General features: G+C 57.2%; 3 protein-coding genes across 3 annotated transcripts; 1 reads left to right on the plus strand and 2 right to left on the minus strand.

Moving 5' to 3' along the window:
• Positions 1-733: 733 nt before the first annotated feature.
• LOC133768073 (keratin, type II cuticular Hb5-like) lies at positions 734-13,390 on the minus strand. The gene is made up of 9 exons (XM_062202484.1): positions 12,983-13,390; positions 10,363-10,571; positions 8,887-8,947; positions 7,905-8,000; positions 6,467-6,631; positions 6,152-6,277; positions 3,082-3,302; positions 1,917-1,948; positions 734-885 (listed from the first exon to the last, which is right to left on the minus strand). The coding sequence occupies exons 1-9, from the start codon at positions 13,388-13,390 to the stop codon at positions 734-736; spliced, it is 1,470 nt and encodes a 489-aa protein (XP_062058468.1).
• Positions 13,391-26,680: 13,290 nt separating this feature from the next.
• Positions 26,681-32,089, plus strand: LOC133767752 (keratin, type II microfibrillar, component 7C). Its single transcript, XM_062202191.1, has 9 exons — positions 26,681-27,052; positions 28,428-28,636; positions 28,957-29,017; positions 29,144-29,239; positions 29,780-29,944; positions 30,156-30,281; positions 30,502-30,722; positions 31,282-31,313; positions 31,608-32,089. Exons 1-9 carry the CDS (start codon positions 26,681-26,683, stop codon positions 31,793-31,795), a joined length of 1,470 nt encoding a protein of 489 aa, XP_062058175.1. The 3' UTR covers positions 31,796-32,089.
• Positions 32,090-39,002: 6,913 nt separating this feature from the next.
• On the minus strand, positions 39,003-45,590 carry LOC133767753 (keratin, type II cuticular Hb6). The gene is made up of 9 exons (XM_062202192.1): positions 45,219-45,590; positions 44,282-44,490; positions 43,481-43,541; positions 42,691-42,786; positions 42,304-42,468; positions 41,963-42,088; positions 41,511-41,731; positions 39,728-39,759; positions 39,003-39,587 (listed from the first exon to the last, which is right to left on the minus strand). Exons 1-9 carry the CDS (start codon positions 45,588-45,590, stop codon positions 39,406-39,408), a joined length of 1,464 nt encoding a protein of 487 aa, XP_062058176.1. The 3' UTR covers positions 39,003-39,405.
• Between the last annotated feature and the right edge of the window lie 12,999 nt (positions 45,591-58,589).

Raw genomic sequence — 58,589 nt, forward strand, 5'->3', positions numbered from 1 at the left:
GTAGAAGATGGCCCAAGTCCTTGGGCCCCTGCATCTGCATGAAAGACCCAGAGGAAGCTCCTGGCTCCTGGCTTCAGATTGGCACAGCCCTGGCCGTTGCTGCCATTTGGGGAGTGAGCCAGCGGATGGAAGACCTCTCTCTCTCTCTCTCTCTCTCTCTCTCTCTCTCTCTGCCTCTGTGGAACTCTCTGCCATTCAAATAAATAAATAAATCTTTAATTAAAGAAAGAAGACAGTGACGGAAGCCAGCATTAACTTGGTGACCAGGAGAAAGCTTTTTGCTATCAGCATTTAATGAAGCTCTTCAAAGCAAAGCAGGAACCAGGCAGGAATTAGACAAACACAATAGCCTTCCAGACAGCCACGCCAGGTAACCTCAACCCTTCAGCCCTGGCGTAGGAGCCCTTGGCGGCTCCGGGAACAGAGAAGCTCTCAGAGCAAGTGCGGGGCCTCCCGGGGCCCCAGGCCCACCCACCCTCCCCATTGCCCTCTCAGCTGCAGCCCCTCCCACCTGAGAACAAAGCCTACACTGGCGAGACCCTCCCCTAAGCTCCCCAGCAGACCCAGACTCCCACTGGAAGGATAAATCACAAGAAGATGGAAACGGAACAGCCAGTGCTGTGCTCCCTGTAAGGAGAAGTTATTGACCCTGGAGTCTGTGAGACAGAAAGACATCCCCTCCCACCCGTGGGGGCTCCCATCAAGCCCACTCTGTCTGGAGCCCCACCCCTTCTTATGTGAACCGCACAGACTTGGCACCGGAGCAGGCCCCCACGACAGAGGGGGAGCACAGGGCACCACTGCTGAGGGCCAACCCCCTGAGGCCACGCGTGACCGTGGACGTGAGGTCCCCGCAGACCACGCCACCCTGTGAACGGCTCACACCTGCGGACAGAGACAGCGGGTTAGCCTGCTCTACCGTTCCAGACACAGTGTGGCCCAGCATCTCTTACAATCAACGCTTGCTTCATTCTCTTGGTCTCCCAGGGGCCAGCAACATGAGTATTTTAAAGACCACAGGCTTGGGGCCGGTGTTGTGGCGCTGTAGGTTAAGCTGTCTCAGGTGATCCTGCCATCACACCAGTTCGAGTCCCGGCTGCTCCACTTCTGATCCAACTCCCCCTGCTAATGCACCTTGGAAGGCAGTGGAAGATGGCCCAAGTTCTTAGGCCCTTGCAGCCCACATGGGAGACCCGGACGGAGTTCCTGGCTCCTGGCTCTGGCCAGGCCCAGCCCTGGCTGTTGTGGCCATTTGGGGGAGTGAACTAGTGGATGCAAGATATATCCCTGTCTCTCCATGTCTTTCTGATGTATGCCTTTCAAATAAATAAAATAATTTTCAAAAAAAAAATCTACAGGCTAACCTAAACCCACGGCCATCTGATTCTGGATGAGTAAATTGGACACCTAACTACCTGGACCAGGCTGATGGTCTGTACACCTCTGAGCAAAGACTGATGGATCATTCTAGAAAAATCATCTAGAACTTTGGCTGCCAGAACAATCAGAGGAGCCAACACCCAGCCTGGGGGCCATGAATACAACGGATGACTCAAGAGAAAGTGCCTGCAGGGGGCGCTAGTGAGCATAGCATAAATGGAGCATTTCTTCGAATACATGGGGCCCCCTGAGGTGTGTTCTGTGTGCCACTGAGAGGTGTGCTCTGTGTTTGCAGCACCCTTGAGGAGGCCAGAATTTGCCACATTCATTAATGTAAGCTCCATGGAGGTTCCAGATGGATCTGTGTAGGAGCCAAACAGTTTGGGCCACCCATTTGTCCAGATCCCTGAGACTCCAGCTCTGGAGTCCCTCCCTCAGCGCCTCCCCGGAAGACAAGTCCTCGGTCCCCAGCTAATGGAAACTGACACTGAGAATGTGACCCCCATAGACAGCCATGCCACCAAGACCCAACTCACAGATGTTGACGGGGCCCAGGCCTTCGCACAACCTGCAGAGAAGAGGAGATGGTGGGGGGGGGGGGCGTCAGAGCGAGTCCCTGTGCACCAGGACAAGGGAGCAGGGGCAGGGGCCGGGCACGGGCTGCACGCAGTGTCCCGATGCTTAGCACTGTCCATGGATCCCAAAGGGACAGCGGTAGGTCAGGTGGCAGAGTCCAAAAGGCCACTCTGCCCTGCTTGTTTTCAGCCATGGAAACCTGGCAAACTTGAAGGTCATCCTGGCTGAGCAGCGTCGCACACCCATTCTCATGAGACGGGATGAGACTTGAGACACTGGCTACGTGATGCTCTCTGTGTTATGCCTGGGGATGTTCAGGGGAGAGATGTCCTAGGGCTGAGAAGCGGAGGAAGCTGGGACTTGCACCCAGGCAGGCGGGGCAGGCTTGCAACCTGGGCTCTTGGCCTCCCCAGCCCAGCCCAGCCCGGCCCCTCGAAGGGGACCCAGCTGGAGGCTCTGACAGTGCAGCCACCTGGAGCCAAGGGTGTGCGCACCCTCCCTGGCATGAATCCACACTGCCCCGCCCCACACTGAGGTCCCGTGCATTCACCTCTTGGCTCAAGCTGGAAGGAGTACTTCAAATATCTTCCCCTTCCCACCCTCTCAGCTCTTCTGCTCCTCCTGAGATGCCTCCAGACAGGAGCCTGCACCTGCACCTGCCCCTGGCTTCCCCTGCAAGTTGCTGCTTCTTTTCCTTGGTCCCAAGCACCAGGCCCCAGGTCAGTAGGATCCCGTCCCTGTGCATCCCAAGCCAAGTGGCTCTGAGCGGATTTTCTCAATGATCCCAGCTTCTAGTCCCCAATGACCACAGAAATGTCCTTTCCGCCAACAGGGGAATGCAGCAGCCTCAGAAAGCACCGTGGGTATGGCCTGTGGGCAGAGCGTAGAGGGAAAGAAGGCCAAGTGCCCACCCGGAGACCAGGGCCAAGTTAGCTTAGCCACCAACCCCTGCGGCCCTGGGCAAACTCCTTTTCTCCAAACCTGTTTGTAAAATGGGGAGATGGAGCAAGACACGGTCTCTAGGGACTTGGTAGGCCTGAATGGTATCCAACTGGAGGGTGAGTCCACTCTCCATGGGTGGGGAGCTGAGAGCCCCCCTCCCACCTGCCGTGCCTCTGTCCTCACCTCTGCTCCTCGCCCTCCAGCAGGCGGCGGTAGGTGGCGATCTCGATGTCCAGGCCCAGCTTGGAGTTCATCACCTCCTGGTACTCCTTGAGCAGGCACGCCATGTCCTGCTTGGCCTTCTGCAGGGCCTCCTCCAGCCCCGCCAGCTTGCAGCGGGCGTCGCTCAGGGCCGCCTCGCCCTGCTGCTCAGACTGCGTCACGGCTGCCTCCAGCTTGGTGTTCTGTGAGGAAGGTGTCAAGGGAAGAGGTTTGAGAAGAATGCGGCTGCAGGGGACGGGGGGAGCCCAATAGGACATTGCTCAAAATGGGCAGCATTTGAATCTGAGTCTTTTTAAAGACATACCCCAGGGCCGGCGCTGTGGCACAGAGGGTTAAGCTGCCAGCTGCAATGCCGGCATCCCATGTGGGCACTGGTTCAAGTCCCAGATGCTCCACTTCCAGTCCAGTTCCCTACTGATGCACCTGAGAGAAGTAGAAGAAGACAGCCCATGTGTTTGGGCCCCTGAACTCATGTGGGAGACCCAGAAGGAGTTCCAGGCTCATGGCTTCAGACTGGTACAGCTTTGGCCATTTGGGGAGTGAACCAGCAGGTGGAAGATCTCGATCTCTCTCTCCCACCATCTCTCTCTCTCTTTCTCTCTCTCTCTCTCTCTAACTCTGCCTTTCAAATACATCAATTAATCTTTAAATAGAAATACACCAAAGGAAAATAGACTAGGCAGGAAAACCATCAGTCCTTTTTCCTTGATTTTTGTCCCACCAACCAACTCGCTGGAGGGAGGAAACGTTTGCACTGAGGTATCGCGGATGATAACCTCGCTATGACTGTGTGCGCACACGGTCACTGGAGCACAAGGCACCTGCACGGATGCTACTGCCTTGTTGGGCCTTCAGAGTGACCCTGCGGCTCCTTGGGGCAGGCACGATTGTTTCCGTTATGCAGATGAGGAATCTGGGGCACAGGGAGGCTGCCACTGCCCTAGGCTAACCTTGGTCTTCAGAAGCCACTCTAAAGCTCTTAATCTTCCGCACAACACCCAGAGTGCTAACCACGCCCCGCTCTGGCCCCGCTGGGCAGAACACATCCAGATGTAAAAGAAATTACAATGTAATCAGAGGGAGGATTTCAAATCTTCTCCAATGTCACTTCTTACAAAGTAAACAAACAGAGCCAGCGCATGGCTCACTTGGTTAATCCTCCGCCTGCGGCACTGGCATCCCATATGGGCGCCGGGTTCTAGTCCCAGTTGCTCCTCTTCCAGCCCAGCTCTCTGCTGTCGCCCGGGAGTGCAGTGGAGGATGGCCCAAGTGCTTGGGTCCCTGCACCCGCATGGAAGACCAGGAAGAAGTACATGGCTCCTGGCTTCAGATCGGTGTAGTTCCAGCCTTAGCGGCCATTTGGGGGGTGAACCAACGGAAAGAAGACCTTTCTCTCTCTCTCTCTCTCTCTCTCTCTCTCTGTCTCTAACTCTGTCAAATAAAAAAAATTAAAATTAAAAAAAGTAAACAAATGTGGGGCTGGCGCTGGGGCTTAGTGGGTTGAACGACTGCTTCCAATGCTGGCATCTCATCTGGATGCTGGTTCGAGTCCCAGCTGCTCCACTTCCAATCCAGCTCCCTGCTAATATGCCTGGGAAGGCAGCAGAAGATGGCCCGAGTGCTTGGGGTCTTGCTATCTACTTGAGAGATCTGGATGGAGTTCCAGGCTCTTGGCTTCAGCCTGGCACAACCCCAACCCCAGCCATTGTATTCATTTGGGGAGATCTCTCTTCCTCTCTCTCTTTAACTCTGCCTTTCAAATAAATATTTTTTTAAAATGTGAACCACCATATTTCACCCTCTCTGCTATGAACCATAGCATGCTGTTTGTGATACATTTTGCACAGTGACTGAGAATAGTTGCCCAGAAAGGAGAGGGAAGAAATGGAGCCAGGCAGGGTGCAGAGACAGCATTGTGGCAGACCAGGATCGCAAATGAGTGGGGAGAGCATGCAGTTCATTTTATATTTTCTTACTAAATGTGGGAAATTAAAATTAAGACCCTACTTAGTGTGTAGACAACAAATAAAGGGCTAAAGAAGGGCTAAAGACCTGAATATGAGAAACAAAACTGTAAAATTAATAGAGGACCAAACAAATGTAGGAAAATATCTTTATTGTCTTGAAACTTCCTAAGTATAAACTAGGAAGCACAGGACTGTCAGGTTTGGCAACATTCAGGTTAAAGGTCTGGATCAGTACAGAGCACTGAGCAAAGCCAACAGATAAGAGTGAGAAAAGAGTGACAGCAACAAGTGTAACTGCACGAGGCGACAATTGGGACTGAATGGACAGGAAAATGCTGCCCATAATCATGAAAACAGATAGGACTCACAACAGAGAAATGGGCAGGTGGTAGGAACAGGCAGTTCTTTTTTTTTTTTTTTTTTTTTTTGGACAGGCAGAGTGGACAGTGAGAGAGAGAGAGAGAGAGAGAGAGAGAAAGGTCTTCCTTTTTCCATTGGTTCACCCCCCCAGTGGCTGCTGTGGCCGGAACACCATGCTGATCCGAAGCCAGGAGCCAGGTGCTTCCCTCTGGTCTCCCATGTAGGTACAAGGCCCAAGGACCTGGGCCATCCGCCACTGTACTCCCGGGCCACAGCAGAGAGCTGGACTGGAAGAGGAGCAACCGGGACAGAATCTGGCGCCCCAAATGGGACTAGAACCCGGGGTGCCAGCGCCACAGGTGGGGGATTAACCTATTGAGCTGCAGCACTGGCCAGAACAGGCAATTCTTAGAAGGGATAATACTCCTACAGGTGACTAGTGAGTCTATGAGGAGACATTCAATACCACCAAGCAACTGGATCAGTGAGAATTAAAACAGCACTTAGGTGCCAGCTGCACAGGAATTTGGAAGTCTGGTCATAGCAGGTACTGGGACAGGACAGTGAGGGTGTTTTCTGGCCTCCCAATGACAGTACAGCTCCCGGAGTTAGGCGGGAAACAGAAGTGGGGTGAGAAGCATCAGGGGGCCCCAGCGAGGTCCCAGTGCCCCCCCACCCGCACACACACACATGCACACACACACCTGCTGCTTGGCGTTCTCCACCTCGGTTGTCAGCCTCTGGATCAGGCGGTTCATTTCACTGAGCTCATCCTTGGTTCTGCGCAGGTTCTCACCCTGCTGGGTCACCGTGGCCTTCATCTCCTCACACTGCAGGAATGGGAGGCAGTGTTCAGAGGTTGGAGGGCCGACGGAGCCAGCCCACTGTCCTGTAGAGGCCGCACCTCGCGGCTCTGCCCCGCCTGGGTCTCAACAGCACCCCACGGGGAGCGCGTGGGTGCATTTCCCAGGGGAGCTCCAGGTTCACGGCGCTCCTCCGTGCCCAGCCCTCCAGGTTACCTTGGTTCGGTACCAGGACTCGGCCTCGGCCCTGCTGCGGCAGGCGATATCGTCATATTGAGCCTTTATCTCGGCCACGGCCGCATCCATGTTGAGCTCCCGGCTGTTGTCCATCTTCACCACCACCGAGGTGTCGGAGATGTGTGACTGGAGCAGGAAGATTTCCTGTAGGAGGCAAGACGCAGGCTCAGCTCTGCATCTCCTGCTCCAACCATGAAGGCCCCGAGAAGGAAATCAGACAACTCTGGGACCAGCAAGCCAGGGAAAGCAAAGGCGTGCAGCTCTACAAGGAAAAGTCTGGAACAGGACCATGGCCTGCAGGCAAGGAGTCAGAGGGGGACACTGCTAACCAACGCCAACATCAGCCAGGCAGTTCCGCATGTGTGGCTGCAAACTGGACCATTCCACTGAGCCGTCTGCTAAAAATCACCAACCAGACTGCAGCCAGAATCCTGGATCATCTGATCGGGTTTCCAGACTACTTGTGTTAATACGTTAGCTCTCCACTTCTGCCCTCGCTGTGTACACAGGGAGTGAACCGCAGCCTTTCAAATCCTCTAACGGGGGCCAGTGCTGTGGCATAGCAGGTAAAGGCTCCACCTGCAGTGCCAGCATTTCATATGGGTGCTAGTTCAAGTCCCAGCTGCTCCACTTCCGATCCAGCTCTCTGCTGTGGCCTGGGAAAGCAGTAGATGATGTCCCAAGTCCTTGGGCCCCTGCACCCATGTGAGAGTCTGGAAGAAGCTCCTGGTTCCTGGCTTCATATTGGCGCAGCTCCAGCCATTGCGGCCATTTGGGGGGTGAACCAATGGAAGGAAGACCTCTCTCTCTCTCTCTCTCTCTCTCTCTGCCTCTCCTTCTCTCTGTGTGTGTAACTCTGACTTTCAAATAAATAAATAAATCTTTTTAAAAAAATTATCTAAGGAAGGGCATCATCCACTTCTTTTTTTATTATTATTAGTATCATCAGTCTTTGACAGGTGCAGAGACAAACAGAGACTGCTCCCATCCTCTGGTTCACTCCCCCAAATGCCCACAGCCACCAGGGCTGGGCCAGGCCCAAATCAGGAGCCTTGGGAATTCAATCTAAGGTCCCCCCTCCCCCCTCCCCAGGGTGGCAGGAACCCAACGACTTGAGCCAGCATGGCTGCTGCATTCCAGTGTGCATCAGCAGGAAACCAGGGTCAAGAGCCAGAGCTGGGACTCACTCCCTACATGCAACACAGGCTTCCAGCTGCCAGCTTAACTGCTGAGCTGTGCACCTGCCACCAGCTACCTCTTCCATTTGGAAAGGATACTCGAACAAGAGACAACTCCCCTGTGGTCACAGGAGGTGAGCACGACTTTCCCTGGAGCCCAGGAAGAGGACCAGCCACACCCAGAACGTGCCTGCACCTCCTTCCTCTGCTTGCTCTCCCGGAAGTGGGGAGAGAGTTACCTCCTCATAGACGCTCCGCAGGAAGTTGATCTCTTCCTCCAGCACCTCCACATTGGCCTCCAAGTCCGCCTTTCGCAGATAGGCATCGTCCACGTCCTGGCAGAGACAGACAGGAGAGGAAGGGAGGGGGCCTGGCCCTGCGCTGAGCATCTGCCCGCTGCCTGCGGCCGTCTCCACAGCCTCCGCCCTGCGTGTCACTGCTTGTCCAGTCCGCACGTCCACGGCTAAACCCGTGCTAAGGTTTGCAGAGGATCTGCATCCCAAACTTATAACAGAGTTTAAGCCACACAGCTGTAAGCTCACGGGACTAAGAGGGTGGAAATTAATCTACTATGGCTATTAGGGTGAATCCCCTGTGACTGAATCCCAGTGCCTTCCTAAGGGGAGAGAGACCACAGATAGACAGACAGACACATGCACCCCCTACCTCTTGTCATGTGATGCTTGGCTCTGCCACGCCAGCAAGGAAACCCAAGCTGTGAACCTCCAGAGCCGTGAGCCGTAAGTAAACCTCTTTTCTCTATGATGTGGGATGCCTCGGGTATTTTGTTTTAGTACCAAAAAGCTGACGGACATTCCTGGACTTCTCATCTTTGCCCTCAGGGTGCCCTCCAGCCCTGCACGCAGGAGCAGGGCGGTTTGCTCTGTGCCTCTGTGGCTACTCCCATGCCATGAACATCAGTGGGACCACCAGGCAGTGGGGGTGGGAGGAGAATGGCCGGGGCCGGGGAGGCGGTGATATCCACATGAGGGCCAAACATTTAAAAGTGGGCATTTCTGCCCACTGGGGGGGTTACAAAGGCCAGGCAGCGTCTTTGATGAGGGTTTTTTTCCAAGAAGCCTCCGTCAGCCCATTCTGGCTACCCCAACCAAGCCAACCCCCTTCACCCAGCAGGGCACCCGAGCCTCATGGACCGGCCCTCGAGAGCACACCCAGTGCCGGCGGCTGCCTATGCCCCATGGAGGAGGAGGGGTCGCTCACCTTCTTCAGCGTCACAAACTCGTTCTCCGCTGTGGCCCTGTAGGTCAGTTCATCTTCAAACCTGAGGGGACAGACACGGGCGGCTCGGCCACAGACTGGCTAGCCTGAGCCCCTGCTTGGCAGAGCTCCCCGGGGGTTTTCCTGTGCTCTCCATGTGCCTTTTGCAGAGGAGATGTGGCCAATCAGAAGGACCCAGGACCTGGGTATCTGTCCCACTGGGCTGGGAGTTACCGTGACGCCCCTCTCTGGCGCTTGGGTGGGGTCACCTGGGGAGCGCTGAGGTGAGCAGTGAGCACAGCCAGCCCTCCGTGTCCGTGGGTTCCACACCCACGGGTCCCCCGGAACTGAACATATGAATCCACAGAGTCAATCAACCACGGGTGGCAAATGTGCCTGTACTGAGCATGCGCAGACTTGTTTGCAGCTCGTATTCACGGGACGATGCAATATAATAACCACTCATATTGCACTGGCCTTTGTGGGCAATCTAGACAGTCAGACGCCCTTAGCTTCCCTGCAAATACACTGCCGTCTTAGATCAGCGACCTGAGCATCTGCTATCCGCGGGAGTCCCTAGACCCCACCCCGCTGGACTCATGGGATGGAGCAAAAACCGACAGGTGTCCTAAGGAACCCTTCAGCTCCCCAAATGCGCAGAACACAAAAGCTCCAAGGAGACGGCCCCTCTCGCAACATCCAGAATTCCAGAAAGCAAGCCAGAGTTCAGAGGCAGCTCCCCAGCCCACCTCCCCCAACCTGGCTCCACTTCCCTGGCCTGAAGCAGCCCTGCCTCCCCTCCCCCCACAACAAGGAAAACCATGGTTCCCAGAGTTTTTACAACTGTTTAACCACAGGGCAGCTTGGGCCTGCAGTAAACTCAGGCTCTTTAATTAGCAGCCCCCACAGCCTGAGTGGGAGGCAGAAACTGAGGCTTGGGAGCTGAAGAGGGTGCCTGCCTTTGCTTCCCCCAGGGAAAGTGTCCGTCTGGAGGCGGGAACTGACCTCCCCCCATCAGAGCCAGGACCGGTCAATGTCAAAATCACACTGAGCTTTCTCTAAGGGGAGGAGAGACGATGCAAAGGATTTACCCTGGTGTTTGTGTCCTGGAGCCCTAAGGCAGGAGAGGCCTCGCCTATGGAAGGAGAGGTCTGTCTGCAGAATAAATAAACAATGAATCCCAGTTCATCGGATACTTTGTATGGTGTTGGCCAGGTCTTTGCTAAGATACCTCTTCCAGGGCTCTCTCTTTCCATGCATCCTACAGGGACCTGCTCTCCACCCTTCTTGGTCTCTCTCTCTCAGTCTCTGAGTCTGTGGTCCCTACGGGCGTCCCATCCCTCCCAGATGGGGAGCTCTTCTCTCTTGATCTTTTGCAGTTCCCCAGGGCGGAGCTGCAAGAGCTGGTTGCTGAGTCAAGACAGACGAGACAGAGCCACCTCCATCTCCAGGGCCCGAAGCCCTGAGCTACCCACTCACTTCTTCTTGTAGCCCTCCAGCGCCTCCTGCACGTGGTTGAGCTCCGAGGACAGCTGCCCGCTGTCGGCCTCGGCGTACTCCGCCTCCCGCCGCAGCGTCTGGAGGTAGCCCTCAAACAGCTGCTCCAGGCCGCCCTGGTAGTAGTCGCGGTTCTGCACGAACTGCAGCTTGGTCTCCAGCAACTTGTTCTGCTGCTCCAGGAAGCGCACCTGCCGTCCCAGACGGAGGAAGGAGGTTCAGGGGAAACCCAGGGGTGTGTGATCCCCAAGAGCTCTCACTGCCCCCCTTGGAGGTGGTCTCTGCCCTTTTCCCCCAGGGACCCGAATTGTGCGCAAAGTTGCCAAATGCAGATTGCAAGCCTCCCCCAAATAACCACTCCCCTCCAGCCCTCCTAGCACCCAGAAAGAGCCCACAACTCCCAGGCATCTGTTTATTCTGCCCAGAATGAAATAATCTTTGATCCTGCAGAAACAGGGCAAATAGCATCGGCCAAGGTGCCTGTGCCTCAACCCCTGGGGCCTGCAGTGACTGTGTCCCATCACGTAGCAAGGGGGATCTTGCATAAGGAGTCAAGGTCACAGTGCAAAGACTGGTGGTCGTCGTGGGTCACACCCGGTCCTGAGATTGTCACATGGGCCCTTCAAAGTAGAAGAGGAAGGCAAGAGAGAGAGAGAGAGAGGGTTGGAGAGGGAGGCGGGGAGAGAGAGAGAAAGAGAGGGAGGGAGGGAGGAGAGAGAGAGAGAGAGAGAGAGAGAGAGAGAGAGAGAGAGAGAGAGATGCTCCAAAGAAAGAGGCAGAGGAATTCCTGGCTTTGAACATGCGGGAAGCAGGATCCCTGGGCCACTTCTAGAAGCTGGGGACACCTGCGCAGCCAGCCAGCCAGCAGAGGGGAGGGAGCACAGCCTACAACCTTGTGGGACTCCCTTCTGCCCAAAGCCTGAGCAACCCTGGAAGCAGCTTCTGCCCCAGGGCCTCCAGGAACATTGCAGCCCTGCTGACCCTGTGAAGTCTAAAAATGTACCCACCGTTGGTGTCTTGCACCCTGATCCCGGAGCAGTGCCGTTAGGCGGGGAGACCCCAAAGCCGGAATTGGGAGACCCCTCGCTTTCTCATTCCACCACCAACCAAGGCCACTTTGCCTCGCTTCCTCTGAGCTGCAGCAGGAGCAGGTGCCCGGGGCTCCCTCAGGGCCACAGGGATGCTTCATTCAGCCTGCACCCTGTCCTGCACACATCTGCTTCGTTGCTGGGATTTCAGGCCAGAATCTGGATCTCTCTCTGACCCTCAGGACGACCTGGGAGCTCTGGCAATGCCAGGCCTGTGGCTGCAGGCGAGCTGCTGCCCCAGTCCCTCCAGGGAGGCAGCTCTGTTGTTTGGATTCGTTCACAGGGCTCCCAGGACTCCCATCAAAGCTTGCAGTCTGCAGCTATAAAGTGGGTGATTCCCCTCGAGCCCTGAGCCCCAAAAGTACAAGCCGGCTGCAGAGAACAGAACAAAACAAAACCTCTCAACTGCCCGTGCTGGTAGGAAGAGGAGACCGACCCTGATCACCCACGCAGTGTCTGCCTTGAGCACGCACACTCAGGCCAGGCCGCCAGCAGCCCTGTGCCTGCTGCTCTGCAGGATTCAATTCACCACGTGCACTTTGCAGCCTGGAGCCCATTCTGAGGGAAAGATGCTGGAGGCGGGCAGGTGGCGGGGGGGGGGGGGGGGGGAGCCACAGGTGAGCGTGCGAGTCTCTCAGCGGAAACAGCAGCGTCCAAGGCCACACACAATGATCCCTTGGAATCTGCAGGCCCAGGGCCCTCATTGGGATTTTGGGCCGAGCAAGAGAAGATGCCTCCTCCAGGCAGGTTCAGCCCCACCCCACCCCCAGCCGCTGTGGCCCACAGCCAACGACACGGCGTGGGAAGCACGGGCTGAACGGACGGCACCCCCTCCCCCACTCTCGGGGGTGTTCCTGAGCAGTGAGCACCTACAGAGCTCTGCATTGGCTTCTGGGTGCCCATGGAAGGGAAGAGCCGTGTGCACAGCCCAGGCTGGTTAGGAATGGGCTCTAGGGCCTTGGCTTGCCGACACGTCCATTTCTGAGAGCCGTCATGCAGCCCTGGAAAACGAACCCTCCCATCCTGGGACTTCGGGGCTGTCTTCCCCTGCAAAGACCATGAGCTCTCAGAGGGGGACACCGTTAGGTCAAAGGACCAGAGCTATGCCCCAGCAGGAGGATGTAGTAACGGCAGCATCAGCAAAGCGTGGTTCTACAGCCTCTGGGAGGACCCCACCCAAGCTACCAGCCACCTGCTGCACTCTTGTGGACAGGGGTGTGGCTTGGGCGGAAGTCCCGGGAATCCACAGTTTTCCCAAAACCTCCTCACCAAGCAGAAGGAGCAAAGGAGCCTCTGGCCTCTCCCTGGGGATGGCAGCCCCTCTGCCACGCAGAGCCACCCAGCCCCCTCCCGCTGGACAGCAAAGTTCTGGAAGACGGGTTCGTAGGCACACTGGGCACGGGCATCACCATCTGGCCACCTGCGATTCTCACAGCAACATTGGAAGACCGGGATCCAACTCAGCCATGTTCTCCTGGTCGGTAGCCCCTGCTAAGCCACAGCTCCAGACCCACCTTGTGGATGAAGGCGGCGAACTTGTTGTTGAGACACTTGATCTGCTCCTTCTCCTCGTGCTTCACGCACTGCGCGTTGGGGTCGATCTCCAGGTTGAGGGGCGTCAGGAGGCTCTCGTTGACCGACACGGTGGTGATGCAGGGGGCGCTGGGCCCGCAAAGACCCCCTGCTCGGTAGCCAAAGCTGCCCCCGCCACCGAGGGGCCGTCTGCAGCCCACTGCGATCCGGGGCAACCCCGCAGCACACAGGCTCCGGCTGCCAAAACCCCCAAGGCACCTGTAGGCCGGTCCCCTGGGGCTGCCCCAGCGGAAGCCCACAGTGGTGAGGCAGCCATGAGCCCCAGGCTTGGGCACCACTGCCGAGCAGGAGCTGAAGTTCCTGGCCCCACAGAAGGAGCGGCTGGCCATGTCTCTGCTGTACCAGGAGGTCCCAGGGCAGGTGGAGGGGACAGGAGGGTGACCAGTGTCATGCAGGGACCTATGGAGTGCACCTGCCTTTTATTGCAAAGGACAGGCCCCCCCACACACACAACATGAAAGGCGGGAGGGAGTCATTAATACCGGTTACGAGCGTGGGGATCCCCCGCTAGGCAGACCGAGAGGGAACTGAAACTCGGCCTTGTTCATGGGCAAGGTCAAGTGGACCCTTCATCCCAATGAACCTGCCCACTGCCCTCTGGACCTGGGGCCTACACCCAGTTATTAAGCCCCTGGGCCCTCCCCCTGAGAGGAGTAAAGGGATTATTATCCACCAAGCAGGCCGAGACAGAAGGGCCCCCTGTCCCGACAAGATCCCACATGCTCTGTGACCCCCCCACCAGGCAGTCTTTCCCTGTGGCTGGGAGGTCACTGGGAGGCACAAAGCATGGCTTTCCCTGTGGCTGGGAGGTCGCTGGGAGGCACAAAGCATGGCTGGGGACCTTCCTCAGCCTGTCTGAGGGCCTCAGGCAGCCCTGGCTGAATTGAGTGACAGGTTACAGGAAGGACCAGGCCTGGCCCGCAGGGTTCCGTCCGCGGGGCCCACCGCCAAGGGAGAATGTGGCTTCACGTCGCGGACGAGGGCTGAGGCACCACCTGCACGAGGCCCCGAACCCACATGCAGGGGGAGATGAAGCTTGTGCTAGAGGAACCTGGGTGTCCCTGAGACCAGACACAGAGGGGACAGACCCCGGTGCCCTTGGAATGGGAAGAGCGATGGCACTGGAACTGACCTGAGAGAAGTCAGGGTGAGAGGAAGCTGAGAAGGAAGGGGAGAGGAGCCACGAGGAATCTCGAGGGGTGTGCTGACTTACTGGCCCAGATGTTGGCTCTCCTTGCTGGCAGCAGGTGCAAGGGCCCTGGGGCAGTGCGGGGGTCGGGGGGAGTCATGGGGAGGTGGCAGAGGTCGGGGGTCGCAGCCTTAACAAGCAGAGCAGAAGTGCAGACTTCACACCCTCAGGTGGGTGCCGGAGCTCAGTCCTGGACATGTGGAAGCCGAGAAGCCCATGGGAAATGGAGATGGAGAAGAGGAGAGAGCACTACCCGCACCTCGTGCTGGCCGTGCACAGAATCTGCTCAGCGCTCTCCACGCGCGGGAGGGAGCTGGGCAGCCGCACCGGGCTACGCGGGGGCAGCAGACAGCCAACATGGCGATTTCTCTGAAAAGCAGGCAGAAAGACACCTCCCATCTGCCTGTCCACTCCCCCAGTGCCTGCAGTAGCTTGGCCTTGGCCAGGTGGAAGCCGGGAGGCGGTGGCTTGAGCCATCACTGCTGCCTCCCAGGGTTTGCGTTGGCAGGAAGCTGGAATGGGAAGTAGAGTCAGGACTTGAGCCCAGGCCCTCCAGCAGCATCGTTTAAAAAAAAAAAATTATTTATTTATTCATTTGAAAGTCAGAGTTACACAGAAAGAGAAGGAGAGGCAGAAAGAGAGAGAGAGAGAGAGAAAGAAAGGTCTTCCATCCACTGTTCACTCTCCAATCAGCCGCAATGACCAGAGCTGCACCGATCCAAAGCCAGGAGCCAGGAGCCTCCTCCCAGTCTCCTATGCGGGTGCAGGGGCCCGAGGACTTGGGCCATCTTCTACTGCTTTCCCAGGCCATAGCAGAGAACTGGATGGGAAGATGAGCAGCCAAGACTCTAACCGGCACCCATATGGGATGCCAGCACTGCAGGCAGCAGCTTTATCAGCTACGCCATACCGTCAGCCCCTCCAGCAGCATCTTTTTTATTATTATTTATTTATTTGACAGGTAGAGTTATAGACAGTGAGAGAGAGGGGGACAGAGAGAAAGGTCTTCCTTCCATTGGTTCACCCCCCAAATAGCCTCAGTGGCCGGCACTGCGCCGATCCGAAGCCAGGAGCCAAGTGCTTCTTCCTGGTTTCCCATGCGGGTGCAGGAGCCCAAGCACTTGAGCCATCCTCCACTGCCTTCCTGGGTCACAGCAGATAGCTGGGCTGGGAGAGGAGCAACCGGAACTATAACCCGGCACCCGTATGGGATACCAGCGCTGCAGGGGAGGATTAACCAAGTGAGCCATGGTGCCAGTCCCTCCAGCAGCATCTTAACCACTACGCTGGACGCCCACCTGAGTCCGTTCTGACTCACACGGAGTACTTAGCCTCCTGATAAACTCACCCAGGACACAGGAGTAGTCGCGCTGGAGGAACCACTCCCTGGCACATGTCCAGTTGCTGCAGCAGAGACAGGAGGGTCTAGGGGCATCACACTGGCCATGCCCAAGACCACATCACACGTGACGTCAAGTGGTCATGGCTGGAAGGGACCACATCACTCTCGCTGGCACAGCCACCGTATAAGGCAAGGAACACAGCCCTGCCCTGCGCCTGGGATAGAGGACACCTAGAACTGTTCCCTGGGCAGCCGATGGCAGGATCCAAAGACAGGCAAGCAGTCTTCAAAAAGTTCATGGAGGGCTGGCACTGTTGGCATAGTGGGTAAAGCCACCGTCTGCAGTGCCGGCATCCCATTGGGTGTCAGTTCAAGCCCTGGCTGCTCCATTTCCCATCCTGCTAATGCGCCTGGGAGAGCAGCAGAAAACAGCCCAGGTGTCTGGGCCCCTGCACCCACATAAGAGACCCAGGAGAAGCTCCTGGCTCATGATGGACCAGCTCCAGCCATTGAGGCCAATTGGAGACTGAACCAGTGGATGAAAGACCTCTCTCTGTCTCTCCTCCCTCCCTCCCTCCCTCTCTCTCTAACTCTGCTTTTCAAATAAATAAATTTTTAAAAATTTCACATAATGCATATTATGAAGAAACTATGCATGGGTTTCCATTTTTTGCTCCAAAATAAACATCCTGTGTTGGCAAAGCCAAGGCAACTTCAGCTGGCTGACAAGGTCACAGCAGAAGGTCTGTCTCAGCAAGGCGTGAGAAGGACAGCTGTGGTCCTCTTGGTGGTTTTAGGTTTGCTGGGAATCACGCTCTGCGTAACAAAGCCGGAGCTTCCTGGTGGTCCTGCTAGTGATCACTGTATTCCTAATTTTAGGGAAGAATGCTTAGTCTCATTATTCCCAAAAGCCATTGCTTTGTAGAACTCTAATTAAACCAAGCGCTAGCATAGGAGAAGGGCTGATGCTTTTCGCAAGCTTGAGCTGTTTGTGGAAAAGAATTAAAAGGCAATGGGCTCCCTGGTATATACTTCCCATTAGAACACAGATAAATGTTGTTAAAGCTTTAATTCAATATGTGCTACAAATACAACAATGGTTAGGATGTCAAAACTGTAGATTAGATCTAAGTGAACCTTTAGATAAGTACAATAAAGAAATTAGAATTACAGAAAGAAATTCAAGGAGGGGATACATTTAAAAAAGAGCCTGCTTTAAACATTGGGGCCTCTAGTAAAGATTAGATTAGGAAGGTATTATTCTAGCTCCTATAACCAGTTTCTGCATAGCTCAACAGTACTCCAGGCCTTGGCTTGTGTGGGCAGCCCGTTATCTTGCACCTGCCTGTGATAGTAACCCACACTCTGAATATGCCCTTGAAAATCAAAGAAATTGTCACTAGATGAAAGTGGACAACAGACTTGTTATTGTAGGAAGAAAGAATCACTATGTGACTTTGAAGTCTGGTGCTCAAGAGCCAGAGCCGTGCCATCAGCCTTGCTGTGTGTCTCTCGTTTCTTCCAGCGCCAACACCTCTCACACCTTGGGACCCCTAGACTGGCTAGAGCTGTCTCTGGCACTTTCTAAAAACTTTATTTGGGGCTGGCGCTGTGGCGTAGCAGGTAAAGCCGCCCCTGCAGCGCCAGTATCCCATATGGGCGCCGGTTTGAGTCCTGGCTGCTCCACTTCTGATTCAACTCTCTGCTGTGGCCTGGCAAAGCAGTAGAAGATGGCCCAAGTCCTTGGGGCCCTGCACCCGCGTGGGAGACCTGGAAGAAGCTCCTGGCTCCTGGCTTCAGATTGGCACAGCTCCAGCCATTGTGAACATCTGGGGAGTGAACCAGCAGATGGAAAACCTGACTGTATCTCTCTCTCTCTCTCTCTGTCTCTCTACCTCTCCTCTCTCTGTGTAACTCTAACTTTCAAATAAATAAATCTTTTAAAAAAACTTTATTTGAGAGGCAAAGAGACAAAAAGAGGAAGAGACAGACACACAAGACTCTCGTCCATTGGTTCACTCTCCCCAAATGCCCACAACATCCAGGGCTGGGCCAAGGCCAAAGCCAGGAGTGAGAACTCACTTCTGATCTTCCCCATGGCTGGAAGGGACCCAACTACTTAAGACATCATGGCCGCCTCGCAGGGTGCACATCGGTGGGGAGCAGGGGTCAGGAGCAGGAGCTGGGGATTGAACCCAGGCCCTCTGACATGGGACGCAGGCTTCCTAACAGGTGTTTTAAACAGCAGGTCAGGTGCCCGCCCTGAAACTCACTTTTTCATTCAAGTTCTCCAGGAACTTTTTAAAGCATCCCGGATCGATTATTTTTTTTTTTTTTGACAGGCAGAGTGGACAGTGAGAGAGAGAGAGAGAAAGGTCTTCCTTCCTTTCGCTGTTGGTTCACCCTCCAATGGCTGCCGTGGCTGGCGTGCTGTGGCAGGCGCACCGCACTGATCCGAAGCCAGGAGCCAGGTGCTTCTCTTGGTCTCCCATGGGGTGCAGGGCCCAAGCACTTGGGCCATCCTCCACTGCACTCCCAGGCCACAGCAGAGAGCTGGACTGGAAGAGGGGCAACCGGGACAGAATCCGGCGCCCCGACTGGGACTAGAACCTGGTGTGCCGGCGCCGCAAGGCGGAGGATTAGCCTAGTGAGCCGCAGCGCTGGCCCAACATCCTGGATCTTTCTCACGGCAGCCATCCCCAAGGCTCTGCTACATGCACTGGTCACACAGCAGTCAGGGGAAGAGCCAGGTCCTTCCGGGCTGCTCACCCAAGGATGAGAGAGAAGGGACCTGGGCGGAGGCGGAGGCAGGGCGGGGGGGCGGGGTCCTCAGCTGCCACCACGCCAGGTTTAATGACAAGCGCTCAGCACGTCACCCACCTACCACGATAACCGTGGCTGGCGCTTGTTCACCTCTGTGAATGCTCCCTGCTCTGCACCCGGGGTACAGCGGACCCTGCTTCCCCGGAAGTCGAGCTTAGAAGGCAGCTCGCCAGCCTAAGCCCCATTCTGCATCAGAACCGGACAATGAGACAACGAATGAGGCGGCAGGAAGTCGGCCAGCGGGCCCTTCCCTGGGGACAACATGGGCTCTGATAAAGTAAGAGTCCTTGGAAAGCATCACGGTACCCCAGCCGCAGCCCCGGGTACACAAGCTGTCTGCTCGTTCATGCATCCCAGTGCCGTGGGCTCACGGTGCAGGTCAGATCCCGATGTCCCGTGCCCGAAGCTCTGCACGCTGTCATCACTCTGCAGCCTGGGAGGGGACAGCCGAGGCGAGGTAGCAACTCCTCAGGCGGTGAGTACTGGGGCGGGCTTAGCCCCAGTGAGGACACCCGCATCCCCCGCCGGAGCACCTGCCTTCAACTCCAGCTTCCTGGGAGGCGGTAACGACAGCTCAAGAGGCTGGGTCCCTGCCACCCATGTGGGAGACCCAGACAAGGCTCCAAGCTCCCAGTCATTTGGAAAGTGAACCCACAGATGGAACCCACCCCTCCCTTCTCCCTGGCAAATAAATAAATAAACAGGAGAGAGCCCCGGCCTCACAGCCAGGAACTTGGGGTTCTGGCTCTCCCTTGGCCTTGAGCTAGCTGTGTATCACCAAGACGGCCATGTGCATGCTCTCTGAGCCTTTTTCCATGCCGAGAAGGGAGGGGGCTGCCCAGAGTGGGCCCTGAAGTCCTGGCGGGGGGGGGGGGGGGGGCTGCACTATGGTACCAGGGGCCCCACCACTTCCTGGAACCCAGACAAGAAGGGGCCAGGGCACAGCTGCACCCTGCAAAGGGCAGAGGTGGGAGCCGTGCTCCTGGGGGGTTGGGGCAACTCAAAGGGAGGAGACCTCATGACCACTGCTCTCCCAGTCACCTCCCGAGGACCCCTCGTCCAATACCATGAGCATACGATGTGGGGATCCAGTTCCCTACACGTGAGCTGGTGGAGAGGGTGTCACAACCAGGGCGTCCCCTCCATCCCGGGGGGTGGGAGACAGAAGCTCTTACGCTTCCTAGGAAGTCCAGAGTGAAAACTCGCAGGGCACACAGGCCGTAAGCCGGGGTTCGCGCCGAGGTCTGTGTGAGCAGCGCGGAAGGCCCAGATGCTTCCGGTGGGCTCAGAATGGCTGCCAAGGCCTGGAGCTGAGCACGGGCACTTGTTCAGGGGGCTCTCTTGGCCCCAGCCACCTGCCCTCACGGTCCTGGAGGATGGCCGAGGCAAAGGGCTGCAATGCTACTGGTACCAACGTGGCATGTGGTGGGCAAGGCGTGGCCAAACAGCACAAGGCAGCAGAGGAGCATAGGGAGCCTCCTGGGAGCTGACCGCCCAGGGACAGGCTTGGGGGAGGCAGCCACTGAGCCTGTCGCCCAGGCATCCCTCCCTGATGCAGGGTGGACGTGTGGGATGAGAAGACTCCCAGCCCCATGGCATAAAGAGCAGGCCACCCTGGCCTCTACTGCCCAGAAAGATTGACGGCTCCAGCCCCTCCCCTGGAGAGTGATGTAATCCGGACACGCCCTCCCACCACCACCATCAATAATTCAGAAGCCTTACCAAGGACCAAGGATTTTTTCGGGGGGGTGGGGGGGCGGTGCAAACAGGAAGCAAAGCTGGCCCTGAAATACACGTCATTATCCCCTTCTTGTCTTCTTTCAGCAACTCAGCCAGCCGCACCCGCCTGTGTGACGGGCACCTGGTTCCACACACCAAAACCTGCCCAGCTGCCTTAGCAAACGTGCTTCGGGACAGCCACAACGCTCCCACTAGAGGGCGCTCTCGCCTGGCCTCAGAAGGCCCCCAAGGCTGCCACCTGGGCAAGCCCTTTGCCTACGGGAAGCCCTTGCCAATTGCGCAGCATGGAGTGGGGTTTCCCTTGGCTCTTTCCTGCTTGGATTTTTCCTGTCTCCCAGCAGCTTCACCACATGCACTCAGCTCCCTGTCTGCCCTGGGCAGCCCCCGCAGCCCCCACCAACCACACATTAACTTCCTAAACAGAACGTGTGGGTCTGGCTCCCCAGCTCACCCCCTGCCCACCAATCCCCAGTTGGGCCATCACTGCTGCCTCCCAGGGTCTGCACTGGCAGGTGCTGGAGTCGTGAGCCAGAGCCTGGCAGGAACCCAGATACTCCAACCCTGACACTGGCATTTTAACTGCTAGGCTAACACCGGCCCCTGATTTTTACATATATATATATATATATATATATATAGAGAGAGAGAGAGAGAGAGAGAGAGAGAGAGAGTCTCTTTTGCATTCTCTGCTCTGTTCCATAGGATGCACTCGCCAATTTTACCCATCTCCATGCCATCTGTGGTCCTCGCTCACCTCTCATCTGGACCTCGGATGAAAGCCGCTCTGCCCCTGCTTCATGGCGCGTGGCTCTCAGGAACAGGGCCACCTCACCTGCACTCACGGAAACGCTCCATGGCCACCAGCCACACTCCCACCACAGGGCCCCGGGGCGCCCCTCCTCCCACCTCTCCCACCCTTGTCATTTGGATGATACAGGGCGGGCATTTGGTCTAATGGTTGAAATGCCCACATCCCATATAGAGTGCCTAGGTGTGAGCCCCCAGCTCTGTCCCTCATTCCAGCTCCCTGCTAATGCACACCCCTGGGAGGCCACGGTGATGGCTCAAGGCCTTGGGTCCCTGCCACCCATGTGGGAGCCCTGGGTTGTGTTCCTGGCTCCTGGCTTCAGCCCCAGCCCCAGCCCCAGCCACTGTGGATATCTGGGGAGTCAGCCAGTGAGTGTAATAGTCTCTCTCCAATAAAAATACACACATGTTTAAAGCTATCTCCTAATGCTGACCTGGGTCTTTCTAAGGACCAAGGACAGTCCTCATGTCTCCCCTAGTCTCAGTAATCATCTGGTCTTTCCCTTTGGTGAGCTACTCACTGAGATCCTTGGGGGGCTTCCTACTGGGTCCCCTGCTTTCACTCGTTGATTTGTAGGAGTCCCTTCATTTATTTATTTGAGAGGCAGGAGAGACAGAGAACTCCCACCTGCTGGCTCACCCTCCTAAAGCCCCCAGTGGCCCCAGGCTGATGCCAGAACCAGGAATTCAGTCCAGCTAAAATTGCTGCTGTGTTTGCATTGAACCTACCAAGACGTCTACAGGGAATTTATTACTGAAGATCAAAGTATTCCTTAAGTGATTAAGTTCCATTTAATCAGTTTTTTTGTATACTTTTTCATAAGATGTTTATATTATTCTTCATAAAGATCTTGTAAATAGTTTATAACATTATGTTGTAAATATATCTTTTCTGTCCTGCTGAGGTCACCACAATGGCGTAGCAGGCAAAGCCGCTGCCTGCTATGCTGGCATCCCATATGGGCGCCGGTTTGAGTCCCGGCTGCTCCTCTTCTGATCCAGCTCTCCGCTGTGGCCTGGGAAAGCAGTAGAAGATGGCCCAAGTCCTTGGGCCCCTGTACCCATGTGGGAGACCCGGAAGAAGCTCCTGGCTCCTGGCTTTGGATCAGCACAGCTCCAGCTGTTACAGCCAATTGGGGAGTGAACCAACGGATGGAAGACCTCTCTCTTTCTCTCTGCCTCTCCTTCTCTCTCTGTGTAACTCTGACTTTCAAATAAATAAAATAATTCTTTTAAAAAAAGGTATCTTCTGGTTGTTTTCTAACTGGTTGGTACTGATTCTTTAAGCGCTTTTGGTTTTTGCAAGTTGTTCTCGTATCTGGCAGCCCCACTCAACTTACTCCATTATCTCTATAGTTTATCAGTTGATTATGTTGGGTTTTCTTCCTTTTCTTGTATTCTTTAGTTTCTATTTATTTGATAGGTCAGCAGAGAGAGACACAGAGAGATCTGCCACCTGCCAGCTCACTCCCCAAGTGCTCCCAATGGCTGGGACTGGGCCAGGGCCAACGCTGGGAGCCAGGAGCTCCATCCCAGTCTCCACAGGAGTGACAGGGACCCAGCCTCTGGTGCTATCACCGCAGCCACCCCGGTGTGCATCGGCGGAAAGCTGGAGTCGGGGGCTGGAGCCAGGAACCGAGCCCAGGCAGTCCACTGAGGGATCCGAGCACCTTACCATTAGGCTAAACGCCCCTTCCTTTGTGGGGTCTTCTCTGTGGTGGATCCACGGTCTGAAGACAACGTCTGTTGTAAGTCTTCTGATCCGGAATGCCCCTTTCTTTCTCGGTCAGGAAGGGCCAGCATCTTAGGGCACGGCTCGCCAGTGGGCATCCTTGTCCTGCTTACAAGGCTCACTGGCGAGTGCCTGAAGGTCCTCATTTAGGGTCGTCCACTGCCCGCCGTGCAATCCTGCAACTTCCTGTCTCCACAGGTGGCTGGGTTTAGGGAGCTGTGTAGCAGGTGGCTGGGTTTAGGGAGCTGTGTAGCAGGTGGCTGGGTTTAGGGAGCTGTGTAGCAGGTGGCTGTGGTTTAGGGAGCTGTGTAGCAGGTGGCTGGGTTAGGGAGCTGTGTGGGAGGGAGCTGTCCGCAGGTCAGCAGTTGAGCGTGTTCTACAAGCTGTATTTTCTCAGTTCAGTCACAAGTCTTGTTGCTGCATCGTGAGCCCAGCTCCAGGAGGCGAAACTGCAAGTGCCAAGGTGGCAAGAATACTGGTGGCCACAGGCACAGGAGCCCCTGCCTGAGGGAGGAAGCCGGGTGCACACCCAGCCCTGTCCGAGTGCGTTCCATGAGCTTCCGCCCGTGCACTAGCCCAGCTGGTCTTCACAGAGGCTTGGGAGCCCCGGATTATAACCCCAACTAGACAGATAAAGAACCAAGGCTTTGCCGGAGACGGAATGCTGACTCCCAGGTCCTGTGTCACCACTGTGGGGGGTGGGGGACTCCCCCTCGAAACAGGGCAGCCACATCCAGCCACCAACAGGCAAAAACACCCAGGGCCGAGACACTCCCCAGGGCCCAACAACCCCACCTCCAAAAGTGTATTTTGAGATCAGTGAGATGCGCTGAACAATGTGTTAACTAGTGTTTATCACAGGATTATTTACCAAAAATTCATTGCGGGGGAGGGGGTTGACCTGGCAGCCAAGCGGTCTCCGTGTCACACTGGGGTAGCCGGGCTCTGGTCTCTAACTTCCTGCCAGTGCAGGCTCTGACAGGCAGCAGGCATGGCTTCAGCGGAGGGGACATCGCCACTCTTGGGGGAGATTGCAACTGTGTTCCAAGTTCCTGGCTTCAGCCTGGCGCAGCCCTGGCTGTTGTAGGCATTTGGGGGAGTGAACCAGCAGGCGGAAGCTCTCTCTGCCTCTTTATTAAATCAATTAATGGATGAATAAATAAATAGTTTTTTAAAATCCATTAAGACAGGACAGGAGCCGGCGCTGTAGCGTAGCTGCCTGCAGTGCCGGCATCCCACATGGGCACCGGTTCTAGTCCCGGCTGCCCCACTTCCGATCCAGCTCTCTGAGGTGGCCTGGGAAAGCAGTAGAAGATGGCCCAAGTCCTTGGGCCCCTGCATCCACGTGGGAGACCTGGAAGAAGCTCCTGGCTCCTGACTTCGGATCGGCACAGCTCCAGCCGTTGCAGCCATTTGGGGAGGGAACCAGCACATGGAAGACCTTTCTCTGTGTCTCTCCTCTCTTGGTCTGTGGCTCTGCCTCTCAAATAAAATCTTTAAAAAAAAAAAAAAAAAAAAAAAAGGAGGAACAACAACAACAACAAAAAACCCTCAGAGGCCCGTATATACTAAGGCAAGGTGAAATGACATTAGTCAGCATCCCCATAGGTCAGAAGCCAGGCAGGAAAACACAGTAAGAAACAGACCCTGTGCTGGCCACCAGCCCAGGGAGGTAGGCGGGAGTCAGAGGAGCAGGCAACAGGGTGCGCGGTCTTCCCCCGGGGCAGCCGGGATGGTCCCCATGGCAGGCGGGTGCAGCCCCGGCTCAGTCAGAGCCCTACGGCCCCTGCTCAGGGCGGGACCAATGGTGGCAGGGAGCAGCCTGGCCTGCTGCCGTCTCTTTGTCAGCTTCCTGTGTTCTCCCCACTGCCCTTTGTTCTGAGCCAATTAGGGCTTCCTGGGGTGGCCACAGTGCCCTTGTAAAGCTGCAGGCTGTTTTCTGTCAACCGAGGCATCCCACTGGCCTGGGACACTGCCCCATGCAAGACCCCGCTGGCCGCGTGCAATCCAGCCCCAGGCCCGGGGTCAGCATGGAGGTGGGGCGGGGGTGCAGGGAAGTGGCACTTGCTTACCCCTCCCCGGGGGCCCCCGGTGGGTGTGGCTGGCCACTCTGACTGCACATGGAAGGAGGAGTCCCACTGGCCTGTGGACTGTGGCTTCCGTCTCTGGGGTCCACACGGCCGTCAACTCCGGTCCTGACAGCTCTCCCAGCCCCAGGATCGGGGAAAGAGGCGGTTACACAGCACCTTGCAGGGCAGGGGCCAACTCCACAGGGAGCCTGCCAGGCGGAGGCAGATGAGCTGGGTCAGGGGACACACGGACAGCTTCCCCTCGGGATCCTGGGCGCCGGCGGCACTGCAGCACGCCGAGAACCTTCCACACGCTCACCAGTCCAGTGCGGGCAGAGACGAGAGGCGGCTCTTTCTCGGGTGCCCTGCTGACCTCTGAACAAGCCAAGGTTTAGCAGCAAGGGCCAGCCCCCACCCTGAGAGATGCTCCGGACCCCCAGCAGCCACTCAGCCACAGCCAGCCATACCCCCAAACCACAGGGCCGTGGCACCCCCCAACCCCAGCTTGGGCCTAGACTCTGGGAGAGCCTACGTGCAGGGCAGGATCCATGGTGGGCATGGCTCAGCCCCTGACAGAGTCCCACGGCATCCTCATCTGGCCACATCCAGACCCCACACAAAGGATGGCCCCCTCCGCCGTCACCCCAAAGCCCTACTCTGGGACACCCCTGACCCACACATCCTAGAGAGAGTGCAGAGGGCAAAAGGTGAGGCCGCGTGGAGGGTTATTTTTAGCAGTGCTGGGCGGTGGCTGGGTCGGGAGCCGCCCATAGGAGTCATCAACCAAGGCAGAGGGTTTTACGGGCTCAGGTCCACGGGTTAGGGGGTCCTCCTGGCTTGGTCCCTCTGCCAGCCATCAAAGCCGTCACCTGCCCTGGCCCAAGGGGCTAAGGGGGGGATGAAGGCAACTCAGCAGCTTGAGTGGCCACATGAGCCCCTCTCCCTCGGGATGCAAGGGGAGGAAGTGATCTCACATCAGGACCCCGGTATCTGGCCCCACTCCACCCCCTGAGAGCCTCCTTCATTCCCCTTGGTGGGCGCAGCCACACCAAGCCTGCGTCATGGCTCAGTGGATGAAGCTACTTCTAGCATCGCTGGTATCCCGCAAGGCTGCTCTGCTTCCAATCCAGCCCCTGCTAAGACACCTGGGGAAGCAGCAGAGGATGGCCCAAGAGCTTGGGTCCCTGCCACCCGCATGGGAGACCCAAATGGAGCTCCTGGCTCCTGGCTTCAGCCTGGGCCAGCCCTGGCTATTGCAGCCATTTGGGGAGTGAACCAGCAGATGCAAGATCTCTCTCTTTCTCTGTCTCTCCCTCACTGTCACTCTGCCATTCAAATAAATAAAGCTTTAAAAAAAAAAAAAGCACCCCAGGGCTCGGTGGAGGACCTGGCATTGCCTGGTGTGTCCTTAGAGTGGGCTTGGGTCAGTGTTTCCAGAATGGAGGAGTGAGTGAATGGACTTAGCCCAATGTCTAACTTAGACCTTCAAGGCAATCCCTTTCCGCCCCCAGCCCAGCTAAGCGTGTGCAGCAAAGGGCTCTGGGAACAGGCTCAGAACAGGTCGCCGTGGCTCAGGGGGTGCCACCTGCTCTGTGCCTTCAGCAGCCCCTCTCATCCCACACCAGTGCCAGCAGGAGGAGCCGCACGACCAGGAAGCTCGTAAAAGGCTTTGAAGATGAAACGGCACCTGTCCACCAGCGAGTGTGGACGCAGCCACAGTGGAGGCAAGCCGGGGTGGCGCTTAAGTGGCCGGGCTGATGCCAAGCCCATAAAACACAGCTCCTGTCTCTTTGCTGCTCCTTTAACTGTCAGCGGTGCCTGCTGCATAAAAGGGCCCGCCACAGCCCACAGAGCACAAGCCCTTGGCTCCAGCCTCTGCCTCTCTTTCCACCGTCCAGGCGCCTCCTCGTCGTCAGCATGACCTGTGGCTTCGGATTCCGCCCGGCAAATTTCAGCTGCGCCTCGGCCTGCGGGCCCCGGCCCGGCCGCTGCTGCATCACCGCCGCCCCCTACCGCGGCGTCGCCTGCTACCGCGGCCTCAGCCAGGGCTTCGGCAGCCGCAGCCTCTGCGGCGGAGGCTTCCGCGCTGGCTCCTGCGGCCGCAGCTTCGGCTACCGCTCGGGCGGCGTGTGCGGGCCCAGCGCCCCCTGCATCACCACCGTGTCGGTCAACGAGAGCCTCCTGACGCCCCTCAACCTGGAGATCGACCCCAACGCGCAGTGCGTGAAGCACGAGGAGAAGGAGCAGATCAAGTGTCTCAACAGCAAGTTCGCCGCCTTCATCGACAAGGTCGGTGTCCTGGATCGCGCCACGCCTGAATCCCTACTAATGCTGAGAACTTGCGCTGGGTGGGCACTGGTGGGAGTCAGCAGGGGAGCACTTGCTGTGGAAGCTCCCAGGCCAAAGAGAGAGGACCCAGAGACAGAGCCAGTACCAGCGTGGGGATAGAGAAAACTGGAACCCAAGCAGGAGCAGGAAAGAGCTGTCAGTGCTAGGAGCTGGCACTGCCCTAAGAGCAGAGGGCCACGGGGTGGGTGTCCAGTGCCTCTGGGACCAAATAACCACTTGTACAGCCACAAGAGGCTCCCTGTGTTAGGGCAGGGTTAGTGAGGGTGACCCTGGAGGACTGCCTGGAAGCGGATCCCATGGAGGGCACCGAGCTGTTTCCGTCCCACGGGGAGCCTTGGCCACTGAGCAGTGCTGGGTGGTGCAGCAGTGCTGGGTTGTCTGAGCCACAGTGCCTGGCGCTCAGGATCAGGGGCCAGAGAATGGGCCGGGTCCCCATGCCGGTGGCCAGCGTGTGCGGCCTGGACTTAACCGAGACCATCTGCAGAGCCAGAGGCCAACTCCAGTCCACAACCACCTTCCCCCAGTGCAGGCATGAGGGACTGAGGATAGTCTGAGGAAGGGCTTACCAGGGGTCCGGCCAAGTTACAGATGTCTCCGAGCCGAGAACTGGGCTGACGTCACGGCAGGGAGATGGGTGTGCAATGTTCCCTGTGGTTGAGACAGGGAGAGGAGACCCCGTGCAGGACAGGAGCTCAGAGTACGAGCCCTCCCGGTGCGGCCGGGAGCTCAGGTGCACTGGCCTCCCACGCCTCAGCTGCAGGAAGGGGCTGGAACACAGGCATCGCTCCACCCCAGGCCATTTTGCTGATTGCGCTGTTGTAAGATCTGAGTGATCTGCGCCAACTTCGTTTTTCTCCCTTTACGCACTGCCTTTCTCGAAAGATCGCTGGTCATGTGCACCCTGGCAACCACAGCTGGCTTGGTGCAGTGGCGAGGCCAGCGTGGGGAGGGCTTCATGTACCAGGGCTGGCTGGGTTGATTCACACCGTGACATGAGCGGCGGTCTCCGCAGAGTACACAGGTATCAAATGCTTTGTCCAAGGGCACAGCGCCAATGAGTGGAGCAGCCTGGACTCGGCGAGGTTTGCAACTTCCTGTTCGGTACCCAACCTTAGAGATCACAGGTCAGCTGTCGGGATTGACTTCCAGGTGGTGACCTGGCAAACGACACAACTGGCACGGGCGATGACTGGGTCAGAGAGCCAAGGGCTTTCCGGTCCTGGCGCTGGGCCCCTCCCCCCACCACCACCACCACTCCCTCCTCTCGTCCCCTGGTTCTGCAAGGAGAGAGACTGAGACTGTGTCTTGGCGACAGGTGCGCTTCCTGGAGCAGCAGAACAAGCTGCTGGAGACCAAGCTGCAGTTCTTCCAGAACCGCAAGTGCTGCGAGAGCAACCTGGAGCCGCTGTTTGAGGGCTACATCGAGACGCTGCGGCGGGAGGCCGAGTGCGTGGAGGCCGACAGCGGGCGGCTGTCGTCGGAGCTCAACCACGTGCAGGAGGTGCTAGAGGGCTACAAGAAGAAGTGAGTGTGGCCGGCTCCCAGCTACACACAGGCGCATGCACACACAGCTCCCAGCTCCCGCCCTCCTGGGCCTAGCACCCACCCCCACCCCCACTGCTGCCCAAGAGCCCGGAGGTAGCATGGTAGCAGGTGCTTTGGGTCCCCATTGTGTTCAGTCTCTCACACCTGCAGTCTAGCTCCTCCCGGGCCCTGTGCCAATTCTTCCGCCAAGTAAGGGGTAGGCGGGAGGGCGGGGCTGGAGCGTGGCCAGTCTGTCTGCCAGCTCCACAGCCAGGGGGGACAGCTGGCATACAGAGGCCTGTTTGCCCCATCCATACCAGGTATGAAGAGGAAGTTGCCCTTCGGGCCACAGCAGAGAATGAGTTTGTGGCCCTAAAGAAGGTAAGTGTTTGTGCCTGCCCACCCCCTGGTGAGGGGGCCACCACCGCCTCCCCTGTGCCCTGCCCACCTGCCAGAAGGTCCCCAAGAGAGAGTGGGCCTCACAGCCCCTTGCCACTGCCCCCACAGGACGTGGACTGCGCCTACCTGCGCCGCTCAGATCTGGAGGCCAACGTGGAGGCGCTGACGGAGGAGATCGACTTCCTGCGGCAGCTGTACGAGGAGGTGAGGGGCCGGCAGCCACGGTGGGCATGGCCGCGGGCTGATGGGAGCCCTGGGCGTGGACCAGGCCTGACGTGGGAATCCATGGCAGAGGAATAGAGTCGGTGTGAGACAGGCGCAGGCGGAGCCACTCCGGGGCAGCTGTGTGCTGGGGAAGCCTTGGAGGTCTTCTACCATGCCCCCCACCCCTGGGCCCAGGATTTTCTCTGACAGCCAATGGCCCCCTTCACGAGGCTGGGCTGGTAGGATGGAGACAGACCCCAGTGCAGGGCTGAGACCCCAAGGAAGTACCCTCAGTACACTGACCACGGGGGCCTGAATGATTGCAGAAGCCAGCATCGGAGCTGGACCGTGTTTCCTTCTAAAAGCATCGTCCTATTTGTGTGAAAATTATGCAGGTTCCACTCAAGGCTTTTTCTACTGCAGACATAAGAGGCGGCTCTGCATGACCCCTGGGGCTCATGGGTATTGGCCGATGAGGGAAAGCCCACCCAGGTAACATGGCTGTCCTTACTTCTCTCCCCCTGCCCTGCCCTCCCGCAGGAGATCCGCGTGCTGCACGCCCACATCTCTGACACCTCGGTCGTGGTCAAGATGGACAACAGCCGGGACCTGAACATGGACTGCGTCGTCGCCGAGATCAAGGCTCAGTACGACGACATCGCCACCCGCAGCCGGGCTGAGGCCGAGTCCTGGTACCGCAGCAAGGTGAGCGGCCCGGGGCACCAAGTGGGAGGAACACGGGGTGTCCCCCAGAGAAGGCTGGGGTCGGCCCCTGAGGATGGTGAGAACAGGCCGCCCCGTGTGGGTGCACAGGCTGAGCACTGTTCAACCCGCGCCATCCTGGTGGTGGTGACCTGAGGGCAGGGCTCGTGGGTGCTGAGCCTCAGGGGCACCTGTGCTCCACATCCCACCCCAGTGCGAGGAGATGAAGGCCACGGTGATCCGGCACGGGGAGACCCTGCGCCGCACCAAGGAGGAGATCAACGAGCTGAACCGCGTGATCCAGAGGCTGACGGCCGAGGTGGAGAATGCCAAGTGCCAGGTACGGTCAGCTGTGCCGGGGACAGAGTGATGGGGCCTGAGCCCTGTGGGAACCCCACCATTCGCCCTCCAGCCCGTCTTCTGGTCTGGAGTCCCTGGTGGTGGTTGCTTTGGGAGACGGCCAGGGGCCTTGTCTGGGGGCGTTCCCGGCTGGGTGGGAGAGCCTGGAGCAGCCCAGGCCCAGGGAGCAGAACCCACCCTGTTCTCTTGTGGGTCCCCAGAACACCAAGCTGGAGGCGGCCGTGACGCAGTCTGAGCAGCAGGGCGAGGCGGCCCTGAGCGACGCCCGCTGCAAGCTGGCGGGGCTGGAGGAGGCCCTGCAGAAGGCCAAGCAGGACATGGCGTGCCTGCTCAAGGAGTACCAGGAGGTGATGAACTCCAAGCTGGGCCTGGACATCGAGATCGCCACCTACCGCCGCCTGCTGGAGGGCGAGGAGCAGAGGTGGGTGTCCCTCCCAGCCTGGCCTTGAACTCCACTAGCACAGAAATAACACCCCATCCCACCCCATCTCCGCCACCCCTAGGTGTCCCAGCCTCAGTCCCAAGAACTGGCCCCAAGATAGACTCTTGGTGGATTGGGTCCCTGTCTCAGGGGACTGGGACTTGGGCACATGCTCCGTATTGCAAGGCCAGAGCCTGCATGAGGTCTGGGGTCCTGCTTGGATGAGCACCTACATTTCCAGCCTCTCAGTTCAGAGCATCCCCAAGGTGGCCCACCCTCAACTCTTCCAAGATCCACACGCCATCTCTTTGGCTGACCAAGCTCCTATACTAGGCTTTGCCCTTCCTAAAGCAGAGCCTAACCCATATCAGGCATGCCAGATATGGGGGCCCGGGCTGCTCACTGCACAAATGCAGCCAGATGATTGGACAAATGGGAGTTGAAACCCAGCTTATCCCCTGCTAAGTACCTTGCCCTGGTGCACAAGGGCACCCAGGGGGCATCTGATGGGCTCGTGTTAACTTCTCTCTCTCCCCTTCCCCCGTGTTTTCCCACTCAGGTTGTGTGAAGGCGTTGGTGCAGTGAATGTCTGTGAGTATGGAGAATTGTAGGGTGGGCACCCATCCCACCTTCAGGACTGGGACCAAAGCTCTTGGCAAATTTCCCCGGGGAGAGCTGGATAAACCAGGCCAAAGGAGAGGGCCGGATGGGGTGGCCATCAGCCGGGCCTCACGACCCTGTCCTCCATGGATGGCAGCTCTTGGGGTGGGGCCACCTGAGATGGGCGGGGGGTGCCCTGGGGGCAGGGCTACAGGTGAGGGGAGGGGCAGCCCCACCCATCCCATCCTCACAATTCTGACTCCGCCCTTTCATGTCCATTTGCAGGTGTCAGCAGCTCCCGGGGCGGGGTCGTGTGCGGGGACCTGTGCGTGTCGGGCTCCCGGCCGGTGACCGGCAGCGTGTGCAGCGCCCCCTGCACCGGCAACGTGGCGGTGAGCACCGGCCTGTGCGCACCTTGCGGCCAGCTCAACACTACCTGCGGAGGGACTTCCTTCTGCCAGGGCAGGTGTTAGGTGGCCGAGAAGAGAGCCAGAGAAGCCCCTTCTGCCTGCCAGCCGTGCCACTACGCCCACCGCAGCTGAGCACTGCTGTGTGCCTGAGCCTTCCCCCACTGTGTTCTGAGAATACACCCCGGCTCACGCCCGCTTCTTGTCCTGCTGGAGAGGGGCCTGCCACCAGGGAATGCCCCCAGCCCGGGGCAGCCTCCAGTCCCCTCCCCAGGGAGAGGGGCTTCCTTCCCTCCTCCCCCGGCAGGAGCTTCCCCCACTTTTCTGGCCTCTGCTCTCCCACTACCAAATAAACTGAAGAACCAGCATGCTGTCTTGTCATATCTTGCTTGCTTGCTTTTTTAATATTTATTTATTCATTTGAAAGGCAGAGCAATAAAGAGAATGGCACACACACACAACGAGAGAAAGAGAGAGAGAGAGAGAGAGAGAGAGAGAGAGAGAGAGAGGTCTTCCATCTGCTGGTTCACTCCCCAAATGGCTGAAATAGCCAGAGCTGTGCCGATCTGAAGCCAGGAGCCAGGAGCTTCCTCCAGGTCTCCCACACGGGTGCAGGGGCCCAAGGACTTGGGCCATCTTCTACTGCTTTCCCAGGCCACAGCAGAGAGCTGGATTGGAAGTGGAGCAGCTTGGACTGGAACCTGGTGCTCTGACATAGGATGCCCGTGTCACAAGCAGTGGCTTAACCCGCTGCACCCCCTGCCCTGCTTCTGCGGAGTGAGCCCATGTGCACTCACTGCTGAGGATACAGCCTGTGCACATGCACGTGTGTATGTGTGTGTGTGTGTGTGTGTGGTTTTAGCCTCCATCCCACAGCACTGGGAGTACCCGTGGCCACCCACAGGTGGCTGCCCTGTGTCAGGCTGGATCCCACCCCTCTGCCCCTAACGCACGCTGCCCACTGAACAAGGTGAGATGAGACCCCTGGCACCGCCCCTCGCGGGCTCCCCTCACGCACACCAACCTCATCCCCGTCAGCACCAGCAGATTTCTAGGAAGGAAGCCGTCACAGGCTACAGGGGGGCGTGCCTCTCTCTCCCACTCCCCCCACTTACTACCTGCAGCCTCTCACCAAGGTGACGCGGCGGGCTCCCACTGCCCTGTAAGGGGCAGGGGGAGGATGCTCTCAGCCTCGGCTCAGGAGGTCTGCCCAGCCCTGGGAGGAAGGCATTCAGAAGTTCTCGGGCCCAGGACCTGGAGGGGTCCTCGTGCGGCTGCCCGCCTCCCCGACCTCTGCAGCCCCGATCTTTCCCACCTGTGGATGGGATCCCCGGGGCCCCGGACCCTGGAGGCCCCACCCTCAATTCCCCCTTCAGCTCTCAGGTGCCTCCTCTCCCGCCTGCTTGCTGACCCCCTAGCCTTGAGCTTGTCCCCTCCTACCTCCCAGGCTAGGCTGCCAGCCCCTTCCCAGGTGCCCCTCCCCAGGCACCCCCCCAGGCAGCCCCTCCCCAACAGCCCCCCCCCAGGCAGCTCCCTCCCAGGCGGTCCCCCTCCCAGGCAGGCACCCTCCCAGGCGGCCCCCTCCCAGGCGGCCCCCTCCCAGGAGCCCCCTCCCAGGCAGCCAGGCAGCCCCCTCCCAGGCAGCCCCTCCCAGACAGCCCCCTCCCAGACAGCCCCCCTCAGGCAGATACCCTCCTAGTAGCCCCCTCCCAGGAGCCCCCCCAGGCAGCCCCTCCCCAACAGCCCCCCCCAGGCAACTCCCTCCCAGGCGGTCCCCCTCCCAGGCAGCCCCCCTCAGGCAGGCACCCTCCTAGTAGCCCCCTTCCAGGAGCCCCCTCCCAGGAGCCCCCTCCCAGGCGGTCCCCCTCCCAGGCAGCCCCCTCCCAGGAGCCCCCCCCAGGCAGCCCCCTCCCAGGACACCCTCCCAGGCACCCCCCTCAGGCAGCCCCCTCCCAGGCAGTTACCCTCCCAGGCGGCCCAGCACAAGTGCCTCTCGGGAAGCAGGAGGGCAGGTCCAGGGGCCTCATTCCCCGCTCAGCTCCCCCTCCAGTCCCTGCTCACAGTCGGTCAGTGTCCTCCTCCACTCAAAGCTCTCAGTCGAGCCCGCTGCCCTCAGCACACATGGCCAGCGCTGTCCCGCCCAGAAGACCTCCCAGCCACTCAGGGAGTCCCCTCCTATTCCCACCATCAAGGCCATAAACACAGATGCCCCAACCAGAATCCATGACCTATCCAAGCATCTCCCTCAAGCTCAGCTGACCTCCGCCTGCATCTTCTCCCACCTCCCCAGTACCTCTCTGGGTTGATTATTATCTTTTTCTGTCTACTTGAGAGACAGAGAAAGCCCCCATTGGTGCATTCACTCCCCAAATGTGCCCCAACACCCATGGCTGGGCTGCAGCCAAAACCAGGAGCCAGGCACTCAATCTGGGTCTCCCACATGGGTGGCCGGGACCCAGTAGCTTGAGCCATCATGGCTGCCTCCCAAAGTCTGCACTGGCAGGGAGCTGGAGCCAGGAGCCAGAGCTGTGGCATAGTGGGTAAAGCCACCGCCTGCAGTGCCGGCAACCAATATGGGTGTTGGTTCAAGTCCTGGCTGCTCCACTTCCAATCCAGCTCTCTGCTGTGGCCTGGGAAAGCGATAGAAGATGGCCCAAGTGCTTGGGCCCTTGACCCATGTGGGAGACCCGGAAGAAGCTCCTGGCTTCTGGCTTCAGATCGGCACAGCTCTGGCTATTGCATCCATTTGGGGAGTGAACCTGTGGATGGAAGACCTCTCTATCTCCGTCTGTCTGTCTCTCTCTCTCTCTCTCTCTGTCTCTCTCTCTCTCTCTCTCTGACTGTCTCTGCCTCTGTCTCTGTAACTTTGCTTTACACATAAATAAATAAATCTTTGGGGAGAAAATAAAGAAAACCGACCCAAGCACTCCAACAAGAAACACACACGGGTGTCTTCCATTCCAGGCTAAACCCCTGCTCCCCAAGCAGCCATCCAACCGCCTCTCCCTCCTGCTTCCACCCCCGGCTTGCCTGGAGCCCTGCTCCCCTCCCCTTTAAGTCCCCAATACACAGCAGCCGGAGGGAGTCGCTCCCATCACAGGCCTGGCCTTTCAGTGGCTCGTCCGTGCCCTCCCGATGAAGTCTAGCCTGGTAAACATAACACCTAGTCCTACACGCCCAGCTCAGGCTGATCTCCCCCTGCCCCTCCACACTCCCCCTGCCCCTCGCCTGTCTCCCCTGCACAGGCTCAGACGCTCTGAGAGTCCATCAAATCAGAGGCGGGACCAGGGCCCTCCAAGGCCACTTTTGATTCTGAGTTGTGCTCTGGGATTTTAACACTCCCTTCCCAAGGTCTTAAGGAGGCTATCGAAGCCTTGGGCTGTCACCATGGAGCCACCTAGGGGAGGCCATGTGGGCTCCAAGCTTCCTTCCATGCTACCACGAGCTCGAGGGACTGGGCAAGACTGCTATTGCAAACCCACCACCTGTTAGCGCCTCTGCCCTGCACCCCCGTGCACCACCTGTCCATCAGGGAGAGGGCCAGGCCAGCTGCTAAGAGCCCTGGGCCCTGGTGCTGGGAGGGAGGTGTGTGCTCCAGATGGCTGGAAAGAGAGAGTGGGCACTGGGGGTTCCCGCCAGGCTGGAGGGGGGCGGGGAGGGGGAGAGGATGGGGGACTCTCCACTGCCCTCTAAGGCCTAAAGCAAACACCCAGTTTCTGCTCTGCTGCCCCCTCCTACCCCACCCCATAAGAGCTTTCTGGATCCAGGCACATCTCTCCCTACTCCCTCCCAGGGACTTTCCCCCACCATTTCCCACTAACAAAGTCCTCCAACCTGCACCACCAGTCGATCCCCACCCCCGCCCCTGCCCTGCTCTGGAAGCCACCTGCTGGCTGCCGAGGAATGGGAGCCATCCATCTTGGACCCCTGGACCACCCAGCTGTCATAATGACAGGGTCCAGCATCTCAGACCCCACACCGTTTGTATATCCAATTGGGGGACCACACCCTTTCTTCTACAATGAGGCAAGAGGTGGGAGAGAGCAGTCTCTCCAGCTCAGAGCCCACTCACAGATATGGCTTGCTCTTGCTTTCTCTCTTTCCACCACGGGTCAGCCCCCAAGAGAGCCGCTGTCACCCACAGATTGGTCTCTGCATACTGGTCTCAGATGGACCTCTCCCATGCCTGCTCAGAGGTATCATTTTCTATTTTCTCTGCCTCTTTTTTTAAAAGATTTATTTATTTATTTATTTGAAAGTCAGTTACACAGAGAGAGAAGAGGGAGAGAGAGAGAGAGAGAGAGAGAGAGAGAGAGAGAGTCTTCCATCTGCTGTTTCACTCCCCAGTTGGCCGCAATGGCCAGAGCTGGGCTGATTGGAAGCCAGAAGCCAGGAGCTTCTTCCGAGTCTCCCACATGGGTGCAGGGGCCCAAGCACTTAGGCCATCTTCTGCTGCTTTCCCAGGCCACAGCAGAGAGCTGGATCAAGAGTAGAGCAGCCGGGTCTCGAACTGGTGCCCATATGGGATGTCAGCACTTCAGGTCAGGGCATTAACCCGCTGTGCCCCTCTGCCTCGTTTTATGAACAGCTCTTCTGGGCCACTGGTACTGGGTATGTCTCTGTGTGGGGCGGTCCCTACAGGCTCGTGAAAGTGTGTGTATTGCCTCACTGTTAAATAAATCCTGCTCCTATTTGCACACAATGCGAGTCTCCACTTAGTGGAGACAAGAACCTGGATGAAAGATTGATGTAAGCAATGCCCCATCAGCCCTGGTATGGCTCCTGCAACACAGAAGCTAGGAATAGTATAGTGCTACAATATTGCAGGCACAGTAACAGCAGGCACTTTCAAGTATCTGCTATGGACCCGTACTTTGATGTGCTTTGTCTCGTTCAGTCCCTCCCATGGCTGCCATCTTCGGAAATGGCTCAGCAATCTCCCTGTACCCCAACTCTGTCCGCGCCCCTTCCTCAGATCAAAGATGCAGCCCATTTTACCCTCCCTCTGAGTCTGGGCTGGTCTAAGGCTTGCCTTCGTGCACGTACACACGCACACACGCGCACTAACTGCTCTAAGCAGTAGAATGGTGGGGAAGGCAGTATGGGTTTGGGCAGCTTACTCTTTATTCCAGGTTCTTGCTCCCAAAGAGATAAGGACTCCAAGTGGAAGTGTAATACAGTGCCCATGTGAGGGCAGGATTTCTTTAAAAGGGAGAGAGAGGGAACACCCTTTCTTGTGTGGGAGCGTAGCTGAGAGATGTCTATGGAGAGAGGGAGAGGGAGAGGGAGAGAGAGGGAGAGGGAGAGAGAAGGTATGAGAAGGATCTCTGAGCTCGGTCGAGAGTGGAAAGGGGCCCCTCCCATATTATCAGTCTCTGAAGAGATGGGAAGGGGCGGTGCCTTCATTGAGTATACAAATGGGGTGGGGTGCAGGCTTTCTGAGATTTTTCATGGTGCCTCCGTGAGGACTTGAACTTCCACATGGCTATCTTCATCATCGCATCTCCTCCTTCCTGGGCCTGAAGGAGACGCAGGTGCATCCTGGGAAGGTGGGCTTATTGAGCTGACAGGGCACTGGTGGGATTGCAATGCAGGGCTGGCAGGAACTCCAGCTCAGCCATTCCTACCTGCCTAGCTCCCTGGCATCTGAAGGGGCATGCTGGGGCTTCTACATTCAGTCTACCAGAGAATGGGCAGTCCATCAAGGAAAACAGAGGCTCCTGGCCATGCCCCCGGCTGAGCTGCCAGCCACAGCTATAAAGCTATATATCCAGCCATCCCAGCACCCCATATGACACAAGAATGACCCAGCAACCATTTCCACAGCTCCTGCAACCTTCAGAGTCTCCACTCCTTCCTAGCCAACCCCTTACCCTTCCAACTCCCTGTGATCACAAGCAACTCCTTACATGAAATTTTCTCCATTCAAGTTGTCAACTTCGCAGTGAACCCTGCTGGACTCACCCCAGCCACCAGACCCAGCTGAGTTGCCAGGGTGGCAGAGACCTCTCTGGACCTGCCAGGCATCCCAGAACCCCCACAACATCAGGTAGCGCAGGAGTGCCCAGGAAGCCAGCAGAAACCTGAGAAATGACCGAGTGCTCTCCTCCCTTTGCTGTAACTTGCTGTGTGCAGTAACAGCAGCCTGTGCCCCGGCAGGCATCGTCACCCCATTTCACATGGGAAGACGCTAGCCCGCAGGGAGGGGGAGTGACACGCCCACAACTCCAGGACCAGTAGGAGGCTGAGCCGACATCCAAACAGGAAGCATTTTCAGACACACCCTCACATTCAGGGGCCTGGAGGGGACAGCTGGGGACTCCAAGGACTGGCCATCCTCTCTCTTTCCACAGCCAAGAAAATTCAATTCCCAGGGCAGAGCAGTCTGCCTAAAGTCCCCCATGCTGGCGGTAGATGGCAGTCAGGAGCCCACTTCTCCTGGCTCCCAGCCCAGCACCCTTCCTCTCCCTCACTTTGCCTCTCTCCCAGCCCTTCCATTCTCACCTGCCCATGACCCCTCCAGGAACACCCTTGGCAGTGGAGGGATGGTCTGATTGGGAACCCCTGGCGGGGAGGATCCCCAGCACCATCTATGGTTGTGGTAATTGCAGGTGGGGGGCATCCAGTGGACAGAAGCCCAGGAGGCCACCAAATGCCCAGGACAGCCCCACAACCCAGAATGCCTCTGCCCACACGTCAATGGTGCTGCAGTCGAGAATCCTCAGTGCAGAGGAAGACACGGTCTCGAGAGATCCTTGCCCTCCCTCTGTCTTCCCCGTGTACCCCAAGACCAAGACCCCAGGACTGAAATATGGGGCGGGGGGCAGGGGCAGGGTGGTGCTGTGTCGTCATGGGTTAAGCTGCTGCCTGCATGCCAGCATCCCATATGGGCACCAGTTCGAGTCCCAGCTGCTTCACTTGGAAGATGGCCCAAGGGTTTGGGACCCTGCCCCAATATGGGAGACCCAGAAGAAACTCCTGGCTCCTGGCTTCTGCTTGGCCCAGCACCAGCAGATGCAGCCATCTGGGGAGTGAACCAGCAGATGGAAGATTCTCTCTCTCTCTCTCTCTCTCTGATTCTGCCTTTCAAATACATACATAAATTTTTGAAAAGAAGAAAAAGAAAATGAAGGAGCAGAGGGGGGGGGGGTCCTGCGGAGCCCCTTTCCCAGGAAGGTCCCAATTTTCAAGAGTCGGAGGCACCAGCTTGGATTCACTAGCATTGGTTTATTGGAAACACAGAGTGAGACAGAGTCAAGCGCGCGAGCAGTTGAGCCATTGGCCTTTCAGAAGCTTCTGCAGACAGCCCTGGAAGAGGGAGCATGCTCCCCCACCCCACCGCCGCGCCCCTCGCCGAACTACAGGGACACCGGCAGCACAGCGCAGCCCGCACCTCCCCGCCGCGGGCATAAGCTGCAGGACGCACGGGCCGCGAGATGCCAGGGCCCGCACGGCTCCTCCAAGCTTGGGGGGTGGTGTCGGGCAGGACCAATGAATCGCGCGAAAAACAGAAGGCGGGAGAGAAGGGTGAGATCGTGGGACAGCAAACCGACTACAGGGAAAGGCGAGGAAAGACAGCGAGGCGCCGCCCCACGGCTCCCTGGCGAGGCGGACGGCGCGTTCCGGGTGCACAAGGTCCTGGCCAGGCGGAGGCGACTCGGGGACGCTGCAGCCCCCTAGCACTTCTTACAAATGCTGCCACAGGTGCTGCTGGCGGCGCAGGGGGCGCAGGCGTTGGGGGTCCCCACCACCACGTTGCCGCTGCAGGGGGCGCTACAGACGCGCGTGTTGACAGCAGGGGCAGTACCGGTGGCGCAGAGATCGCCACAGACGACGCCACCGCGGGAGCTGCTGACGCCTGCGTGGGGGGAGAGAAGAGGCGGGGGACACGTCAGGTACCGCCCCAGCCCCTCACCTGCTTTGCAGCGAGCCCAGGGCCCCCTCCCCCAAAGGCGCTCGGACCACCCGCGCCGGGCCAGGAGGGCTCCGGGTACTTACAGACATTCACGGAGCTGACACCCTCGCACAGCCTGCGGAGAGAGCAAAGCGCAGAGGTCAGCGTGCGGGGGAAGCCGACGCCCCGCGCCGCCCCGGTGCGGGGGGGCGGGGGTGTGTGACGTCCGTGGCCGAGGGGAAGAAACGAGCCAGGGCAGCCCAGCTCGCTGTGGGCTCTGGAGATCGAAACCGGCGCCCGCGCTTCCTAGTTGAACCTGCCTCCAAATCTCCCCTTTATTTAGATGGGTTGCGAGGTCGCCAGCAAACGATCCAGGCACCGCCGGCCAGACATTTGCTTCGGCCCTTGAGACAACACCAGAGTGCTGGGCTTCCCTACCCATCCCGGCTCCTGACTTCACTCGCTGGGAGTGAGCAGGGAGAGGACAGAAGGCACTGGGTCCCTGCCACCCACGTGGGAGCCCTGCATGGGGCTCCCAGCTCTGGGTGTGGACTCCAGGTTTTCAGGGCATCTGGGGACTGAACCAGCCACTGAAGGAGTGAGTGCCCCCCTTTCTCTCTCTCCCCTCCCCCTCAAATAAGAGGAAGGGGCGGTAGAGTGCCCTTGGTGGCACGTATTGAACACCAACAAACAATTGGCTGCTGGTGTTACTGACTTCTGTTCGGATTTTGTAGCACAGGCAAGGGAAGCAGATTGGACTTCCTGCATCTGCTCTGATGATGTCATTAGCAGTGGCCAAGAGGGCACCCCCCCATCAGCCCTCAGCCCCCCATCAGAGCCGCCCCAAGAGCCTGGTCTCCTGGCTAACCCAGACCCAGGTTGCCAAGTCCACACCTTATGGGGGGAAGAGAGCCACTCCCTTTCCAGTGCCCCTCCACCTGTCTCTCCCACTCCCAAACTCAAGCTTGAAACACTGTGCTCCCAGCATTCTCCACTAACAAAACGCCCCAGACCAGTGCCTGGGAGTTTCACAGTGCAATTACTGGGGTTCCGTGGGAGTCTCGCCAGGGAGTCACGTGACTTCCTAGAACCAACCCTGAGCCCCTCCCACCGTACCCCTACTCCACAGGGCGCTCCCCTCCACTTCGGACCCCTTCAGAGCAAAAGACTGCACAGAAGAAGGGGAAAAGCTCAAGGTGTGATCAGTGGACCAGCAGGGGGAAATCAACCAAAGACAGAGAATAAGAGAACATGCTGAGGGTGGGGACCTTACGGGACCTGAGCTGTGTGGCCGCCCTCCAGCCATAGGAAGGCCTTGAAGGGTCAGTGCTTTTTCTCCAAACCCCATCTCCCAAGCAGGCAAAAAAAAAAAAAAAAAAAAAAGCACAAAGCCTGGAAATCAGGCACACCTGCCGCAAGGAACAAGTCCCGCTCTTTGTCTAACTCGGTCCCGCCTGCTGCAATGGAGACCACTTTGGGAATTACAATAGACAAAGTGAGTCCATGCTTTTCACTGGGGAGCTGTCCTTATGGGTCGGGGCGGGCTACGGAAGGCGGCTGGAAACAGAGTGGCAATGCCAGTTAGAGCTGGGAGGGAAGAGGTGCTGACCAGAGACAAGGCCCTCAAGCTGGATTTCTCAGAGGAGAGACATCTGCTGCAACCTCATGGCTCAGAGCCAAATGTGTAAGAGCTTCGGGATTCTACGGCAGTGCCTAGGCGTGCATGAGAGACTGACACAGTAAGAGACAATGCACAAGGACTTCCGCAAATTACCTGGCCAGTGGCAGCAGGGGGAGATGCTGAAACGGAGGCGGGTGGTGCCAGCAGTGTGAGGGGTGCTCAGAGCCCAGGCATAGCTGGGAAAGGAAAAGGCCTAGGGGACCCACCTCTGCTCCTCGCCCTCCAGCAGGCGGCGGTAGGTGGCGATCTCGATGTCCAGGCCCAGCTTGGAGTTCATCACCTCCTGGTACTCCTTGAGCAGGCATGCCATGTCCTGCTTGGCCTTCTGCAGGGCCTCCTCCAGCCCCGCCAGCTTGCAGCGGGCGTCGCTCAGGGCCGCCTCGCCCTGCTGCTCAGACTGCGTCACAGCCGCCTCCAGCTTGGTGTTCTGGGGACCCGCAAGAGAACAGGGTGGGTTCTGCTCCCTGGGCCTGGGCTGCTCCAGGCTCTCCCACCCAGCCAGGAACGCCCCCAGACAAGGTCCCCGGCCATCATCACCCGGTCTCCCTGAGCGACCACCACCAGGGACTCCAGACCAGAAGATGGGCTGGAGGGCGAATGGTGGGGTTCCCATAGGGCTCAGGCCCCATCACTCTGTCCCCGGCACAGCTGACCGTACCTGGCACTTGGCGTTCTCCACCTCGGCCGTCAGCCTCTGGATCACGCGGTTCAGCTCGTTGATCTCCTCCTTGGTGCGGCGCAGGGTCTCCCCGTGCCGGATCACCGTGGCCTTCATCTCCTCGCACTGGGTTGTGGGGTGGGGGAAGCACAGGTGTCCCTGAGGCTCAGCACCCACGAGCCCTGCCCTCAGATCACCACCACCAGGATGGCGCGGGATGAACAGTGCTCAGCCTGTGCACCCACACGGGGCGGCCTGTTCTCACCATCCTCAGGGGCCGACCCCAGCCTTCTCTGGGGGACGCCCCATGTTCCTCCCACTTGGTGCCCCGGGCCGCTCACCTTGCTGCGGTACCAGGACTCGGCCTCAGCCCGGCTGCGGGTGGCGATGTCGTCGTACTGAGCCTTGATCTCAGCAATGACGCAGTCCATGTTCAGGTCCCGGCTGTTGTCCATCTTGACCACGACCGAGGTGTCAGAGATGTGGGCGTGCAGCACGCGGATCTCCTGCGGGGGAGGGGAGGGGAGGCAGACGCTGGTTTATGTCCCAGCCCCACTCCCCACGGTGTGTGCCCAACACCTCCGACCCAGGCCCATCTAGTGCACTCACACCCGGCCTCCAGGACAGAGCCCCACCCAAACCCTCGGCCAGCCAGCACGCCAGCACCAGACCCAGCCTCTCCCTTCTGGGCGGCCCTGCCTGCTCCCTGCGCGGCCCAGGCCCCTCACCTCCTCGTACAGCTGCCGCAGGAAGTCGATCTCCTCCGTCAGCGCCTCCACGTTGGCCTCCAGGTCTGAGCGGCGCAGGTAGGCGCAGTCCACGTCCTGAAAGGTGGGCGTGGCTCAGAGCAGAGGCCCTGCTGACCACACCCAGGCTCTCCCTTCTCACCCATGGTGCACTGCAGGTCGAACGGGCTCCCCAGGGTCCCTGTCCCCAAACCATCTCCTCACCTTCTGCCCCTTTCCGGGACACCCCTGAAGCCTCCTCCACTTCCAAGCACAAATCCCACAGGGAACGGGAGATGGCTCCCAGCCGGTCACCCTCCCCGAGACCCCGTGCCCCACCTCTCCTTTCCACCCTCACCTTGCCAGGAAGCCTGCCTGATCCACCCCCACCCAGCTCTGCCAAAACGACCAACCCATCCCTGAGGTTGCCCAGGAGGACACCTGGCCACTCCTGGTTCTGCTCCAGCCTCCGCTAGACCCTGGATCCTGTCCCCACCTCGTGGCCAGACTGCCCAGAAGGCCAGGAAGACTACAGAGCAGAGGGAGATGGCCAGACGCCAACGCAGCCATCCCCCTGCCCCAGGGCCAGTGATAGTGGGTAATCCAAGGCCATGGCCTTTGTCAAAGCCAAGGGTGCCCTAGGCAAAGTCTTGTCTTTCCCCTCCACATTGATCGCCCACCCTGGTGTAGACTGGGAGGTGCTCCCCGCTGAGGCTGAGCCCCCTGGTCTCCCCAGGAAGAGCCCATCATGCTGAGCCCCTCGTGTCTCTGCCCCCGCCCCCGGGTTCCTCACCTTCTTCAGGGCCACAAACTCATTCTCAGCTGTGGCTCTCAGGGAAACTTCCTCCTCGTACCTGAGACACAGAGGAGAGGGGTCAGAGAGGGGTGGGTCTCCCAGATCCCCGCCAGCTCAGAAGATGGGGCCACATGAGGTCCCCTCCCTGGCTGGTGTCCAGATGGCCCTGCTGGGTCCCTGGGGTTGGATGGGAGGTGAATGAAACTCTTCCTTCCCTTTGAATAAGGCTTGGACAGCACAGTCCCCTTGGCATCCCAGTCCTGACTCAGGCTGCTCCGAAGTTGCTGTGGCTCTACTCAGCCTCTATGCAGCATGGACACAAGGCCCCTCAAACACAGCCAGCCGCCCCCACCTGCGCAGCTGAGTGTCAGCCGTAACTGAGGTCGTTTCCTCACAGTCCCTGAGGCCCTCAGGATGCACAGCCCAGGCAAGGAGACCCCAGACCACAGGTCCAAGTGACTCTGGACTGGCGTTAGCTCAGCTCCTACAGGTGTCGGGACTCAGAGGGCAGAGTGAGAATTCAGGAGCACAGCAGGGCTGCTCCCCAGGACTTTCGGGGCGTGGCGGCTGGGTGACTCCGCCCAGGGACAGAGGCCAGCATGAGGAGAGCTACTCTGGGGATGACAGTGCTAGCGTGAGGGAGCACTCCAGGCAGAAATTCCACCACCGGACCCATCCTGAGGCCATCTGTGCACCTGGAGGTCATGGCTGCTCCGTCCCCCTTCTCCTTGCTGCCCGATCCAATGTGCCGTCCCGGAGCCCCTCTCTGGCCCAGACATCACCCCCGGCCGCACTCACTTCTTCTTGTAGCCCTCCAGCACCTCCTGCACGTGGTTGAGCTCCGACGACAGCCGCCCGCTGTCGGCCTCCACGCACTCGGCCTCCCGCCGCAGCGTCTCGATGTAGCCCTCAAACAGCGGCTCCAGGTTGCTCTCGCAGCACTTGCGGTTCTGGAAGAACTGCAGCTTGGTCTCCAGCAGCTTGTTCTGCTGCTCCAGGAAGCGCACCTGCGAGGGGGCGGGGAGGAGGCGTCAGATGGCTCCTGGTAGCTGAGAGCCAGCGCCCGGAGCTGACTGCTGTGAGCTGAGCGCCCGGACCTGGAGCTCCGCAGAGCCGAGGCAGACGTGGCTATGGGGGACCCCGGCACCTCTGTGCTTCCTCATCCGGGTCCACGGCCGGGGTTCCCAGCTGAGGCAGGGGACAAGGTGCTGGCCCACCCACAGGGGAGCTGAGGTGTCCCAGCAGGTGGTCCAGATGCCACCCCCAGGGCCAGCCCCCTCCTCTGCAGCCAGCTGAGAGGAGCCATCCCGGCAGTGCACCCAGATGCACAGGGCAGCATGGGCTTCCTGACACGAGGTGCGGGGTGTCGTGGCTCAGCCCTCCAGAGGTGAGCTCAGCTAGCCTGGCCCCTTCCCCCCACTCCGCCTGTCTCAGTGCTCCCCGGCCTGGAACACAGAAGGACACAGGCCCCAGCCTCGCGGGGCTCTGCATGGCGGTAGTATCCCTCCGCCTTCCTGCGGGCTGGCCACATGCTGCCTCCACAGGCTGCGCCTCTCGACACCATCAGAGGAGCTTTCTGGGTCTTCAGTGCTGGGCCTGCCTGTCTGCGAGCCTCTTCCATCAGACTGGAATCTCAGGAAGCCAGAGATCTTCCTGCCTGTGACTCTCGTCGGTCCCCAGCCCTGGTCGTGCCCAGGGCTCGGGATTCAGGCGTGGCGCGATCCAGGACACCGACCTTGTCGATGAAGGCGGCGAACTTGCTGTTGAGACACTTGATCTGCTCCTTCTCCTCGTGCTTCACGCACTGCGCGTTGGGGTCGATCTCCAGGTTGAGGGGCGTCAGGAGGCTCTCATTGACCGACACGGTGGTGATGCAGGGGGCGCTGGGCCCGCACACGCCGCCCGAGCGGTAGCCGAAGCTGCGGCCGCAGGAGCCAGCGCGGAAGCCTCCGCCGCAGAGGCTGCGGCTGCCGAAGCCCTGGCTGAGGCCGCGGTAGCAGGCGACGCCGCGGTAGGGGGCGGCGGTGATGCAGCAGCGGCCGGGCCGGGGCCCGCAGGCCGAGGCGCAGCTGAAGGCGCGGCCGGCACAGTAAGATCCGCAAGTCATGGTGTTGGGGGCGGGCGGGAAGGAGACTGAGGCTGGAGACGTCCAAGCGGAGGGCTCAGTGGACGCGGGGTCAGTTGTTTACTTTTCTGACCTCCGCAGGCCTTTTATATCCCTGGGAGCCTGCTTGCCACCACGTGCTGAGCTGCAATTAGCTCTTTATGGGCTTGCGTTGTTTAGCTGCTCTCTTAATATGCTTAATTGGTGCCCAAATGCGGCTTTGTGTTTATGGTCCTTGCCCTACACTGCACAATTTTCTTCTTCAAAGGGCCAGCTCACTGTCCCCGCACCCAACTCACCCTCTGGAGTAGGACCGAAGGCACTGAGAGATTGGGGAAGGGGGTGGGCAGTGATCCAGATGGGCGGAGCCGCGGCGCCAAGTGCTCCGCCCCGTTGGAGGAGGTCGGCGCCGCTGTCCGCGGTGCTGATCGGGCCCCAGCAGAGCTTCTGGAGCGCGCGTTAAGGTAGTGTGATGAGGCATGTAGGGTGTTCGGCTTGGGGGTGCATTTGCTGGTTTCCTTGACCCCGTTGGCCCCTTCTTGAACCCCAAGACCTTCACAATGATGTTCTCATCTCCTATGAGCTACGGTTGGAGTCCTGGGTGCTCCACTTCTAATCCACCTTCCTACTAACACCCCTGGGAGAGCATCAGAAGATGGTCCAAGTGTTTGGGCCCTTTCCACCCACGTGGGAGACCGTACTGGAGTTCCAGAACCGTGGCTTCCACTTGGCCCAGCCCCAGCTATTGTGGCTATTTGGGTAGTGAGCCAGCATATGGAAGATCTTTCTCTCTCTTTCTCTCTCTCTCCCTCTCTCCCCCTTCCTCCCTCTTTCTCTCTCCCCCCACCCTTTGTGTCATTCTGAAGTTCAAATAAATAATAAACTAAATCTTTTTTTAAAAAATTCACATTTACCCAGTATTTAACTTAATCACCCACAGACAAACCCAACACCTGTTCCCAAATCCCTTACCTACCAATTCCTATCAACATTTTCCTTTCTGCCTTCCTCCTTGCCTCTCTCCCCATCTTGCTCACATTGGGCTCTCACAGGATGCCCCTCCTGGACACTCACACAGTCACAGGTGCTAGCTACATATCCCCTCTGTCCTCACTGACTAATCTCAGGGCATTGTGCTACCCTATGCCAACAGGAGGCATTTCCTCCCTGGAGTCTGCCCTGGCTTCTCAGAGGCACACACTGGCTCACGGACCCCTAGAAAGCCCAGCTTTTCCAACAGAGCCCCAGGCAAAGACTAAGTGTCTGGATCTCCTCCTCAGGCCTGTATTTCCCCCATGGTCCAGAAGGCTTGCAGTGAGCACCATTGGTGCTTAGCTCAGCCCCACCAGAGTTCCTGCTGCCTTCCGTGCTATGCTCCCCTTACGCTTCCCTGCCCACTTAGCCTTTTGTCAGCACCTTGGCAGGTATCAGAGAGATCCATATTGGTGCACACCATCCAGCCAGCCTCATGGGTAGTCTGAGCCTTGAACTCAATTAGCTCTGTGTGATCTGGGGCAAAGCCTTTCCCTCCGCCACTCCTTTGGAGATGTACAGAGATGCTTTCATACTCAGTAAACCCCATGGCACAATGCAGAGCGGCTTTGATTTAATCATTAAGAGGCAGACAGACTCTGGGGGACTTTTTTTCTCTGAGTTCATGTTGTGACCTGCTGGGAGCAACCAGGATTTTATTTTAATGCATTTCAAAATTTTTCATGGAAAAAAAAAACATGTTATGAAAAACTGTATAGCTGTCAAAATTTTTGCATGAAAATAAACTTAGCTTTTCATTCCATTTTCCACAAAGTTTTTGAAATATCTTCATAATGAGAGAAAAAGTGACTATAGTAGAAAATAAACCATTAGGGTACATGACACGTAGTAAGAATACTTGTTGGCTGGTGCCGCAGCTCACTAGGCTAATCCTCCGCCTTGTGGCGCTGGCACCTCGAGTTCTAGTCCTGGTCAGGGCACCGGATCCTGTCCCGGTTGCCCCCCTTCCAGGCCAGCTCTCTGCTTTGGCCCGGGAGTGCAGTGGAGGATGGCCCAAGTCCCTGGGCCCTGTACCCGCATGGGAGACCAGGAGAAGCACCTGGCTCCTGCCTTCGGATCAACGCGGTGCGCCGGCCGCAGCGCACTGGCCATGGTGGCCATTGGGGGGTGAACCAACGGAAAAAGGAAGACCTTTCTCTCTGTTTCTCTCTCTCTCACTGTCCACTCTGCCTGTCAAAAAAAATACTTGTTCATGAGCTTTTTGTTTCAATGGTTTGTGCTATGTATGTACGAAGTATGGATGTTTAAAAGTTCATGGAGGGGCTGGCACAGTGGCATAGCAGGTAGAGCCAACACCTGTAGCATCAGCATCCATTGTGGGCTCCCATTTGGGTCTTGGATGCTCCACTTCTCATTCCAGCTCCATGCTGATGTATCTGGGAGAGCAGCAGAGGATAGCACATGTTCTTTGGCCTCTGTACCATGTGGGAGACCTGGAGGAGGCTCCTGGCTCCTGGCTCCAGAATTGGCCCAGCTCCAACCACTGCAGCCATTTGTGGAGTGGGTCAGCAAATGGAGGATCTCTCTCTGTCTCTCCCTGTCTGTCCATTACTCTGCCTTTCGAATAAATGAATAAATCTTTTTTTAAAAAATGAATGAAAGTCCATGGAGGGGCCAGCATTGTGATGCAACATGTTAAACTGCTACCTGCAGCACCAGCATCCCATATGGGCACGAGTTTGAGTTCCAGCTGCTCCACTTCTGATCCAGCTCCCTGCTAATGCACCTGGGAAAGCAGTGGAAGATGGCCAAATCCTTAGACCCCTGTATTCATATGAGAAACCCAGAAAACATTCATGGTTCTTGGCTTCAACCTGGTTCAGCCCCAGCTGTTGCAGCCATTTGGGGCATGAACTGGAGGATAGATCTCTCTCTCCACCTTTCCCTTTCTCTCTGTCTATAACTCTGCCTTTCAAAGTAAAATAAAATAAAATAAATCTTTTTTAAAAGTTCATGGAAATGAAATTAAAAGACTAGGTTATTTTTGTAATAAGAAATTGAAAGCCATGCAACTGAGGGGTCTTAAAAAAGTTTATGGAATTGCATATTATGAAAAAATCTCAGGCCGGCATCATGGCTTAACAGGCTAATCCTCCGCCTTGCAGCGCCGGCACACCGGGTTCTAGTCCCAGTCGGGGCACCATCCTGTCCCGGTTGCCCCTCTTCCAGGCCAGCTCTCTGCTGTGGCCAGGGAGTGCAGTGGAGGATGGCCCAAGTTCTTGGGTTCTTCACCCCATGGGAGACCAGGAGAAGCACCTGGCTCCTGCCATCGGAACAGCGCGGTGCACCAGCCACAGCGCGCCTGCCACGGCGGCCATTGGAGGGTGAACCAATGGCAAAAAGGAAGACCTTTCTCTCTGTCTCCCTCTACTGTCCACTCTGCCTGTCAAAAATTTTTTAAAAAAAAATCTCTGTGGATTTAAATATTTTTGCACCAAAATAAATTTATATTTTTAATTGATTTATGTATTTGAGAGAGACAAGTAGAAAAAAGAGGGAGAGATGGACCGACAGCAAGAGAGAGCTTGCATATACTGGTTTATTCCCACCAAATGACCACAATGGTCAGGGCTGGGCCAGGCAGAAGCTGAGAGCCAGTAATTCAATCTAGGTTTCTGAAGTGAGTGGCAGCAACCCAATAGTCAGAGCCATCACTTCTGCATCAGCCAGAAGCTGGAGTCAAGAGTCAGGGGCTGGTACCCAACCCAGGTCCTCCAATGTGGGACTTGGGCATCTCAACCAGTAGGCCAAACACCTGCTCCTAATTTATTTTTACTTGTTTTATTTATGTATTTATTTGAAAGGCAGAGAGACGGAGAGAGAGATATCTCATTAGCTGGTTCACTTCATAAATGCACGAACTCATTCTGGGTCTCCGACATGGACAGCAGGGATGCAACTGCTTCAGCCATCATCCACTGCCTCCCAGAGTGTGCACAGCAGGAACCCGAAATCAGGAGTGGAGCTAGGACTCAAACCCAGGCACTTAGACATGGGATCCAGACATTCCAAATGGCTTTTTTAAAAAAAAAGATTTATTTATTTGAAAGGAAGATTATAGAGAGTCAGAAAGAAGGAGAGAGAGAGAGAGAGAGAGAGAGAGAGAGAGAGAGATGTCTTCCATCTGCTGATTCACTCCTCAAATGGTCACAATGGCTAGAGCTGAGCCGATCCGAAGCCAGGAGCCAGGAGCTTCTTCTGGGTCTCCCATGTGGGTGCAGGGGCCCAAGGACTTGGGCCATCCTCTACTGCTTTCCCAGGTCATAGAAGAGAACTGGATCAGAAGTGGAGCAGCCAGGACTTGAACTGGAGCCCATATGGGATGCCAGCACTGCAGGCAGTGGCTTTACCTGCTACGCCACAGTGCCAGCCCCTCCAAATGGTTTCTTAACCATGACACCAAATGCCCGCCCCTGAACTTACCTTCTGATTCTGTTTTCCCTTGAACGTTTTGAAGTACTGTCATGCATATATAACTAGTCATTATGTCAAATCATTCTCTTTTCAGATTTATTTATTTATTTATTTATTTGAAAGTCAGTGTTACACAGAGAGAGAAGGAAAGGCAGAGAGAGAGAGAGGTCTTCCATCCGCTGGTCCACTCCCCAATTGACCACAACAGCCAGAGCTGGGCCAATCCGAAGCCAGGATCCAGGAGCTTCTTCCAGGTCTCCCACATGGGTGCAGGGCCCCCAAGGACTTGGGCCATCCTCTACTGCTTTCCCAGGCCATAGCTGAGAGCTGGATCTGAAGTGGAGCAGCTGGGACTCGAACTGACACCCATATGGGATGCCGACACTGCAGGCGGCTGCTTTACCCATTACGCCACAGCGCCGGCCCCTCAAATCATTCTTAATATGATTACCACTAAAAGATAGACATACGTGGTCCACTGACCCCGAGCAGGCATTTGGAGCAGTACTTAAGCCACCTGGTGGGATACTTGCTTCCCATCTGAGAATGCCTAGTTTCATGTTCTGGCTCAGTTCTTGATCCAAGCTTCCTGTTAATGTGCACCCTGAAGGCAGTGATGATGGCTCAAGTGACTGGGTCCTGCCATGCACATGGGAGACCTGGATCAAGTTCCCAGTTCCTGGCTTTGTCCTGGCCCAGGCCAGGCCATTGGAGGCATTGGGGGAGTGAACCAGAGGATGGCAGCGCTTTCTGCCTGGCTGTCTGGCTATCTGGCTATCTCTCTCTCTCTCTCTCTCTCTCTCTCTCTCTTTCTCTCTCCCTCTCCTTCTCTTGCCCTTCCCCCAAGAAAAATAGATAAATAAATAAATATTTAAGGGAAAAAAAAAAAAGAACATAGACCCAGATTCCAAACTACTTAGTTTCAAATCCCAGCTCTGCCAGTCGCTGTCTATCTTAAAGGACTAGCGGAAGGATTAAATAAAGTAACAGGTGGGCGATTCTCATCACGGCACCTGGCACACAGAATGCGCTCCACAGATGTTAGCTACTACTGTTCTACAGTGAGAGCCATTCCAAGGGGCAGGGAGGGTCTGAGATTTTTGGCACAGTTGGAGGATATGCCCACACATGTGTAATGGTGCTCCAAAGATGGTGGGGGAAAGCCAGCCTTCCCACAGCTGGAGAACAGAAGCTAGACTGAGGAGGACTTCCCGGAAGGGCGGGGTAGCCGTGGTTTCTTAGCGGAGTTTGCATTATCTCTTGCATGTAAGGAAGTTTAGTGTAAAGGCAAATCCTCCTTATTCCGGAGTGACTGCTATGTTTATGGAGACAGGCTGGCCCACAAGGCCATCAGAGCTGGAGATCTGAGTCTGTTCTTTTAGACCAAATGGACCTCATGGTCGCCTGCAATGATGGACAAGCCAGGTGGTTATAACATTAGGAAAGTTCCGGTTCTGGTTTGAGTCCATCCTGCTCCTGTGGGAGGGAGCTGGTAGGGCAGATTCCCCAAGGAAGACTAAGATCAAACGTCATCTCTCAGTTAGGGGATTCTGGGTCTCTACAACTGCTATGCCCTAGCTGTATGCTGAGCTCCGTCCTCACTTTGGCTTGAGGGAGGCAGGAAGAGGAGGGCAGAGACGTGGGGTCTGGAGCGGCACAGAGCCCCGCTCATGAGAAAGAACAGAAACCTGCAGGGGGCTGCATCTGGGATGTGCCACGGACACCGATGGTGTCCACCCTGGGACCCTGGGTACTGCAGCCGGTGGATGGGACAGGCATGGAGGGCGGCCTGGGGAAGGGGCGGGGACAGGCTTCCGGAGGAGATAGGTGGAGCAGGGGTGGTGAGATATTTCCGAGAGCAGCAGCAGGGGAGACTTGGTCAGCAAGGGGCAGCAGTGGAGCCCGCAGGCCCTGGAAGAAGCAGCGGGGACCGTGGGATGCTGTGACTGTGGAGAGAGAGAAGGAAGCCTGCAGAGGCAGAGACCTCGGGAGCAGCGCCACCGTCACCCCTCCCTCTGCTCCGCAGCCACAAGCCGTGGGCCTACCTGTGAGCGCTACCTAAGGACGACACCAGGACACCCACAAGCCACGCGTGCGGGGGTCCGAGGGGGCCCTTTCTAACCTCCCAGCTCCTGCATTTCAATCACTGGAAGCTGACGCAGGGTGGTGAGGGGTGGCAGAGCGGCTGTGACACGCCCCCTGAGCTGTGGCGCTCTTGAGCCAGGGGCGGGGCCCAAGTCAGAGCCCCACCTCCTCCGCCAGGACAGCCCAGACACTGGCCAATTACCCAGCAAAAGCACTCGTCTCTGGGGAGTCCCATTGGACAAAGAAAGAGTGGGTGGAACTTGACTCAGCAGCTCCGCCCTGGGGAGGGAGTCCCTGCACTTCCTGACCCCATGTGGGAGCCATGGGGTCGGGGGGAGCTCCCTGTTGGCTCACTTTGGTCAAGCACAAATCTCTTCACTTCTGCCTCTTTAAGGCCCTCCCTCCTTCCCCCACCCCACCCCCACCCCAACAGCAAGCCCTGCTCCCCAGCCCCGCCCCCAGGAATGGTCACCCTCTGGGCCTCACCCCACCCTACCACAAAGCTTCACACTATTAACTGCCAAGCTTGGATGGCTCCATTACTCAGCACTTCCATGCAGCTGGTATTCTTGTTATTCACTCAAGAAATATTTAAGGAGCTCCTACTACGTGCCAAGCCCTCAGAATATATCCACAAACAAGACTTTTGTGTACGTGGGTATGTTGCAGGGTGTTCATTTGCCTGCTCACCGTAGGAGTGCGTGTTCAGCCTTTCTCTGAATGCCAGGAACCCAGCAACAACAAAAAAGGACGCATACTCATCCAGCCCCTGGCTCTGAGCCCAGAGAGCACCCTACAGGACCCTGGCGAGGGCACAGAGGGGAGGGGCGCAGGTGGGTGTCTGTGTTCCCTGCAAACACCATCTACATGTGATGCTTTTCCCAGGAGTACAAAGACACAAACTCGTCCCTCCCACCAGCTCTGTTGCTAGCACAAACCTGAGCCGGTCTCTTCCCCACCCATGAGACAGGAACAACAGCCTGGCTGACAAACTTAATCAGGTTCATACATCTGGGGCTATTACTAGGGTATCTGGTATGGGATGAAATGAATGTTAAGAGATTATTTTGGGGGCCTGTGCTGTGGTGTAGTGGGTAAATCCCAAGGGGGTGCCCGCTCTAGTCCCGGCTGTTTCACTTCCAATCCAGCTCCCTACTAATGTACCTGAGAAAAGCAATGGAGGATGGCCCAAGTGCTTGGGACCCTGTACCCACATGGGAGACCTGGCTCCTGGCTTCGGATTAGCTCAGCTCTGGCCATTGCGGCCATTTGGGGAGTGAACCAGTGGATGGAAGACCTCTCTCTCTCTCTCTCTCTCTCTCTCTCTCTCTCTCCCTGGTTCTATCTAACTCTGTCTTTTTTTTTTTTTTTTTTTTTTGACAGGCAGAGTGGACAGTGAGAGAGAGACAGAGAGAAAGGTCTTCCTTTTGCCGTTGGTTCACCCTCCAATGGCTGCCGCGGTAGGAGTGCTACGGCCGGCACACCGCACTGATCCGATGGCAGGAGCCAGGTGCTTATCCTGGTCTCCCATGGGGTGCAGGGCCCAAGCACTTGGGCCATCCTCCACTGCACTCCTTGGCCACAGCAGAGAGCTGGCCTGGAAGAGGGGTAACCGGGACAGGATCGGTGCCCCGACCGGGACTAGAACCCGGTGTGCCGGCGCCGCAAGGCAGAGGATTAGCCTAGTGAGCTAATAACTCTGTCTTTCAAACAAACTAAATAAATCTTAAAAAAAAAAAAAAAGTGGAGAAAGGAAAAGGCACCTGGCTCATCCATGAAGACCCCAGGTTGGGACATCCACAACCCACATCACAGCACCAGAGTCTGGCTCCTTGCTAATAATGTACACCCTGGGAGGCAACGAGTGATGATGGCTCAAATCCTTGGAGACCAAGATGGAATTTCCAGCTGGTTTCAGCCAAGCCCAGCCTCAGCCGACTCAGACATCTGGAGAGTGAACTAGTGGATGGAAGATCCACTAGTGAGTCTCTCTCCCTTTCTCTGCCTCTCAAATAAATAAGTAATGTTTACATATGCAAAGAAAAGCAAGCGAATAATTAACAACAAAAATCCAGGAGAGGGATCAGTGTAGACCAGGAAGAAGGAAGGTGCAACCAGAACGAGGTACACTACACAGGTTCTAGCTCTTGCTACAGGCAAGGATGCATGGGGGAAACGCCTGTGCAGCCTTTTATGTGTTGACCAATTTCACCATCAACATAAACTCAACCTCCACAAAGTTACCATGAACTAATGCGGCATTGCCAGGGCCAAGACCACAGATGGAGACTCTGCCAACCCGCCCCGCCTGCCTCTACCATGTGCTTCTTTGCTCCAAGAAAACAGATGCAATGTCCTTTGAGGTGTTGAAAAATTGGCAGCCATTAATCCCCCAAGAAGTCGAATGAACTGCTGTCACATTTGCATGTCTTTAGCCCTTGTTTTTAAATTGCTTCTTGCACCTTCAAAATTGCCCAACAAGAGCCAGCTTCCCCCCCTACCCCACCCCCGCCCCACCCCATAATGAGCCCGTGCTTATGCAGGTCATCTTTATAGGGAGGTACGCCGGAAGGAAAGCTGAGGTTCCTGTGAGAGGTACCTTGACTCACCTGCTCCCTGGGACTCCCAGACAGCTGGCTCACTGGGGACATTGGCGCTGGAGCTCGGCTGGCCAGAGCTCATAAAGTGACAGCAGGTGTCACACCCTTCTCTGGCACAGAGGGTGGCTTAGTCCCTGACCCCTGTCTGCCCTGTCACAAGCCCCCCACCCCGCCCTGAAACCCACTCTCTTCTGCCTTCCTCCTTCCTGCTCTTTGCCTGTCACCCCCACTCTGCCTCCCCTGTGGCTGCCTTCTTGGTAGGGACAGCAGCAACAAGGGCTAGCAGCAGCGCCGTAGCACTGCCTTTGTCTTCTCTTCAGTACTTTATGGGGTGGCTTTGCCAACCCCTGCTCTATCCGAGTTGGCGTAGGTTCTGGGTAAATGGGACATGGTGCAATCTACAGGAAGGGTGACAGCAAGCCAGAGGCATGCAAAAAGCTCGGGTCCCTGTTTGCTCTCCCGCCCCTGCCAACCCCGTCTTCAGTCCTCAGCCACAGGGAACAGCACATCCAACTCAGGCTGCAAAACAGTGTCACACAGCGTGCGTGCAGCGCACGCGGCCCCTTCCGCTTCTGATCATCCCAACCTGCTCAGACTCTGCCATCTTCCCACCCCACACCCAGAGAGAACCCCTCCTAAAGAACATTCTCGAACCTCCCAACCTTTCCCAGCTCTCAGAGAGCCAGGGGCTTGCAGGTGAGAGGACATCTCCTGGCACCAGCACTTGCCAGCTAGGGGGACTTGGACAAATTATTTAACCTCCCTGGGCCTCGGTTTTTTCATCTGCAAAGTGGGGGCGACGGCGCCTGCTTGACACAGTAGATATAAGAGCTATAAAGCACTTGTGGCACACAATGCTGAACGCAGAGCAGGCTGCCCATAGAAAGGAAATTCTCTCTCATCAAAATAAGCATCATAGGGGCCGGCGCTGTGGCATAGCAGGTAAAGCTGCCTCCTGCAGTGCTGGCAGCCCATATGGACGCCGGTTCGAGTCCTGGATGCTCCACTTCTGATCCAGCTCTCTGCTGTGGCCAAGGAAAGCAGTAGAAGATGGCCCAAGTCCTTGGGCCCCTGTGCCCACGTGGGAGACCTGAAAGAAGCTCCTGGCTCCTGGCTTTGGATCAGCTCAGCTCCAGCCATTGAGGCCATCTGGGGAGTGAACCATCAGATGGAAGACCTCTCTCTCTCTACCTCTGCCTTTCTGTAACTCTGCCTTTCAAATTAATTAATTAATTAATTAATCTTTTTTTTTTTAAATTAAGCATCATGACACAGAGGATGAAGCCACTGCCTGCAACGTCAGCACCCCAAATCCAAGTTCTGGTTCAAGTCCCAGCTGCTGTACTTCTGGTCCAGCTCCCAGGACCTGGAAAAGCAGCAGAGAATGGCCCACGTATTTGTGTCTCTGTCACCCATATGAGACCCAGGCAGCATTCCTCACTCCTGCTTCAGCCTGGCCCAGCCCTGACCAATGCGGCCATCTGGGGAGTGAACCAGCAGCTGGAAGATCTCTTCCCTGCCCCCCAGTCTGTCTTTCAGATACATAAAATAAATCTTTTTTCCAAAGCAGCACCTGTGTTTCCCCATGGAGGTTGTCTCTCATTGATGTGTGCAATGACCCAGCCCAGCGTCACCCCCTTCTGGCCTCTGCACTTCCCAGGCAAGAGGGACACGGTGCTTATGCATGGTTCTGCCCAAAAATGTTCAATTCAAAACGAACCAAGCCTCTGGCCCAGCACCACCCAGCAGAATTGCATGTGATGGTGCACCTGTCATTCTTTGTCTGCACCACCCAGTAAGGTTGGCACCAGCTGGGGGTGGCTACTGAGAAGTGTGGCCTGCAGAAGTTTCTCTAACATCAACTCATTTAAATGTGAGTAGCCACACGTGCCATTGTCAGCTGCAGCGCTAGATCACAGAGAATGCAAAGGACAGCATCACATGTTGAATTTCATAAAATCTCTTCTTAAAAATTCTTAGAGGGTTGGCGCTGTGGAATGCAGGTAAAGCCACCACCTGCAGTGCCAGCATCCCATATGGGCACCAGTTTGAGACCCGGCTGCTGCACTTCCAACCCAGCTCTCTGTTATGGCCTGGGAAAGCAGTAGAAGATGGCCCAAGTCCTTGAGCCCCTGCACCTGCATGGGAGACTCGGAAGAAGCTCCTGGCTCCTGGCTTCAGGTTGGCACAACTCTGGCCATTACAGCCATTTGGGGAGTGAATCAGTGGATGGACGATCTCTCTTCTCTCTCTCTCTCTCTCTCTCTCTCTCTCTCTCTCTCTCTCTCTCTGTCATTCTGCTCTTTGAACACATAAAATCAATCCTGAAAATAAATGCATGCTGGGAGGCAGGTGCTGCGGCACGGGATTTAAGGCACCACTTGGGCTGTCCACATCCCACATGAGTGTCTAGGATGGAGCCCCATCTCCGCTTCCCATCCAACTTCCTGCAAATGCAGCTGGGAGACAGGAACGATGGCCCAGTGCTTGCATTCCTGCCACCCGTGTGTGAGACCTGAATGACGTTCCTGGCCACTGACTTCAGCCTGGCTCAGCCCCAGCTGTTATGGCCATTTAGGGATGGAAGATCTGTCTTGGTCACTCTCTGTCATTCTGCCTTTCAAAAAAAAAGGGGGGGTGGTGGCGGAATGCATGCTGGGGCAAGTATTTGGTGCAGGAGCTAACATCCTGTTCGTAGACCCACATCCAATATCAGGATGCTGGTTTGAGTCCCAGCTGTCCTCCGAGTTCCAGTTCCCAGGCAATCAGCACCATAGGAGCAACAGGTGATGATGGCTCAAGTACTTGGGGTTCCTGCCACCCACACAGAAGACCCAGATGGACTTCCAGGCTCCTGGCTTCAGCCTGGCCCAACCTCAATTCTTGTAGGCATTTGGGGAGTAAACCAGAAGATAGAAGATCTCTCTCTCTCTCTCTCTCTCTCTCTCTCTCTCTCTCTCATTCTGTCTTTCAAACAAAAGGAACATATTCTTAAAGAAACAACACAGGGGGGCTGGCGTGGTGGGGCACTGGGTTACTTCTCCACCTGCGGCGCCGGAATCCCATATGGGCACCGAGTTCTAGTCCCGGCTGCTCCTCTTCCAGTCCAGCTCTCTGCTGTGGCCCGGGAAGGCAGTGGAGGATGGCCCAAGTGCTTGGGCCCTGCACCTGCATGGGAGACTGGAAGGAGGCACCTGGCTCCTGGCTTCGGAACAGCGCAGCTCTGGCTGTGGTGGCCATTTGGGGAGTGAACCAAGAGAAGGAAGATCTTTCTTTCTGTCTTTCTCTCTCTCACTGTCTGTAACTCTGTCAAATAAATAAATAAAAATCTTTTTTTTTAAAAAAAGAAACAACACAGGTTCATTTTTTTTAAAAGTTTGTTTTATTTATTTGAAAGACAGAGTTACAGAGAGAGGTAGAGACAGAGAAAGAGGTCTTCCATCCACCGGTTCACTCCCCAGATGGCCGCAACAGCCAGAGTTGCACGGATCCCAAGCCAGGAGCCAGGAGCTTCTTCTGGGTCTCCCACATGGGTGCAGGGGCCCAAGGACTTGGGCCTTCTTCTACTGCTTTCTCAGTTCATAGCAGAGAGCTGGATCAGAAGAGGAGAAGCCGGGACTAGAACCGGTGCCCATATGGGATGCCGGCGATTCAGGCCAGCGCCTGCACCACAGCGCCGGCCCCCACAGGTTCATTTTTAAAAGTAAGAACTGGGTGCTGAGGTCTTCCAAGGTTCGGCTCCCTGCAGCACGTGTCAGGGATTGGGTGAATGGGGGAACAAACATGCAGGCTGCTCACAACAGCCAAATCCGGGAATGGAAGTGGAGTCTCTGCGGGTGTGGTTGCATTA

Source organism: Lepus europaeus, chromosome 10, assembly GCF_033115175.1.
Source record: "Lepus europaeus isolate LE1 chromosome 10, mLepTim1.pri, whole genome shotgun sequence".
Taxonomy (NCBI): Eukaryota; Metazoa; Chordata; class Mammalia; order Lagomorpha; family Leporidae; genus Lepus; species Lepus europaeus.

Coding starts and splice junctions, on each gene's coding strand:
- LOC133767753 (XM_062202192.1), bottom strand. CDS start 45,590: ATGACTTGCGGATCTTACTGTGCCGGCCGCGCCTTCAGCTGCGCCTCG. Junction 44,491..45,218: donor TCGCCGCCTTCATCGACAAG/GTCGGTGTCCTG, acceptor GCCCCCTCGCAG/GTGCGCTTCCTGGAGCAGCA. Junction 41,732..41,962: donor TGGAGAACGCCAAGTGCCAG/GTACGGTCAGCT, acceptor GCGGGTCCCCAG/AACACCAAGCTGGAGGCGGC.
- LOC133768073 (XM_062202484.1), bottom strand. CDS start 13,390: ATGGCCAGCCGCTCCTTCTGTGGGGCCAGGAACTTCAGCTCCTGCTCG. Junction 6,278..6,466: donor AGTCCTGGTACCGAACCAAG/GTAACCTGGAGG, acceptor CCATTCCTGCAG/TGTGAGGAGATGAAGGCCAC. Junction 1,949..3,081: donor CTGGAGGGCGAGGAGCAGAG/GTGAGGACAGAG, acceptor TCTTCTCTGCAG/GTTGTGCGAAGGCCTGGGCC.
- LOC133767752 (XM_062202191.1), top strand. CDS start 26,681: ATGACCTGTGGCTTCGGATTCCGCCCGGCAAATTTCAGCTGCGCCTCG. Junction 29,240..29,779: donor TGCGGCAGCTGTACGAGGAG/GTGAGGGGCCGG, acceptor GCCCTCCCGCAG/GAGATCCGCGTGCTGCACGC. Junction 30,282..30,501: donor TGGAGAATGCCAAGTGCCAG/GTACGGTCAGCT, acceptor GTGGGTCCCCAG/AACACCAAGCTGGAGGCGGC.